This window comes from Watersipora subatra, chromosome 9 (assembly GCF_963576615.1).
Source record: "Watersipora subatra chromosome 9, tzWatSuba1.1, whole genome shotgun sequence".
NCBI classification, from domain to species: Eukaryota; Metazoa; Bryozoa; class Gymnolaemata; order Cheilostomatida; family Watersiporidae; genus Watersipora; species Watersipora subatra.
In genome coordinates, this window is record NC_088716.1 from 17,804,326 (window position 1) to 17,863,787 (window position 59,462).

General features: G+C 36.0%; 2 protein-coding genes and 3 non-coding genes across 5 annotated transcripts; all 5 read right to left on the reverse strand.

The window, feature by feature from the left end:
* Nucleotides 1-4,342: 4,342 nt before the first annotated feature.
* LOC137404303 (uncharacterized) lies at nt 4,343-27,820 on the reverse strand. The gene is made up of 4 exons (XM_068090491.1): nt 27,492-27,820; nt 7,323-7,373; nt 5,346-5,492; nt 4,343-4,967 (listed from the first exon to the last, which is right to left on the reverse strand). Exons 1-4 carry the CDS (start codon nt 27,717-27,719, stop codon nt 4,800-4,802), a joined length of 594 nt encoding a protein of 197 aa, XP_067946592.1. The 5' UTR covers nt 27,720-27,820; the 3' UTR covers nt 4,343-4,799.
* Nucleotides 27,821-33,716: 5,896 nt separating this feature from the next.
* On the reverse strand, nt 33,717-59,262 carry LOC137404338 (uncharacterized). Its single transcript, XM_068090532.1, has 11 exons — nt 59,215-59,262; nt 55,638-55,739; nt 53,250-53,388; nt 50,932-51,272; nt 49,215-49,314; nt 48,755-48,944; nt 40,453-40,548; nt 39,741-39,955; nt 37,088-37,256; nt 35,991-36,333; nt 33,717-34,392 (listed from the first exon to the last, which is right to left on the reverse strand). Exons 1-11 carry the CDS (start codon nt 59,215-59,217, stop codon nt 34,252-34,254), a joined length of 1,839 nt encoding a protein of 612 aa, XP_067946633.1. The 5' UTR covers nt 59,218-59,262; the 3' UTR covers nt 33,717-34,251.
* On the reverse strand, nt 40,892-40,963 carry Trnac-gca (transfer RNA cysteine (anticodon GCA)). Its single transcript has one exon. It is a non-coding gene; the product is annotated as a tRNA-Cys (tRNA).
* Nucleotides 44,461-44,532, reverse strand: Trnac-gca (transfer RNA cysteine (anticodon GCA)). Its single transcript has one exon. It is a non-coding gene; the product is annotated as a tRNA-Cys (tRNA).
* Trnac-gca (transfer RNA cysteine (anticodon GCA)) lies at nt 46,226-46,297 on the reverse strand. The gene has a single exon. It is a non-coding gene; the product is annotated as a tRNA-Cys (tRNA).
* Nucleotides 59,263-59,462: the final 200 nt, after the last annotated feature.

A 59,462-nucleotide genomic window follows, 5' to 3' on the forward strand; every position in this document is an offset into this window, starting at 1 on the left:
CGGCATATTCATGATGATCAAAAACAATGTTATTAGAAGGCTAGTCTTTGAAGAGTTTTACATTTCCACTCATCAGCAACATATAAAAAAACAACTCACTTTTTGATTTTGACTTTTTTCATGCCTCTTCTCTGCTATTAGTTGATCTAAACGCAGTTCCTTGTTTGTAGGCGAAATGCGCAGATCATTTCTGGGATATACATGTATTTATGATTATTTTTTATATAAAATAGATGAAAATCTGGATTCCCATAGACAAGTTTTTTGATAAAAAATACACTTTCTTCATCTTTGTCTTGATTCTTGCACACTACAAGCAGCTCGCAGCTCTTATGGGTCGAAGGATTCCTAACCAGCAAGCCCTGTCATAAGCATGTCTGAAAAGGATTTGTGTGACAAAATGGTGAAAAAATATTTATCGTGGAATGACCTGCACAATAAGCATTCATATGCATGTCCATAAACTTGGAGTTGTTTTCTTATACTACGTGACCAATGCAGTAATTAATCTATGAAAGACCCACAAAGGAGATTGTTATAAGTCAATCATTCAATTGCACCAGCTTGAAGATGTTAAAATATTTATCAAGATCCGAGTCATGCTTTTGCTGATTTAATGCCACTCATGCACTTATTCACTGCCAACTGACCCCTGCACTTATTCACTGCCAACTGACCCTACTGACTTATGTAGGTCTACCACAAGTCCCCTGGTAGTCTTTAGTGCTGTGAGACAACATCAGGTGTGCCGATAAAGTACGAAGAATATGTATCTGCACAGTTATGTTTGAAGTGTAACTCAACTGGCTTGTGCAGATATTACTGTGTTGAGCTACCAAGCTGAAGCCTGTGAGTTCAAATCCCGTATGATGTAATCTTTTTCCACATCATACAACTGTAGCTTTAGAGAGACAGGTACAGCTTTTGCTATAGTAAACACTAGTGGAATTTCAAACGTTGCACGGGTATTATAAACAGTGGCAGGTAATGTAGTTGCCTTTCATTTGCCATTAGCCTGCACATTGCCAATCACTAATTTGAGTACGTTACTATCCAAATTGCTAAACTTGCTAATAAGAGCTGTGAGAGCAAGCTTTAGTGATGTTGCGTAACGCAAGCGCAATGCGTATCTTAACCGACATACCGACTCATTTCGCCTGCTGAATTCATTGCATCTCCTGTAGCGTAATTGGTAAGATAGTTGCCTAGTAAACCGGAGGTTCTGAGATCAAATCCAGCACGAAGTGGATCTCTCATCCCTAGATTTTAATAGCAATAGCTAGACACACCAAACGAGGGACTTTGAGATTTATATATACAGAATATAGAGAATATTCTTCTATAGAAGAAGATAGAAGAATATATAGATGCGAATTCCATTCCAATCACGGCAAGCAACGACTGTAATTCTTTCAAAATTGTCAGAGTTTGGCAATTCAATTCTGGAAGCCTCGCGTGTACCTTCAACATGCACCACCTTTTAAATGAAGGTGTTGGTTTATTTCTGTGTTTGTTCAGTCTATGCATAATTCAAATGTTTGAAAGCTCGAGGTATAGCTAAAACAGAAGACTGAAACACTTTTTCTGCTTCTTATGCTACACATTCATTCAAGATTGGCCAAGTTTCTTTATCCAATGAATTTGAAAAACTTGAGCTATTCTAAATCTTTACTATAATAAGAGCCATGTTCGTTTTTCCATCTGGATGTTAAGAGAAAAGATTGCCCTTTACAGGAAACAAACCCATACATTCCGGAGCCAAGCGCATTACCACTAAGTCATGCAGCTAGCTTGACACCATTTGGAATAATTGTACTTATCATCGTTACGCGTCATCATCTCTCGCGCGCAATCATGATCCTTGAGAGTGCTAGAATTATTCAAGTGTGCTAATTATTCTCTAGTAGTGCAAGTAGGCCGTGCGGTGTAGTGGATAGCAAGACTGTTTGCAGAACCATTGTTTATGAATTCAATGCCAGTGCGAGGTGGTCTTATCATTCCTATAAGTTTATTGCCATTGCTGGACATACTGATGACAGACCAACAAACAAACACCTAAATTTATATATATACTATTAAAAAATCTCATCTTGTTGTGTGCGTGTCTATCAATGTATCAAACATCTCTTAGATTACTGTTCAAATTTAGTGGAAGCATCCGACTAATTTTAAGAATTAAAATTAAGAATTAAAATTAAGAATTAAAATTAACATCATATAACTGAAACTTTATGAATAGCATTCAGTAAACCAAAAGCATTCGATTGATTTTATTCTGTCTCACTGGTACAATTTTTACTAATTTAGCAAAATCATACAAACTTGATATCAATATGTTGTTGGAAAACTAAAGGGAATAGTAAATGCTAGAAAATCTATACTATAATAAGGGCCATGCTCATCTGTCAGTCTCTCCAAAGTTACAGATGGAGATTAGAAAAAGATGTCTTTAAACAGGTATTGAACTCCTGACATTCAGTTTATCCACCCAGCACACAATCACCTGCACCAATCATTCACCTTCAGGTATGCCAGCATAGTTGTGCACATTTTATTCCATATGCTTTATTGGGCCATGATCTCTCACGACACAGCGGACTGCCAGTGTACTAGTCTGATATAAGACACCTTGGTTAGTAGTGAAAGTTGAGTTGAACAGACTCTGAATATGTACAGCAGTCAACAGTTTCCTTTTTCGTAAGTTGTGACTCACACACATAATGTACACGGAAAATTTACTGATGCAACCCATGGCTTTGGAGGGGCATGTTATTGCAAGGAAATAACCATGTGTGAAATCAACTTTACCCCTTTTGATGAGTAATTTGAAAATGTTGTCATTAAGTCTATGAATACAAGGAGGTACAAATACTTGCACAATGTTGGAGATGATTAACTCCGCAGGAAAGCTTCCCTTAGCTGTGATGTCATGGCAGTCGGTTGCGAATTCTCTGTAGCTTCAACATCTCAAAGATATTTGAAGTAATAATCCCACACAGGCGTGTATATAATCGAAGAAAACCATATGTAACAAAATTTTATACGCTCTAGTTACTTGTCATGCTGAAGCTAAGCTCACCTCACAAACGAAAAACTACTGAACATATTGCAGGCCTAAATAGATGTGAACTTTTATTAGTTGTTTATCGCTACTGATTTATGTCAGCGACCTTTTTACGAAATAATTGATTTTTTAAAGTTCATAGTAACCAGTGTTCTGTTTTAGATTTGATTGTTATTAGTACTTTGGCAGTGCAGTGTACCATAAGAGACTGTCATATTCTGTTTTTGATGTTAACAGAATCGCATAGCAACGATATACAGATACATAAAAAATGCAATGACAAACAAAAAATTCAAGCCAATTTATGGCTATTAAATATGTGGCTAGAGCCAAGTTATCGTAATGTTGAGTGGTATAAATTATTTTGTGTGTTTATGAGCAATCCCTTGAAGATCAAGTGTGATGCCTGCTTAGTTTGCTACAAGCTGAGGCTGTGCACATTTTTAAGAGCACTAGTAATCTGTGAGTCCAGTGTACTGTGAGAGTCCATCAGGAGTACCGTTATAGCAGAGAGAATACCTAACTACACACACAAATATTCAACAAAACCTGAAGGTGGTCGATGGCATCTATCAAGCCGAGGGCCATGAGTTCGAATCCTGTATAATGTAATTTTTTTTCTAACTTCCCACCATAGCTTCGAACGGAAGGACAGACATAGCTCTTATTATAGTAAGGAATAAGTTAGTCTTCTGTTGTATTAGCTTCATAAGTCAAAACCATTGTATGTCGAATCAAATATCCTCATAAGAACACATTACACTTTGTGTAATGTGTTTCACAGCTAGAAAAAAACTTGTCAATCAATACTTCGGGTAATTAAAGCAAGAGTATTATACAAACTATGTTAAAATCAAAAATTATATGTAAAAACAAATTAACAGAGCGATAACCAATAAAAAGAGGTTTTAGTTATGCTAGTAATCTGGCAGTCCGACGTGCCATGATAGATCACCAGGCTAATAGGCACCCAGTTGATTGACACATTTAGTTAATTTATCGGTTACCAAGCCAAAGACTGTGGGTTCAAAACCTACACCAGGCGATTTTTTTTCCAAAATTCTACAGTCACTTCAGACTGACTGACATGACTGTTTCATGGTAAAGATTTACATTAAATTCATTTTATTACAGGAAACAAAAAACTTCCTTTTAAGATCCATACCTTTGTAATTGTGTGCCTTTCCAAGGATTGTAAGACCAAGCATGACAAAGTGAGGAGCACATCGCAGATACTGCTTACTTTAGGCAAGCAATATGGAAACATTCATCACAATATCAACTTCTCAGATTTATATACTTTATTTTCATTCTATTTATTTTATTAAAAAAATGGTTTCCAAATAAAAATTTCGATATTCAACATTAAGTACCTGATGGGATTCTGTAAGAGAAATAACCGTCGACCAATATTGGAGCAACAGTAAAAAGCCCAAGTCATTTCGCTGCTCACCACAGCTTGTTGTACGAATATTATAAAATAAAAGAACATTCTAGAAACAAAGATTAAATACATCTGTTATTGAAACAGTTAATAAAATGGAATAAATCTAAAAATATGGTTGACTTAGAGATAATATATGAGCATTGGGATAATAGTTCACAATTTTCAAGCTCTTACCAACAACACAGACATGTAATGTACAGTAATCAATATTATGTATGTAAAACACATAAGTATATGTTTATACTGCAAGTGAGAATTAATGCATTGCTCAGAGTGATCACCATCTTACTAGTAAGAATATGATCTAGTCGGCCGGCAGCAGGCACAAACGCTCACGCTGACCATACTTAATATAAACTCAATGAAGCCAAGAGAGATGCCGATGATAGGAAATGCTAATATCCATGATTCAGCACCGCTGTTCAACTCCAAGCGATTAAATTGGTCTGCTACGCCCTGTAAAATTGAAATTCTAGATCAGTATTCATGAGTGATAAAAAATCGGGCAAATCTAGTTCAAATTGAATAAGCGATTAGTCAAACAAACATTGGTTTAATATACTAAATATAAAATACATAAAAATTGGATAGAAAATCAATAAAAAGAAAAAAATTGTAAATAAAAATAATTTGTCGTAATTCAGCATAAAAGCAAAGCATCATGATGTTAGGCATTTTGACGAATCCCTAAGTTTGAGATGCAAATAGAAGTTATCTACTCCTGAGTAAGCAACTCCACAATTTACAATCATTCTAATACAGATAAAAATGGAGTGTTTCAAGCATATTTTGGCCTCAAGAACTGCAACTCGCTAAGTAAGGGAAAAGACTTACCAATTTGTGTTTATAGATGAAGCTAAAAGTCTCTAGGGAAGCTCCTTCCGAGTCGGCAACATTGAAGAATATCTCAAGAGAGAGAACAACTGCTGCTGGTGCAAACAGTATCATTGTTGAAACATTCATGAAGAAAAACAGTTTCTCCTACAACAAAGAGTTAAAAAGTGATATAAAATTTTTAAAATTAGCAAAATTCTTTCCCAATCAAAGGCTACAAGAATTAATTAACCCAAATAACTTGTATGACGCGAGACAACTCAATACATTATATTAAAAAAAATTCAATTTGGCGTTCTAGTTGCGCTGTCAACTCATATTGCATTTCTAGTGAGAATAGCAAATTTTAGAATGAGAATTAGTCTGTCCAGTCAGTATAAGTTCAAGTGAGAAAATAACGCAAAAACATACTTCAACCTGGCACTTTGTTGAAGGACAACCCTCTATAACTACCCTAAGAAACATGACAGTGCGCTTACAAAACCTTTGATCATAATGTATTTATAACATTGCTGCTACAACTAGAAATTCCCCTGTCATACAGCCCACGACCAAAGTGATATTGGAAAAAAGAAAGGGTACTGATGGTTGAGAAATGCAATATTAGCAGTCAAATGGCACTGCAGTGCAATAGGATAACTGCAATAGTAGCTGTAATGTACTGAGTGTGGGTGTTATTATATACAACAAACAGCAATAATGAAAGGAAAAGATTATATGTTTATATTTCTCCCCTTGCAATAGGAGAAATGCAATATTGGCCAATATTAGAAGTAAAATGCACTGATATTATTAGAATAACCAATATTATTAATATAGTAAACCATATAATAGAAAACCAATTAATAGAAAACCAATGCACAATTTTGTTTACAATTCCAAACATCATAGCTAACAATATCAAGAAGTTGTGATATTTATATAAATTTTTAGAAAATATATTTAAAAAAGTGTTTGGTCATGACAAACAGCAATAATGAAAGGAAAAGATTTTATGTTTATATCTTTCCCCCTGCAATAGGAGAAATTCAATATTAGAAGTAAAATGCACTGATATTATTAGAATAACCAATATTATTAATATAGTAATACAGTAATAATAGAAAACCAATGCACAACTTTGTTTACATTTCAAAACGTCATAGCTAACAATATCAAGAAGTTGTGATAATCTCATAATAGTCGTTAGAAAAAAATATCATCGTCATTTCCTTTACTTTCACTGCTTTGGACATCAGTTAGAATACCAAAGTACCCAAGTTTCCAAAATGTCAGTGTCTTTAAAATCGGCAAAAAAGAAACGATTTCTGTACTTCTACGTTAATTACAGAAACCTTCGGCAATTCGACAATGCTATAGACTGGTGAAATTTGCACGTTATTTTTTCGTGAAATACGCACGACTTAATGGTTCTATTTTCTGTTGCTCGGGGTTGCGTTTGCCGGTCCTAATTTTGATAAAAGTAAGGCTTGGCCAGTTTTAATAAAGATTTTCGGCCAAATTAATCTGTCTACTTGTGTATAATCCGATCAGATGGGTAAGGTTTAGGAATATGTAAACAATTTTCAACGACTTGGTTACATATTCAAATAGGCTTGTATGTGTTTTGTATCGTTATTATATTTTAACGACTCTACAAAAAAAACGGTTAAGTTTGTTGATGAGATTTCGATACAAGAGTTTGCGACGTTGTTGATGAATAATTTTTGTAAGTTGTGTGTACATGCATTTATCATAAAAACTCTCAAACTTCGTTCCCGCTCGTTTGGTCGTGGGATTAGAATCACAGCTTTGTAGCAACGACTGTAATTTTAAAGCCTTTCATCGTAACAAATTTGTTGGAAAAAGTTCAATCAGTTTTGGATCATTAATTCTTACATCTTCAAAAATGATGAAAATTCTAAACATACCAAAAGATAAAATATTGTGCATATCAAAACTCGTAACAACTCTAATACCATCACAAAGGGAACTTACCAGGCATCCACTGTCTTTAACGCACATCGCAAATGACCCTGACATCATTATCTGCAACACACATAAAAGTTTTTCATGAGTTCCACACATAAACACATCGTCTAGTTATTGTAAGTTACAAGCTATGAAGTACTGCTAAGGCCTACAGGGTTCAATGTAAGGCTGAAAATGACTTATTAACCACAAAAATTCCGGCTATGCATGACACATTATCAAACGTCGATGAATAAATATTCAGATTTCCACTAGTTGAAAATTTAGTCCGACTATAGAGCTGTGCATAAACTAATTTGATAAAACAACTGATAAACTGTCAATCACTTGCTCACACTCTGTGGTAAATGACACAGACAGGAACATGAAGAAGATACTAAAAGTTCATCGTGAGGTGAAACAAACAAATATTGAGAGGGTGAGGCAGCGGACAAGCTATATTGAAAGGTCATTTGTCCAACAGCATAGACTGAGCTTGATGATGTTGATAAAAGCATGGATCATTCTTCCCATTTTAGGCAAACTTCCAACAACCAAGTTAATTGGTTCTAAAATCTGCTTCATATGTTAAAACTATCTTATAGTAGAGTAAACAAGAGAGTACACAAAAACATCTGCAATAGTTCCTTAAAGAAAATTGCAAGTAATTAGACTTATTATTAAATTGAATACCAACTACAAAAAAAATTAATGTAAAAACCTTACAGAGTTGATCGTAATTACGGGGCCACCTCGCAAATTTCATCCTTTTTTTAATTTTTGGTATAAACTCCTTTTTTTATTAATTTTGACCATAAACACTATACATAGTTAAGAGGCAAGTTTTGTAGACATTCTGTCTACCACCAAAGTTTTCTTAGCAAATATAATCTATTTATCTTAAATAGATAGATAGCTTCTTAAAGAACACGGCAGGTAATTTGATAAGGTATTAAAATAAATGTATTATATGAAACAACTAGATGAGTGCCCGACGTTGCACGAGCAATAAAAAAGTTTTTGTACAGAAAATTTACTTTTACTCAAAATATTCAACATCAACATTTACCATTCTAACTTTTAAAAGGAGTTTGTTTATTTCTTGTGTACCGTACTATTTCTGTTTACTGTGTTTATTTCTGTGTAATTCATACCGTACCAGCTGCAGTGCCTACTACAGATCTATACTGATTGCAATAGTCTTGTTGACTATGAGTTTTAAAGATTTTCTTCACTTATGGGCATGCATTTTTCTTCTGGTATGGCTACATGGGTTTTTCTTCTGGTATGGCTTTATGCATACCGCAAGCTGCAGTGTTTAACATGAAGCCATGAAAGATTGGCATGCATTCCAAGTATGTGCCAAATTTAGAGCCAGTTGGAGAGTGCAGTGTATTGGATAAATGAATGTTAGCAGAACTGGAGGTTGTGTGTTCAAATCCAGTTCGCAGTGGATACCACATTCTTAAAACTTATTCACTATAGCTGGACAAATGGAAGTACAGAAGTACATACTGGGCAAACGTTATAATTTATAATTAGGAGATATAGAAGACAATATGTAAAGCATTAATAAATTATATATACAAAACTAAATTAATGAAGGAATAATCAATGTAGGAAGGTTTCACCTCTCACCTTTCAGTGTAGCTAGTGATAGTGATATGCTACATGACTTACTGTAGTTGAGATTAGACAGAGTGTAAACTACACAGCTTGTAGATATTGTTTAATATTTTTATTTTTACAGTTTTTAATTTTTACGTACAAAACTACGTTGTTTCAGAAAACTTGGTGAGTCACAGAGTGTAATCAGATATTCAGAGGATCAGATCCCTTTTATCTCAAAACAAACCAAGTGTTGACTCAGTGTAAATACCATAGACCTATTAACTATACTAGACTGGGCAATGGGAAGCCACGGTGTCCTACATAAATAGCCACATTCTTCACGACGTAACGTCAACGCTTTGTTCACTCGCAGCTGGTCAAGCAAGTGAGTCATCATTGTTTATATTGAAAGAATGGCAGAGACAGCTTTGTTGCTACATGTAATTTGACATAACTACTAAAGTACACAAGATATTAGTTTAAAATTTTAGATGCAAAGCTTATACACTATGCATTTCCTACCCTGCAAATTTGTAAACATAAAGTGGAATATTTTATATGTAAAGTGCCAGTAAAAATGTATATTGATCTATTCAAAAAATATTGCAAAATTATCAATGTTGCCCTATGCTATGGGCTAACATGTCAGATAGCTAGGTGTACAAACTGATTTCAAATGCATACACACTGGTAAATGGTACACTGATCACAGTTGCCATGAACATAAATGTTGGGTCTTAGGTGTTATGCAAACAGCATCAGAAAAATCGTAGAAAACAAACGACAAATGGTACACTTTTCTAGACATATTGTGACAGGCTACACATGACTAAAGACGACCAGTCGGCTGAGCTTTGATCTAAGATTACTCTTGTTAGCTGCTACCTTTGTAGCCTCATGGTGAATTCTAATTCTGACACATCTGGATGTGATAGTTTTAATTAACGCTGCGCTGTGACTTGAGCATGGAAATTCCTGATGCAAATTGCTTTGTAAAACCAATGAAAGAGTCTTCGTGACTACCAGCTTGTGTATGTCTGCAGTGATTCCTTGTAAGTTGACACACTGCCATATGATCTGTTCTGAGCCTAGACATATCTTGGTGATGACAGGATGAGGTGTAAACAGACCACCTCTATCTTTTACACTGATTAGCGTCGCATCATCCCTGGTGCGTAAACCTGGACAGAAGGCTATAAAGCTGGTGCAGTCATTGCAGTTGAGTTTTAAGCTTCGTACCACATAACCTGCTAAATAAATATCATATGTTATTATTATTATAAAAAGTATACGTATCAACCATAAAATAAATTTACCTACATCTCACGGATTTGCTGCAGTATTATTTCAAGCCACTCTGCTAGCTGTATATCTGTTCTATACACTAACAATAAGTGAAAGTAGCTAATACCAAAATACATGTAGGCCTACATACCTAAATCACGTACCACAATATGGGCAGTCATGCAGTTTAGCACATGCAGCAAGGCTGCAATGTGTGCCAGATTTCTTATTTTGTAAAAAATTTGGAGGAATTGGTTGTATTTACCTACCGATGTACTCCACTATGTCCGAGACAGATTCTGACAGATCGATTTCCAGCCGTTCGCTTGATTCCAAATAATCATGGAAGTTATCGTCACTTTCTACATGAATTTTTCTCCGTTTAGATGAGAGAAGTAAGGAGCAGGAGCCATCTGAGCTATCACAATCAAGACAGTTAGCACTCGTGCTAGGTGTGAAGTCTGTTTTCACTAGTCGAGTTTTCAGTGCAGATTTGAAGCTACAGACATCTGGATTATTGTTGAAACCTCCCTTGGCCTGAATCTTTGAGGGCAGTGTTTCTATATGCTCCTGTCCAAGCTTGTACAGAAGTAGATACTTGGCCTCGCTAAATGTTTGAAAACTTTAATTTCCTATTCCAAAAACTGATTTAACTGTCTTTTGCTGGAGTATTAGAACAACCAAAGGCACAGCAAAAATTTTTACTCTTGTCCTGCAAAATAATCAGTAAATAATTGCATTCTTATGAGACCATCATAAAGTAAAAATCTTTTCGTTGGGTTTAACTACACTTCTAAATATCGCACAGCCATCACCATACTCATTTACTAGCCTATGTCCACCTGCCATGGTGATGAAAAACTTCATGAAATGTGCAACACTTCGTCTACTTCGCGGTTGGCACCTCTTTGTGTGAAGCAACTTTTCAAATATTAGTGCCAGCAATGATCTATAAGAAAACATTTTGGAAAAAACTATTATTTGTATGCATATCTCGGAAAAATCCGCAAGATTTCTTGCTCTTCATATCTAGGTACCTCTCACAACCACACTTGACAACAATTGGAGTAAAATTTACCTTCGAATCATTTCCAGTGCTGGTAGTTGCTCCACTCTCTATGGCTTCCTACTTAAAACTATGGCCTGGACTAGGCAAAGTGAACAAAGCAACAAAGTGAACATAAACCTATTTTCTGATGCTGTTTGCATAACACCTAAGACCCAACATTTATATTCATGGCAGACTGCAATCAGTGTACGATGTACCAGTGTGTATGCATTTGAAATCAGTTTGTACACCTAGCTATCTGACATGTTAGCCCATAGCATAGGGCAACATTGATAATTTTGCAATATTTTTTGAATAGATCAATATACATTTTTACTGGCACTTTACATATGAAATATTCCACTTTATGTTTACAAATTTGCAGGGTAGGAAATGCATAGTGTATAGGCTTTGCATCTAAAATTTTAAACCAATATCTTGTGTACTTTAGTAGTTATGTCAAATTACATGTAGCAACAAAGCTGTCTATGTCATTTTTACAACATAAACAATGATGACTCGCTTGCCTGACCAGCTGCAAGTGAACAAAGCGTTGACGTTACGTCATGAAGAATGTGGCTATTTAAGTAGGACACAATGCTGAGCCGTGAGGCATTGGATTGCCCAGTCTAGTATAGTTAATAGGTCTATGGTAAATACTCATTGCCTTTTTCCTTATCGCTGAACAAGTGAGTCTAATAATATAATCAAATGTCAAAGCGTAGACTTTGTTTAGTTCCACACTCATTCCCTAAACATACAAAAGTGCAACTTCCTCTCTTTTAAAATCTATTCTAAAGCTATTTCTAGAAAATCGATTGAAATTTAGTCAATACTTTTTTAGCTAACTAGAAGTAAGTTTTCCTTTGATAGGCGCAGTATCACAGCTCCAATGCAAATGCTCAATGTGCTTTCATTTCCAATATTTTATAAAGGCAGAAAAAAGTAATTGGTAGAGTCTCTTTTAAATATCGGCTCCTGAGTTTAGATAAAATCATTATCTTAAATTTTACAATAATAAAACAATTACACTGAGAATCATGTTTTAATGATTTTTAAAGGTGGCTTGAATGTCTGCTCAAACAGGTGTGTCAACTTTCTATAGAAGTACAGGAATTAAAAAACACGACTAGAAATTAAAATTGACCACTTCCTGTGCAATTCCGCTGTTGAACGATTTTTCAGCTGAAGCATTTTCAAAGGTTTTTATCGACTTTGATGCAACTATTTTTAACGCAATGCTAATGAAAAGGTATGCCAACATTCGAACAAATTATGAGAAAGGTTTTACTTCAAAGTAGCTTCCATTTGTTTTCCCACTTCAAAAGTGTTTTTTTATTAAATTAACAGGATATTTGGTGATGATAGACACTATAAATCATTTAGCATCAAGTGTCACTTTAGTCAAAGGTCTGCACCTGATTATGTAGTTTGCACCTTATGCAATGAGTCTATTTTAATCATTTGCAGCACTCAAAGAGTTCAAGATAAACTTACATATAATTTTATAGATTTTACCATAAAGTATTTTATTTTTCTATCATTTGCAATTATTTTTGATATTTGAGGTGATCTGACGGCCAGGATGTTTCAAGATTAAAATCGACATGATTTGATTGCTGTTAAAGCGCTCAGATCAAGCAGAAATGCGATTATGACATCTATAGTTGCAAAGAGGCCGATGGAATAGAGACGCGTAATACCGCAAGTTGAACTATCAACTATAGAAACTAGTGATGTCATTTTAGTCCGTAATCGTCTTCTGAGCATTTTAACTACGCTAAAGTTCTGTCGATTTTATTCTTGAAACATTCTAGCAGTCAGATCACCTCAAACATCAAAAACCAATCGCAAATGGTAGAAAAATACCGATACTTTTTGATAAAACCTAATAAATATTTTGTGTAAGTTCATTTTAAGCATCATGCAGATGTTTTCAGTATTCCAATAAAGGGCACCATATACATTGAAGGGCACCATAGACATTGAAAGGCACCATAGACATTGAAAGGCACCATAGACATTGAAGGGCACCATAGACATTGAAAGGCACCATAGACATTGAAGGGCACCATAGACATTGAAGGACACCATAGACATTGAAAGGCACCATAGACATTGAAGGGCACCATAGACATTGAAAGGCACCATAGACATTGAAGGACACCATAGACATTGAAAGGCACCATAGACATTGAAGGGCACCATAGACATTGAAAGGCACCATAGACATTGAAGGGCACCATAGACATTGAAGGACACCATAGACATTGAAAGGCACCATAGACATTGAAGGGCACCATAGACATTGAAGGGCACCATAGACAAGTAAATGCAATCAGAGGTACAAGGCAGTGTTTTCTAGCCCAGGGCTAGAGTTATTAACCAAGCAGTTCGTTTGATAATTGAAAGAGCTATTTATCTAGTCAGTTGTTGCACTAAGTAGCTTCCGGAATATTCTGGATATTCGCTACCCCCCTCCTCCTACACACTTCCAATCAAAGGAATATTAACTAGTGCTCTGAACTACTTACATATATCAACTGAACATATCAGATTAGCTAATTTGTGCCATCGACCCAGCAGTGAGCTGAGGTAGTAAAAGTTTTGTATCATTGTGGCAAAATTTTGTATCTAATGTGTGGAATGTGGTGTTACCAATATGGGTTCACACTGTTCAGTGTCAAGCTACCAATTGGAAACATCTTTCAATTGGGCAGAGGCCCTTAATAAATTTCAAGTGATCTGTGTGGGTGACAGTGGGCTCAATACATCAGAGCTTACAATATACATGTAGTGTTGTTATTATCAATAGGCCTATTTCTTTTAACTACTGGTTTTTCAATGGCGATTGATAACGTAAATGGAACAAGGTTGCTGACAAATCTGTCTTTTAAACCGAAAAGCAGCAGCGACATGCACTATTTTTTCATGTCGGGCAGCTACATCACTAGTGCAATCAAAAAAATGTTCTCAGTCGTTCTCAGAACGATGGCGATCCTCACGCAAACAGAACTGCGATTTTTGTTACTTGGGTCTCCAAATCCTATTCACCTATTCACACCAGCAACTTGTAGTATGATTTGTATATTTTGTAGCTGGCTAATATAGTCTATCATGATACAGTCGTAAGAAGGAATATGTATTTCTTTTAAGAGGCCAACCGTGGATGGGCAGTAAAAATGAATAAAATGGATATTTATGAGTTAGCTTAAGCTCCATGCCTTCCCTCATAAGAGTTTAATGGAATTATTTATAGAAGACTATGTTAAATATATTTCCTGGGTCTTAGACCGTCATCTGTCGTCTTTCTCTGTCGACTGCCAAGAGTTAACGCATGAAGAGCCTGGGTTACCACATGCAGTGATCTCTTTATTTATCACCTTTTATCTGACCTTAAAGAATTTCTTTAATCATCTAAACCTATCCACAACCCTGACCTGTGGATCCATAGCCCTGACCTGTGGATCCATAACCCTGACCTGTGGATCCATAGCCCTGACCCAAAGCCCATAATAATGAACGCTAGTGAAGCCTACTAAACACCTTACTAGCTTTTTCATGTTGTTCAAAGCAAAATACCATTGGCTAAAGCAAATGGTGAGAAACAGATTGGAGTATTCAATTTTTTGTAATTTTTAAACCTCGCACTATGAATTTATTTACTGAAAAAATGCATAATCAATGTATTGGAGGCAACTGTTTTGACTTTTCCTACTGATGTCCGATGACTCATTGGCAGCTTGCCAAAATCTCTCTTGTCCCATAATTATCAACAAAAATGTGATAAAAATTTGTAGTACGTGCCTAAGAAGATATCTTGAATGTACCTTTGTATTGTATCTACTTGTAAGTCGAGTATTTACAATAATATAAAGCCAGTCCATTTGCATTAAAATATAATGTTAACATTCCACATGATCATTCAGCAACTGATCCAACGAAATCGAATAAAAGCTTTGAACTATCAACACAGTCACTATGTTTCCATGACACGCATGATGGGCAACTTTGAGCCAATCTTCAAGTTGACGGCATCATGGAAATGGCGCAAATCCGCAAGCTAAGCGAGTTTAGAGATCGCAAGACTTTATTGAATCCATCATGCTTGCAAATAATGGACACAGCGCTTACAAATGATGCGCATTAAAATGCCGCGCCAGCTATTCAATTTTAAACATTTTCAATATTTCTGTCGTCCTTTCTTGATCGAGTTTTGCACGTTTTCGTCGCTAACATGTGCGTCACGAATTGCCTCGCTAATTATTAACTTATAGCATACAATTTCTTGCCTTTTTTCAACAAGGCGCCTGAGTCACTCTGCATCATGCGGATGTCCATAAAAAAATTTAATTCGCACGATAACGCATCTTGCACACAACTTCTAATCTACTTGATCATGCGCGTCATGGAAACAGTGATTAGCAGACTACCAATCAACCCACACAAATATTTGTTGGCTCATTTACTTAATGACTGTCTCCTTTAGCAATTAGTGCTCTTAGTGTATCTGAAAATCTTTATTATACTAAGAGCCGTGTTCATTCGTTCGTCCAAAGCCGACATGCGAGGTTAGAAATAAGATTGCTTTCAACAGGGTTTGAACCCACAACCTTCGGTTTGATAGAACCAATACACAATCACCTCGCTGGATTTTTGAATCGATTATTTCTCACTCCTAACTTTCTCTTTTGACAGCGCCGGATTGCCACAGTGCTAGTATAATATGATATCATTGGTGTATTTTTAAAATGGATTCTTGGAAGCTGGGTTTGAAGTGGGTAGACAAGTGCTACCACTTATCCGTTAAGTATATGTCTGCTTACAATCCTGTGTTAGAGGAATGAGTCCAGAAGGCCTAACAGTATCCATCAATAAACCACGCAGGAATATCACGATGTTGTGTTGTGACCGTAAGATGAGTTTATACCATTGCCTACGAATCGTTGTCCCGAGGTCGCTGTAAAACGGTTCATCGCAGAGCTGCGCTAATTCAAAATACAAGAATCAATACAGATATGACCTGATCTGCCAAACTTCACTGACAGTTAACTAGATCCGTATCTATTGTGTTGCATAGTTTATTGTTTTTTTATTACAAAAAATGTCTGTTTACTCGATTATATTAAAGAAAAAGAACAATAAAAAATTCATCTAATTTCGTAATACATTAATATGCATTATATAAAAACACTAACCCATAATTTTTAAGCTACATAAGCTGAACCCCGAGGCAGCGACGGATTACTCTAATCTCTCCTTTTGTTTTTTTTGCTGCTGGGTCTGACCCATATTTACAGATTCGCTGAAGTCAAGTGTTGATTGGTCAATGATATGCGGCACCATCATCAAATCAAAAAGCTCTCATCTAGCAGAAAAATGGTTAAAAAAATGTTCTGGTTACCAAAGTTTAGGTTTCAACTGATCTCCATATAAAACGTTACAGACACTTCAAGCATTAAGGCGTACATGTATCTCATAATCAAAAAAATAAAGATAAGCTTACACTAAACTCTAGTACATTTTATCAGAAAGTATCTGTATTTTTCTATCATTTTCAATTGTTTGTTATTTTTGAGGTGATCTGACTGCCTGAATGTTTTAAAATTAAAATCGACAAAACCTGATTGCTATTAAAGGGCTCAGAAGAAAATGACATCACTAGCTATTATTGTTGCGATAGTTGATACCGACTATTCAGCATTACTCGTCTTTATTCTGTCGGTCTTTGCAATTATACACGTCATAATCGCACTTTCGCTTCATCTCAGCATTTTAACAGCGATCAACCTTCGTTGATTTTAATCTTGAAACATCCTGGCAATCAGACCATCTCAAACAGGTAAAACAATCACAAATGATGAAAAAATATCGATACTTTCTGATAAACTCTACTCAAACACTGTTCATATCTGATTTAATTTACTAAAATTTTGTGCAAGCTCATCTTTAACAGTTTGTAAGCTGAAGTTGCAGCTCATTGATAGGTAAGTTGATAGGAGTGATCACGTGCAGACACCGCAAGAGGTAGTCATACCAACACATCCTCCTCAGCAGCTATGGCTAGACCAGGAATGGTGGCCAGAGCAAGGACAAAATCACAATCAATCAGACGAGTGGCAGACGTCAAGCAATGCTTGTCCAGGTGGCGAAATGGAATTTCATAACTTCTCTTTCAACATTCTGTTGTCATAGCAACGCAAATACCATCCGTTGTAAACAACAAACTCGACTTTATTTAATGGCAGTTGTTGTTATCATGCATAAAAATTTACCTTCCCAAGCACAATAGGAGGCTTATCCAAGCACAATAGGAGGCTAATGCGCTGTAATTGAATTTGAATCTACAAAAACTTAAGTTAGAGTATTTGAGATGTTTTTCGGTTTTTGAAGTGCTGGAACCAAAAAGAGCTACATGTTTATTTGGATACCTTACACACATTCGGTGTATAGTGTTTGAATTCCAGCAAATTACCCCATTGACGCAGAAGAGTAACAGTCATGCCATAGGGCCTCGTTAACGGCAACTAAGGGTACGCCTCTATGAAACATTAATAAACAAAATATAGAATGTTTAATGTTGGTATGACACTCGAACTGACAGCTTGTCATATAGGAAAGAAGCGCAGTAATTTCTAGAAATGTTGGTACTAGATTCAACTATCTCATAAAGCAATGAATGTGTAGAGCCTTTGTTACAGTAATCCTTGACTACTTTGTGGTTTATCTTTCACGGTTTCAGTACTTTTTGGCTAAAAAGTGTTTGTTAAAAAAATTAAAAACAAAAGAAAACTAGCGCAATGTTCGGCGTTGCACAGGTATTAAAAATTAACTTATAAACAGTGACAGGTAATGTAGTTGCCTGCCACTTGCCATTAGCCAGGCACATTGCCAATGTCTAATTTGAGTAAGCTAGTAACCTATTGCTACAGCTATTAATAAGAGCCGTGAGAGCAAGCATAAAATGACATTGCGCTGTACGCAGAGCAGTATGCGTATTTTCACCTACATATATCGCCCAATGAACTCATCAATCTTATGTAGCTAAATTGGTAAGATATTTGCCTGGCAATGGTAGGTTTCGAGATCAAATCTTCTGCGTTACGATTTCTTCATTCCAATATTTTAATAGCTGTAGTTGGACAAACCAAATTACACACAGATACACACTCAGATATATATATATAGAATTACAAATATACAAACCGAATTACACACACACAAACTTTGAGATTTATGTACATATATAGATTAATTGAAAACACTACAAAAAATTTAAAACGCATAAGTACAGATGCATAAATTACATTTATAAACGTGTGACTTCCTTCTCACAATGAACCCAGTTAATCACAAGTATGAATATACATAACATATGAACTCCGAAATATGTCTCTACTATGTAAGTGCATTCTCTGGCTAAAACTGAATACGGTAATCCCACGCTACTTTGCTGCTCACCTTTCGTGGTTTCAGTACTTTGCAGTTAAACATGCTCATTAAAAAATAAAAAATTTAATTAAAAACGCATTAAAAATTAAAATACATAAATTTCTGAACCTGACCTTCTTCTCACAATGGACCCAGTTAATCAAAATTACGAATATTCCGACTAAATGAAGTCCAAACTACGCCTGTACTATGTAAGTGCATTCTCTGGTTCAAAATACTAAAACTGAAGTTAAAATATAAACTGAAAGTCAATCAAGATAACTCCAATTTACTTTTTTATGATACATTATGTTTAGAAAGCAGTTTAAGTGTTCTGGTGTTAAATTTTGGTCCATTCATATTATCTTTAAAATTAGTTTCTATTTTGTGGATTTTCCTTTACAGCGGGAGGGGGGATGCCAGTCCCCATTAACTGTGAAAAGTGAAGGAATACTGGTATTGAAAGCTGAATGTAATAGATAAGTTGTAGTTTATGGGTGAGAGTAAGCCTCGAGTACAGCTCATCATAGAATCTAGCCAAAAGTAAGTATCTGTCATGTGTAGGCCAAGAGGATTCCCACGTCTCTAGCCTAAAATTGGCGTGGCTTTTTAAGGACGCCATTTTTCTATAGATGTTGTTATTTCCATAAACATTTTTGGCTGTGTGCCAAATTTGCTCACAATAGGCTATTTAGATCTCACTATACTCTCTTTGAATCGCTATCTCATGTGGAAAATCTACCCTGCATTGTCAAAAGCATCAAAAGTTACCTATAGGTAAACGATGGTTCCTAGTGTTGTTGGCAGCTCAAGTGTTTACTATCATAACTGCTAGTTCAACATTTCTATGGTCACATTAATTCCGTGCAAGCTCTCCTTCTACGTATGCGTCTGAAGAGTTAAGCTTGTCGCCTTTCTACCTCATAGCAAGGTTATAACTTGTTTGTTATTGCTATTTTAACTGATCGATGCTTAAAATTTTAAACAAACTTTTGAATTTCAAATTTCAAATTTAAATTTCACAAAAACTATTATTGCTACAGTCACTGCCAATGTTACATTGCTCAATGGTATTCGTTGCCAATTGAACCTGGCTCATAATATTCAAAATTGACATCTATGTGTGACACTGAGAAAGCTTTGTACAAGTAGTATACATGTAATACTGAACATGCTGCAAGTGACACCTGAGTGACACCGCTCACAGGTACTACTTAAGCTATACTAATAGACATTTCCCAGATGTGACACCGGTATTCTGGATATAATGGGATACATGTTCTATCGTGAAGCTCCATGTGACACCGCTATTATTACAGATACTACTATCTAATGTAACATTTAGGCATTAAACACATCAGGCAGAACAGCTTGACTGGATGGCACCATGACACAGGCGCCATTAGCTAGCTATGATTCTGTGGGGACACTAAGAATATTTACTACTGGGATGGTAGTACATGACACATCAACACAGGTGCTAGGGTTCATTTGTTACACTCTTAAATCAGTTGAAATGAATAGATTCATTTGACCAATTAATCAACAGATTACTGGATAGTATTCACGCAGCTTTAAAAAATCTTTAAACAGAAAATATCCAAGCAAAGAAAAAGCTTTTTAAAGCCATAAAAACAAAGAAAAAATTAAAAAACATAAAAAAGAAAAAAGATTGTAAATGCTCTTTATACTCGGCATTGTAGGAGATTGTATTAAACTGCTCATGTGAATAAAACAGGAAAAAAAAACAAGATATTCGGGTACAATCCATGCAAATTATATCAACTGCATTAACGTTATAGCAGTTTTCAATGCATTTCTTTTCTGTTAACAACTTTGAGTACAGACATTCTACAAAAAAATTTAACCTACACACAAAAGCTACGCTAGCAATATTCCTTCAAAGAGAACTGGCCACAAACCATTCAGCTCACTGTATCAGAAGTAGAAACAACAATCACTATGTTTCCATGGTGCGCAGTACTGCGAAGCAGCCCCCCTCCGAAGTCGAGGGGATTGTACGTTTCCATGCTGCGCAGTGGTTTTCAGAATTTCAGCAAATTAGCCAGAGAAGAGAAATTGTATAAATCGAATCGCCTGATGGAGAAATAGAATCGATCACGGATACCGAACGTCATAAACGGTCTTTTTATGATTCTGTCGTCATTATACTTTTATTTACAATACACATTCACAAGGTTTTACAAACCTTAACACACTTTTTACAAAGTAATATATTTTTAATAAGTATTTTTAAGTAATATATTATTTATACGTTAATTTAGGACTTGCCACCTATTTTTCGAAATGTGTTGGCATCGATAACAAAGTCCAGGAAAGTAATCACCTCATTATCCTCGTGAATGCAGACCATAATTAAATTTAAGTGAAAGAAGATCGGAAGAATAAAAAAACAAGATTAGCGGGACAACCTTTGTACTAGTTTATGGCCTTCGAAGAATCCGTATCCACGGCATGAGAGCTATGCGCAGCCACTGCGCAGTCGCTGTTTCTTTGCTTCGAATTTGCACTGGCTTCGCACTGATCAGTGCGCAGTGATTTCAGTGCGAAGACGCCGTTTCCATGATTCGGAGATAGCGCAACTCCGAAGCACTGCGCATCATGGAAACATAGTGAATCTAAACAATGATGGAATGCAGGACGGATGAAAGGCAAGTACACAGACAAAAACCGTTCATTGATGGGAAGCACTGACGTTGGATTACCTTGCGATGCAAAGGACTGGAGTTGTTAACTAACCCTGCGCTTCAGCATTTATCTAACGGCTATGAAATAATCCAAACTAATTAAAAACAGCCTGTATTGCAGCCAATTAGGTAAGTGTTGAATCAATAAGTGAAACAAACAAAGGATCAGTAAACTCCTTCACCAACTACAGCCTTCTAGCCTGGAATCCCCTACAGATGTTGAGCTAAGCAAGAGGAAAAACAGTGGACTCAGCGGATGTCATGGCACGCGAATGTGAACACACAGTATATTGACTTCCGGCCATCACTCAAATGAACGCATACTGAGAACACAACATTGCTGGCTAGTCAGCAAGGGCACAGCTCAAGGTCTGCATAGACTGCTCCTTCCGGGCTTGAAGCTAGGAGTTATCACCTTTGTGTGGAGCAATGAATAGGAATCATCAGGCTTTCCAAAATGATTTGGTTGTTGAAGCTGTAATTAACATCCACTTTTCCTTGTTGGTATTTGATCAATCTTCCAAAGTATTGATCTTGCTATGAGATTTGTTGATTGCTCTATGAAATTTCAAAAGACTGAGTTATTCTAATCAAAGTAATAACGCCTCTCTCTGTCTTTGGGAAGTAAAATGGAATAATTGTATCAGCCATGTCAATAATGCATATTTAAAAAATTATCCGATTTTGTTTTTCTGTATTACCCTTTAGTTTTTTTGAAATATGTTTTATTGTAATTTTTTTGCCATATGTATTACCTTTTGCTGCTATGGCTACTTCTTAGCATAATCCGGTCGACCTCGTAACGTAGATCTTTTAAATTATATCGATTCAATTTTTTATTGGACCTTACTGGAGTGACGTCGGTTTACGGCTACATTTTTATTGATCTTGTCCTGCATTGATCATGTTCTGGGCCAATTTAAGTCATGGCTTCCCGTTCTATGATGATTTTAATAAAATAATTGATTGGACTATGTCAACCAGATGTGGTTATTTTTAGCTAACAATGAATAGTCATCATCAGATGAGTTTACCATTTGATAAGGTACTTGGCAGGAAGTGCAATTCATTTTCAGCGTGTTTCACATATATATATATATATATATATATATATATATATATATTGCTGAATAGTACACCTCATTGCTTTATCATATATGCTTGATCAGTGACATTCATTGTGAAAAGATAACATGAAAAATTATCGATTGTTGGAGGACGATAAGTAGCACGTGCAAACATGGCCAGCTCATCGAGAGGTCTCATTTTGAGAATTCAAAAAGCTCGTCGAACTTAGAAGGTAGAAAAATCTGCCACGACACTGCGTGAACTGCTTATACCAATCACAATGCCTCAGTCGCACGAGTCTAGTTCAACTATATTTACATGCATTGATGAGCACACTTTTATGTTTCTGACATTTTTCACTAATGAAGCATGGAGCATTATTTCTACACCTCTTGTGCTATGTTATGAATTATATGTAAGCCAGGCATTAAAATTAGCATGGCAAAAATGAAGAACTTGTCGCCATTACCTAGAAAAAATTAAAAAACGAGCAAACATTCCTCCAGTTTGGAACACACCCTTAGTGTGTATAGTCTAACCACTAAAATGTAATGATTTCATCACTGCTGGAGATCAAGCCTAGTCAGTTACCATCGACCTAATGTACATCTCTACTATAGCCATAAAGCTGTCAAAACCAGAATTAGTAGAGAGCTCTAATCTGAACAGATTGGCTTCCTTTCCATTAGCAATCAATGCACAAAATTTATGTGGAAAGGCGTTTATCATTTTACGGCTGACATGAACACAAATAAAATTCTTCTCAAGTATAGGAATGATGTGAAAAGGTCATACCTATAGGCTGCCCTAAATCTGCACAGGGCGAGGGACTAAAATTGGCTTTCAAAAATGTTGAAAATGATGTGTTAGAAAGTCAATGTAGAAAGGCAAGAATGTAGAATTTATTGATTGGAATCAATATTAAGAACTAATTACTCACTATGCAAAGTATATGCTTTCATACGCTATCTTCATTCAAAAGGATTTTTGTTTACTTAGCGGAGTTACAGCCATGCACTTAATACCTGTGAGTGATAGCATTAGATTAGCTGATAGCAAGGTGTGTCTACTATACCTAGCTAGTTGATAGTGTAAAAGGCATGGCTGCTGTAGTACTATCATTAACACAACTGAATTAGCATGCACTTTTAAGATCATGTCCATATGCCTCTTTATTACTGAAAGCTGTAACCTTTTAGTTGGTCCTTTATCCTTGACACTGGGATATTACATGCTAGCTGATAATTGGGCAGATTTTGAAAATTTGGTTGAATAAAACTGTTATAAAAAATTGGTCGACCTGTAAGTTGAATTTGTTCAATTTGTAAGCGGTTGATCATACACAACAATTAGTCATAGCGAAATGAGTGCAATTATATTTACTTACATAGAACAAGCCAGCTCGCGTGACACAACAACAACATCAAATGTATTTGAGCGCTTAATCACTGTTTCCATTGTAAGGATTTGGGATCGTGAGCGAAGTTCAGTTACCATGGGATAAGAACGTCAATGGACATTTGCATGTTGAGGATTAACAGTCACTTTGTTAAAAAAAGGTATAGAATTCTACTCCAGAGGTCATAGCAGCGCACTCCTGTCTCACTTGAATCGAAATAGGAATGATTGAAGTGTTTAAAATGTTTAAAATGGAATAGCCTATGTGGCATTTTCTTGCATATTATTCGCAAGTGCTGTTTTCATCGTTTGCAAGCATGAAACTTTCGACACAAAATTGCAAGTAACCAAACTCGCGGATTTTTATGATATTCATCTTGCGGATAACTTATGGAAGACGCAAACTTATAAATTAACTTCATCATCGGAAAATAGTAAATATCAAAAGACAGAATAGAGTGGTCGATGTGCTCATTTGCGGAGCCAATTTTCAGTAACAAAAACTGGACCTGTGTTAATAGCAGATTACTAGCTAGTGTTTACACAGCTTTGGAAAATTTTTATGACCTGTAATTTCAAGCTAAAGAAAAAGCATTTTAAAGCCATAAAAGAGACAACTTTATAGATGCTTTCTATAATCAACATTCCAGGAGATTGTATTAAACTGCTCATGTGGATGATAACACAAATGATTAAAAATTCTTTTAAACCCATACAAACTGAATCAACTGCATTTTCATGATAGCAGTTTTTAATGCATTTCCTTTTTGTTGGCAAATTTGAGTAGAAATTTTACAGAAAACTTCAGCTATAGCCAACCACTACACTAACGATATCCCTTCCTACAGGACTAGCCACTGAGCAATCAGTCCATGGCTCCATCTTGTAAGCATAAATCAGGGATTAGCAGTGCCATAGAGATCAGAACGGACAGCTGAGGAACGCAATAGGAGATCCTGATGCTATCTCATGAATTATTTAGAACTATTCTTAGAATGATTTATGGTAGAGGTGATATCACAACCTCGTGACGTTTCTGGCACGGATTTTAACCCTAGGGGACCAGTGCTTGTTTTGGTGAAGAACCAGCCACATTTCCTGCTTACGTGAAGGCTGATGATTTTAGTTGAAGTACAAGCCAGCGGAGAACTAGACAAACCATATTCATACTGCGTGATCAGAGCTATGAATAGCTGAAAAGTATATTCATTCTGTAGAAACTTTGATTTAGAATGCTAATGGCATAACACGAGCTTAAATATATCATAAGTTTTTTTACTATTCTGAATAAAATACACAATTAGTTCGGTAAAGTTTAAAGAGCTGATGTACTATTGTGTCTGATTCAAGCTTCCCTTCAAAATCTGCAATCTAGACTTCTCCAGGATAATATATCATTCATACTGAACGTCCTAGTGTACTGTTGGTTGGATGTGTTTTTTTGTGTAAACATAGCGGCACACTTTATAGATATAAATAGCTTTTGAGTTCAAATTTCTACCTTTTCATGTGGTTTCTATGATAATAAATAGGGTTGTTACATGGCCTGCTTGGAGCGAACCAAATTGGCATGACCAGCTGCGCATGTCCTGGTAGATGTTTTTTGCTAAGCCGCTTATGTAGTGCTCCATAACAGGTGGTCCACTAGTTGGCTACTCCATTTAAGAAAAAAAGTAGTATGCTCTGTTGCTCATTAGGTTATGAAGCCATTTTGTCAGTGATGGCGATGATGGCGTATCCCAGTTTTCGTTTATAATCACGATTGAAAAACCAGATTCCTGATAGGTGGGAGAAAGAGTAATGCGACATTTACCTACAATGCCTAACCTTTATGATTCATATACCTCTATTTTAGTCACACGGGTTGCTTAAAATTTACTAGTAGAATGCGCTATATAAGATTTCCCTAACTAATGGCATATCCAGGTATCTGCTAGTTGTTACTACGTCTAAATAACGAGGATGAGCCCATTACAGCATTTCTGAGCATGAACCAGAAGAGTTACCGTATACGTAAGAGTAGAACCCAACTGGTTCCAATTGTTGATAGGTTTTTTGGTTGAGGTTTTGATCACAAGCTTACGGGAGAGAGAAGCAATGGTAAGAGTGTAGCATTCAATAAACAAATGTATTAATGAATTCTCTATCAGATGGCCTTGCATAAATTATGCAGATGACCTGTTCTTATACTATCAATACTATTGACAGCATGGCTATCTTGTGCCAGGCACAGTCAGCGAAACTGGCACCTCCGTTCTATTTTATTCCTAGTTCATAATTATGGAATGTCCTATGGTGTCGATTCACAGGGAAGATCGTCACATAGTGATCTGAGAAACAGCTGCTGTGTCATGTCGGACAAGCTATAATTGCCAAAGTTAATCACTATTGTTACGACCTCATCCCAGTTTGAATAAGGATAGGGACGACCTGATGGCACCCAACCAACTATTTATGAATCATTTCCTATGCTCGTTTAGGCAAGCCTATTGCTCTTATTTAATAGTAGAAGCTCCTAGGGAGGGTGAGGGTAAATACATACATCCCTTTCACTTACGTAAACCAGGAAATGTCTGGATGAGTGTACATGCAATTCATTTTAGTTGAGGAAAATAAAATTACACAATGAGCTGTAAACAGTAACTTTTTTCGTCATCATTTTAACCCAAAACATTGAACAATATTGAGATTTAATGTGAACAACCATACGAACATCTAATATGATGCCTTCAAGCAAACGCTGTGCGGGTTTTTAAGGGCGTTGTTGCACAAACAATGTCTCTGAGATCTTGACTAGACATGTCTGAGTCCTTAACAGGACATGACATGGGAAACATGCCTAGTTGCAGAGACTTAAAGGTTGACTTGCAACAAAATTCACATTACAGTTATTTGGTATCAAAATATTCGCCATGTCTTACCCTGTTGTGTTGTAGGTGCAAAATATGTGGAAATGTAATTACAAGCTCTTAAAAGCTCAAAAACTCATAGATTGGAATCTCTTGATTTTGATGACGTATCCGCGGATTTTGGTTATTGTCTTGTCACATGATGTCCTCGCGTGAATTGAAAGGCCAATGAAAAGCTCAATATAAAACGGGTTTTATCTAAGACCCCGTATCAAATATAGATGCTCGCTACTTTACAGTTTCAGCTTGGCCATTCCGTCCGACAATTCAACGTACGTGTACATGTCTGAGTTGCGATATCATTCTTGTCACTACCAGTGGCCTTTTTTAGAATTGAGCAGGAAATGAGCTTTTTAGCAGGTCCGCTGTTCCAGATCACTATACCTAGACTGCTATCTATGATATATTAAAATGTCAGCATCTTTCAAAGAACACTGCCTCACAATCTTCAGAAAACTTTGTTGTGGTTTCTGTGCTATTATATTCTGCTATTCTTCATATTTTGATGGACACCAGTCTTTAAATTACAGTTGGTGGCTGATTTCATGTAATTAATTATAGGAAAATTTTTAAGCATCTAACTTGGAAGTATAGGGCCTCTACCTACACTCTCCTTACAAACAAAAATGCGTAATATAATCACAGAATAATTATTGAATTAAATCAGCTGGTGAAAATTATTCTTTAATAAACTGAAAGACAAGTTGTCGAGTTAAAGGATAGTGAACCCTCTACTCACCCAGAATCCTGTCCATATTTCCACAGTATATACAAGCCATGCCCAGACTTGATGTTCCATAGGCAATGTTTGCCAAACATTCCAGTCGATGCCTTTTTTCTCAGCTCGTTCTCCCCAATATTTAAATGTCATCACCAGCCATACAACGCCGCAAGCACACAAAAGAAGACCGATTATCATGTGGAAGAAACCGACAAGCAGGTAGGGGCGCCTTGTGAGTGAGCCCATTTTGAAAGGAGTAAAGCAATGAGAAAACTAAAAAGCAAAATCAAAGATGATATATGGCTGACTTGAGTAAACGTTTGCCTTCAGCTAATGCGCGTATGGTTATGCTTGTGAAATGACTTGCTCTTGCTTAGTGGAGCGTATTGATGTGTAGATTTAATTGAATGACACAATAAGGAGATGGTTAGATAGCCTCCCGCCTCACTGTTAATACAGCGAACACTTTGGGCTAACACTTAGAACTGTGTACACTTACCAAGTGCGAATATGAGAAGATAATTTCTGATATGAAAGTAATTTTTATTATCTATGCTGGTTAGAGACATATTTTGCTGTTGACACCTACTTGACTTCATGCTTATCAACTAATGCTGCTCTCACTTTGCTAAAGGTAAGATACTACTTATGGCAGTTTTCTGGTCCACCAGTAACCGAGGTAAGCGAGAATGGTGAGAGTAGATCCACTGATAGCAGTAATTGAGTAGATGTAGGCCTACATGTAGATTGTTCTTTAATGACATTTATTTATTATCTGAACCACAGTGAAGTTTTTAGTTTTTCATTCCAGCTTGCTGATATAAACGTCGTAACTTGAAAAGTGCTAATCCAGAGTAATTTGTGACACACTGTGAGAAGGTTCCAATAAAAGACCGACCAAGAAAGCCCAGCTAATGAGCAACACCAATCGAGACACTACCTGCCGCTAGCCTGGGCATGGCTCTCGTGGGGATTGGGAGAGAGAGCCTGGGACACATAGCGAAAAAAGGTAAGATAACTTCAGCAAAACGAGCGACATATGTTACATATGACGCTCAGACTGATACTAATGAAAGCGTGTCGATAGATTCCGATCTCACGATGTATTAGATGTGGCGGGTTTAAAAGCCTATTGTCACGGTAACGTGACTTGATCTAGTGAAAGGCTCTATGTTTTTGATAGACTGGGTAGTTATGCAATACCCCGTTTGATAACAAAACGATAAGAATCGTAGGTTACTATTCTCTTGCGTTTTTCACGTTTGCGGTTTCATTTCATTTACTGATAAAAAATGGAGCAATTCAAAAATCATCTATTAAAGTTAGGCATAGTCGCGCTGAGACCAAAACAGTCTCAAGCTTTACAACATATTATCGTAGGTTTTGACTAATTTATAGTTCTTCCTACTAGCTTCGGACAGAGTATTTGCTTTCAGATGGCACCGTTTTGCAGTGGTAGGTCCGAGTTGTTCATAATAACTGTCGTGAGTAATCACAATACTCGCGAGTAAACTAAAACTGAGATTACTTTTTACTAGATAAACTTTTCTTTACTAGCAGCGTGCGATTCATTTTTGTTGTTCTATTGCTATTCGTTTGTATTGTTATTGTGAAAATATTTTATTCAATTGATTTAATTTTTGATTACAATTAAATCAAAACCTAATTAGTTAAACATCTGAAATAATATAACTCCCGTGATTGATTTATTATGCAACCATCATTTCATACTTACCAACCAGCGTTTGTTTGCTGCCAATTCAGATTAAAAATAATACATAATACTCGCGAAGATCATAAAAAGACCGTCACATGCTACTCCTTCGGAAATAACGATTGTGATATTAGCGACTGCAGAAGTCGACTTTTAGAGTTGTCTTCCCGCGTGTTGCTATGTGTCCCAGGCTCTCTCTCCCAATCCCATACGAGAGCCATGCCCAGGCTAACCTGCCGCCATCTGCCAATGAATTCACCCAGCAACGCCAACCAATTCAAAGCATCAAGGACCACCAAGGTGTTATTACAGGTGTGATCCGGTCACCTTGGCTAAGGATGAACTGTATAAACATGCAATAACCTTTTGATGAAGGCCAACGCACCCAATGCCCAGCTCAGTGCACTCTAGAAAAAATAGAAAGTTAACTATAAAATTGAATATACTACATGACAGTTAATCGCAAACACAATGCACATCTAAATGTATGATTACAGTATTACTAGTTAGTCAAGAAGCAACATTTGAAACTTCCACCCATTTTAACGACAGAAACTTTAGTTGACAACCGTTTTTAAAAACGAGCTGGTTAACGTCTCGATACCTATAACACTTATCATAGACCCTAGTCAACTTGAATCGGTATAAAAATGAATTTCACTGCAAACCACTCACATAAAATGCTTGATATGATTGGAAAGAGATATTACACATGAATATTTACGATGCGTGTGTATTCTCCTTTACATTCCATAAGCATTTTCCAAGTGACTCAATGAGGCAAAACTTCATGAATTGTTTTGTATACAGACGTTTCTATGTGTCTAATTGACAGTTAAACTCAACTTTTTTGAATGGTCTAATATTAACTCAATTACTCTTAACTTGCTAGTATTATTCATTTATTATTATATGTATTATTCAGTACGACTTTATTTTTCCACGTATCCTGATTTTCTTTTGTCAGCATACGCTGGTGAAATAAAGTTAAAATCAATATGGCCCCTCGATGACACTCTAACGCAGGGTCTTTCTTGATCATTGTAAGCCCATCTATGCTAAAATTTCATAATCACCCAAGATAATACTCACTCAGTAACTTTCCATCTAAACATGTAATTCACAGCCAAAAATGGTTAGAACTTATACAACCAATAAACTTTTTAATCTTCTTTGGGTGCCATTGTTACAAAACTGTTGGAGTAAAAAGCTTGTATTCCAAAGCTATTTGGCTCTTGTGAGCAAGATGAATCATTCTTCGTAATAATAAAGATTTACCAAGTAATAGCAGATCGACAATTTGGCGCATCGGCAAATGAAATTGAGTCAGTAAGCTGAAAAAACGATTGATAGACGTTAGGCCGATAGAATAGGCTTTAGAGCTGATATGCCTCAAACATGCCTGCGTGTCAATGTCCAATTGTGACACTCTACCTATTTATAGATCTAATTGTTTCTATTGGCTCACAATGACTAGAGAATTACATTACACCATGTGGAAATTTCAAGTCATGTTGTTGATGTTTTTCTAAAAAATCAAATAAGTTCCACAACCCTTCATACAACTTTGACACTCATCAGCTAACACTGAGCATCGATACAACAGATCATAGTTACACATTTCTCACACTACAATGAATGCATTTAAAAGCTATCATGTGTCATTCACATGTAGGGTATGTACCTGGGAGCTGCTGACAGCTAAGCTTTTGTGAGAAAATGCCTTTAGAAATGATTCAATCAACTTGTCAACATCAAAGAGTCAAGGCATCCTTGAGAAGCTTTCATAGCGCAAGAAATAGTTGAGTATAAAGTCAAGGAGGAGCAAATTGATGCGATCAAACTTAGCGATCAAACGAGACGATGAGATGCTAGTGTTGATTGTAATCGTACAATCGCTTAAAATAATAAATTTATAGAATGAGGCAAGATCAGAATGAGTGATAATACACAGTTTGTATTGCAAAACAACAAGAGCACAGAACAACTCAACCTGTTCAAAATGAACATTAACTACTTGACGCTGTGCTTAACGTAATGCAATCAAGCCTGACCCTGTATAATGGAAAAGCAAAAAGCAATAAATGGCACATTAGCCTGTCTTGACAAACTGTTGTTTTTGCGGAGTTGTCTCCTGTCGAGCGGGCGAGCAACACAACAGCTTGTCACAAGACGAACTGCATCTGATGCATCAGCTGCACTGAAAGGGAGTTGTTCTCTTCCGTCTATGCGGCTTGGTTGCGATGTTATGTCGGTCGCTCCATTGGAACTCATAACTGATTTCACGCAAAAAATTATGTAGAAAAAAATAAGATTCTAACTTTTAACCAAAGACTGTTGGTTGTTTACAACTCTGTTGTAAACTTTAGTAGAACTTAAAAAATAAAATAATTTGTAAATAAAATCCATAAGAACAAATAAAACTGACTGATGCAAAATAAAAATAAAACTGATTGAGCGCACAAATAACGACATGTTTAGTCACTGTTGTTGCCTAAGTTCTCAAGTTCTACTAAAGTTTACAACAGAGACTGGTCGCTGGTTAAACGTTGTATTCTTAGTTTTATCTACATGAATTTTTGCGCGAAATTCGTTATGATTACCAATGAAGCGACCGACGTAACATCGCAGCCAAGCCGCATAGATGGAAGAGAACAACTCCCTATAAGTGCAGCTGATGCATCAGGTGCAGTACGTCTTGTGACAAGCTGTTGTGTTGCTCGCCCGCTCGACGTGGACATGCATGCTTATCAATTCCCGAGATTGATACTTTGTCCACAAATCTAACAATTCTATTGATTCACAATGACTAGCAAACAAAACATTATATTATTACATTGTGTGAAAATTCTGAATGCCAATATTATTAATATGTTTCTTGCAACTTCAGTTTTATTAGCGAAACTTGAGAGGCTGGCAAAATATGAAAGCAAAATATAAACGAATAATAACAAACACAAACTAATATATACCTCAACTATATATACTATATATATATTATAGGCCTCACCGAGTATAACTTACTGTAAGTTATAACCATATTTGTCTGTATCACTGCCTTTACTAATGAACTTACATATGTAACAATTGATTTAGGTTTTGTTACATAAAGTTTAGTCTTTCACATAGTTTAAGTAATACAAATATTTAGTGATCTCTGAGATATTTTACAGTATTTATTACAGTAGTTTGTTTTTCGGTTGTGGAACAAATTAAACGAATCATGGTGTATTCTTAAGAGAACCTTGGCTCCAACATATGGCTGTTAGCATACACAAAGCTTATTTTGGAATAGATTAACTATGGATATGCAGGATTTGACTGTATGCTTGTATGTATGGACTATTGCACATGCAGATGTAAATGTCTAGTCAGCAAGGTTGAAAGGCAGTCCAGAAAAAGCGACCTGAATTTCGATTTAACCATTTTGATTTAACATAAAATTAAAGATGAGAATGACACCAGATCTTAATGTCGATTCATAACATGAAAACTTAAAAGTTTTCAAATTAGGCCACGTTTATTAAGCAGATAACTAGTCATTATAGAGAGCATAGTATATGTTATTCATGCATTTTCATAGGGAGAAGCTGATTTTCAATTCTGTAAGAGTGCATCAGACATTATAAGGACATAGGTCAAAAGGATCAAAGTTATCATGATTACAGTGAAGCCTCAAGTTAACCTGTTCCTATACAGTAATCCCTCGCTAGTTCATGGCTCACCTTTTGCAGTTTCAGTACTTTGCATGGTAAAAAGTTTCATTGAAATATTAAAAAAATGAATCAAAAATATCTCTCATATTCTGAAGTGCGATGCCTTCGCAGGCTTCTTTGTGCTAGCAGCTGTTGTAGTTAGCTATTTTTCTATTACGTTTTGTAAAATATGAAAGTAAAAAAGCTCTTTTTCATCGTCTTCTAAACACCCTCAACCCTTAAAATTGTCTTATTAACCTAATAAAACTGGAAAATGCTTATGATTAATGAAAAGATAACTTTAAAAATTAGTTTCTATTTTGCAGATTTTCTGGGGCGGCCCCAGTCTTGATTAATCGCAAAAAGTGAGAAGTTGCTATATTTATTTCGTGTCACCAAGTCATCAACTGTAATGTAGTTTAAGTCGTTCCGGAATTCAAAAGGATTTGAAGTAAATACATATACAGTTTTAAAACACATTAAGCACATAAAAAGCTTAATTTAAAGGCCAAACCTCAGATGTGAAAACCAAATTAATAAATGATTGTCGGTAAGAGATTTTCATTATTACATTACTTTAGAGGCCACTAAAAAGGTCTAGCATTGGTATTGCTTAGCTTCGTGGCCAAGTAAGAGAAATGCGCGATATAACTTATTCTAACTTGCATTAATTCTAGTTGAAAATAAATGAATTTATGCATTTTATTACTCTATGTTCCATTTTCGATTTTTGCTATCTTTTTTGTTTTGCTTCAAACTTTTGAGGTTTTTGAAAAATTTCGAACATTGAGTAATTACTTTGGGTGCCGAGACAAATATTTGCTCAAATTTTACGTCAGAAGTTAAAAAATTTATATGATAATGTAATGATAAGCTTAAAACTAATACCGTCCTTCACAATGATACATTTGTTTACCTGCAAGACAGGACTACAAAAACAAATAAAACTTGGATAAATTCCGTAAAACTAGTAGACAAGAATACATCAGTTTACTAGAAAAGCAAATAATTATAATATCTACAACATAAAGCAATACATAAAAAATACAACTTTTTGCAATTATTTAATACTTATGAGCTTGTATTGGAGGGCAGAGAAATGAGTGTCTTACACGGAGAGTCAAGTTGAAATAATAACAGAGTATAGAAAAACATCTTCAGTTTCATGTATAAGACATGTAGCAACATCTTAAATCTTACTGATAAATAAATACATGTACATGTATATATCAATGTAAGTTGTAAATGTTTCTGGTAGTCTAAAGTTACAACACTAAGTTATAATAATACTGTTACAATGTTGAGCTGAGTTGTCTTCTCACGGCTGCAAAGAGGATAACTCTTGGAGTGAGAGTATTTTTGATATCAATTATATGGAGTAGATGAACGCTGTGTTAACTCGTGCTGCTTTTAACACAGTATCAACGGGAATAGTTTTGAGCAGCGCGACTTCAGCAGCTACAGTGATTGCCATGGCAGGATGGGTATAAGGAACATCAACCTTCGGCACCTGTCATATACCCAACAATAAGACAATGAGTATAAGGAACATCAACCTTCGTCACCTGTCATATACCCAACAATAAGACGAGTCACTTTAAAAAAGTCAAGTTTGCTGAAGGAGCAAGTTTAAGAAGACCTGAAGATTATCAGCATTTGGTTTTTATTGAAATTAAATAAATTGGCTGTTAGTATGCGCCTTGACCTTGACACAACTGACAGAGTAGAAAGTTTTTAGCAATAAGATACACCCCTTGTTCATCAACTGTATTAAACAGATTTAAAAATTAACTCCTTGACTTGCTGTTTGATAAGACAAATAAATATGATTTCAGTATAAATAGTTATATATATAGCTTCCCTTTGTTCTTTAACTGCAGGCATTAAAATCTAAAATTAATTGTCATCCAGACCCAACAAATTAATGTCCAAGCTCGTTTGTTCTTGCAAGAGAGGCAAGCAAAACTGCAATTTATTTAACAGGCGTAAACAAATAAAAAGCATTCTATCTATATGCAGGTGGTTGAGACAGTCATATACCTACATACAAAAAACAATGTGTTTGCAGCAGATATTAGCAAGGACTCTCGCAGTACGAAGCAAGTCAGCATATACTGTGCTTTGCAAGTGCATGACATAATTGCAAAACAAACAAAGAGTTGGTGAATTTTACAGTGAAGTTTGTCCACCTTCCTACCCTCGCTGAGAAAAACTTAGTTCTGCTTCGTTTTAAAGCGAAACAATGCAATAGTATAACCTAACATGAAGGAAATGAAGTTAGACTGTGATTTATTCTTTGAGAAAGATAGGCGGCCTCATACCTGGGTGAAGAACATGTAAATGTAAGTTGGTCTGAAATGACGGTGCGACTTATTGTTATAGTTTATGCTATTCACATTTGAACCTGACTTGAAACTGAAATTACAAAAATTTAGCGCAGGTCAAACTTGAAACAACCGACTCAACTTCCAAAATTGTTTAAATAATTTATAATGAAGTTTTCGATAAGTAACAAGGTTTCGATGGACAAGTTCCGATGATATATATGTACTTCGTCACAAACCTAGAATTACATAATCTACAAATTGACCTTGCAGCAGAAATGACACAAAGTGAGTACAGTGTGCCCTCAGGTTACGATGACCATGTTACACGATTGTTTTGCCCTGCGATGTGGAACAAGTTGATTTTTTGCCCTCTCCATACGAAATATTTTTTTCCACACGAAATCAACAAAAATTTCTCTTGAAATTCACATTTGGCAGTCTGTGCTAATTACATTGAAATTAACAAACAAGCCGAACAACAAAATATATCTAACAAAGATTTAAAGAGCATGCTTGATCTCGCTCAGTTCGGCAGTTCAGTTTTTATTGTGAAAATGAAATACATAAGTGATAAAATTTTAGTGATGAAAAATTTGAAGTTCATTAAAATAGTTAAAAATACACACTAAAACTTAGCTGAAGTTCAGTGAAACTAAAAAACTAGTTCATAAAACTAGAAAAGTTTTATGAAGTTTGAAATATGTTAAACTTTATTTTGTGGAGTGAAAAAATGTCCATAGCTCCTCACACAAAGCATAGCAATGACAGTACTGTTACTAACCCCGTCAGGTACAAAGTACGGAGCATCTGTCTCCAACAACAGACGGTCGAGCGGAATCATTTGTGCGACACGTCGGACCTGCCTGGCGGAGTCAAAAGTCACAAGGGGTGTCAGCCCAAGCTTGAGTGAAACAAATCTAAGGCACCACCTCCTGGCCCACTCCCAGGTATTTGTAAAGCAGTGTCTGTGGATCTTGTAGTCAATAGGGAGTATTTCTGTCATGATAGCCCAGCAGTCTTCCTCAGCATCTCTGCAGTGAATGACTAAGGGCAGCTGCAGCTCTAGGGCAAGATACAGCTGAGCCCTGAAAGCTTCCTGTTGCTTTTCTTTGAAACTAGAAAGACTAAAAGTGGGCTCACATCACAAAGAGACCATCAACAGGTTTAACATAGCTAGTTTAACTAGTTGAGAGTGATACATGAAAGAGAGGAAGTAAGAAAGAGATATGACATTGTCAATAGGCTACTTTAGGCCCTAGTTTTAGTAATCAGTTTGTTCTAGTAACAATTATTTTCACGAAAAATATTATAGGTGAACACAAATATTTATATAAAATCTTTTTTGCAAAATTTTTAACCTGAATAATTTGCAGTTTTTGGATTGAAATCATAGCTGATGTTAAATAACAGAAAAACTAGTGACTTGTTCTTCAAACATCTTTTGTTCAAATTAAGCTGCTAAACAGTAAAGGGGTTGGGGATGTATTACGAATAATAGTTTATGACTATCTACAAAACTCAAATAGTTCTTTATTATAACCTATGTTAAAAACAAAAACAAATAACTCTGTGTACTGTGTCGACAACTTTATGAATGTTTGCTGAACAGTGTAAACCCTTGTATGAACTCACAACTCCCAATTATAAAATTTCCTTGTCAAATGAATCCTGCTGTAATATTGAAACATTTGGCACATGGTGATACTACGAGCAAGTTATCAGTAGACAAAGTCCGTTTCTGCTGTCCGCTTTTGATTGGAGACTTGAAAAATGAAAAACTTCAAAACACTGGTTCAGTCAAAAAAGCAAAAATCTTATGGAACTTGCCACTGAGAAGGTAGACAACTCCTGGACTAAAGCAACAGTTCAATGGCCTACCCCTTAGAATAGTCGAGACCAATTTCTCCCAGAGCCCTGACCTTTGGGTGTTGAAGAGCTTTCCGGAGACTAGCCTCAGTTTCTTCATTCCATTGTTCAGCGAACTTGGGATGTACACCAAACGACCCCCAAACATTGTATTCACTCAGAAGGGCCTTCCATCTTCGCTCTCAAAAATAAAGCAAACCTATGAATACAAAAACCTCTATATAATATTTGGGCTGTTATTATTATAAAACCTGTTATTATCAAAAGATCGTGAGCTATAATAGTTTATGAACCTTTAAGTATAATACGATATACGGTATTACACCACATAATGATTGTTAGTTAAAACTTGCTATTTCAATATGACCCAAAAAGTCATAAATAAAATAAAACTGATAATTGGAAAGTATTTTAAAGAAAATCTTGGTTTATTTATATCAATTATAATCCTTAGCAGTTGACTAAGTGATATCCAAGTAGCTCATTTCTAGTCAGAATTACGGACAAGCCGCTTCCGACCTGATGATAATATATCAACATTCATCTGTGCAAAAAAGCAAATAATTAATAGTTCAATAATTAATAATAATAAAGTGTTTCGCAACATTCAGAAAAAGATAGATATAGAATAAGTAGGCCATAGCAAGTTATAAATGCTCACTGTTACATTTCACTATAGTAATCCCTCATTTTTCCTCGTTAATCGGGACAGACAACTTCACACGAAAAGTTAATTTCAACTAAATAAACCCGATCAACTCATATTTAATAGGGTCACTGTTTCCTTAATCATAAGCATTTCCTCTTTTTCTTAGGTTCATTAGAAAATTATGATTTACAATGAAAACCAGTCAATGTTTACATCAACACTGGAATAAAAATATTTGATGTAAGCAGCAACTTCAACCTTTTAAAAATCTTTCTCTATACTAAGAACTGGGTTCATCCTTCTTCTTTGAGCCATCATGGCTACTAGTTCAGATAAAAAATTGGTATAAACTATGAATTCCTCTTTGTGCTTCATTGGCCCACCTGACGATCTCTCACAGTACACTAGAATGTCAGGGTACCTACTAGTACTGGGACGATATCAAAAATTCGTTGTGGTACGATATGATGGGGTAGCCAACCGATATATCGGGTATGTTATTGGAAGTACTAGGTAGTGTATATGATGAGCAAACCAAACGGTGAGTAGCAATTGTTATTAATAACATTATTATGAAGAATCAATCCAAGGAAATAAAGAAAAGTAAATAATAAAATCTAATAATAATAAATAATAATAATGACGCCCTCTCTTTTTGCTCACGACGACTACTAAACTATCCATCGTTTTTTGATGTGATCACCCTGTTTGCACATGCGCTCGTCTACGAAAAAGCCGCCATATTTGAAAAAAATGATCGTCATTCTCTTGATTAATAGTATTTTTCGGTGTTGTTTTGATACTAAAATCAAAAATTTGCTAACAAAGCATTGTTTGCAAAAATTAATTGCAGAAGCTTCGTGTTTTAACAATAAAATTTGTCCATAACGATGGCTGACAACGATACAATGACGTCATGAAAAAAACGAAGGATTGCCTATTCACCACGCAAAGCATTGATAGATTCAATCGAACCAGCAAATAGGAAACTCGCTCACCTAATCAGTTGGCATAGACACACCCTCAATCTCGTTTTCTACTTTGGAGAAATGAGCCCAGACTGGGCTCTTCGTCTTCTTTGCTGTCGCCATGCTTGCAAGATGGCGGATTCAGTTGAAGTCCAACGATATAAATATCAACGATATCGTGAAATATTGACGATATCCGATATGGGCAGAAAGCACTCGGTACGGTCGGTATCAGAAAGTGGTATCGACGGTATACCGAAATATCGTAATATCGTCTCAGCACTTGCACCTACCACTAAAAAATATACTGAATTCGCATTTTCAATCATATCTGGTCTGTCTACTGACAACTTCTGAAACTAGTTTAGTTCGTTTTCAACATGATAAATTGTAGATAGAATGTCATTAACTCTTTCGCTACCCTATTGATAAGCCGATGTAGCGGCTTATCAATAGGGTTTCACTTTTCTTTTTATTGCGAAGCCAACACGTCCGCTATACCAATCAAATTTTGTCTCCAACGAAACAACCAGGTTGCCAATCACAAGCAACCAATAAAAATTATTTTGGCTCAACAATTCCATTTCTAAATATTTTTCAAAACGGGAAAACCAAATCGTTATCGTCATGGTAATGACAAACACACCGTGTTAGTTCAACGCAAAGAAAGCATCAGAAATTTTGCGAACGTGGGATTCACTAAACAATTTTACACTTATCTTGTAGACAATCTTCTTCTGAACAAGATGCATTTTACAGTAAAACGATATCTGTTTTGATTCTCGAGGTATTGCTGAAATACTATCGGTATATCGGTTTTTCGAAATACCGTTTTAATTAATTTGGACAGAATAATCGTTCGGTCAGAATTTAATACGGTAGTGAAAGAGTTAAGAGGTAAGTTAATGACAATAATAGCAAGAATAAAAATAAGAAAATAATAAAAATATAACTTCCAAGATTTGGCTAAAAGAATTATGGCATGTGCTGACCTTCGACGCTTCATTGATTTGCAAGAGACATATGACATATCTATAGGTAAACTCACCAAACTTCCAGTTGAAGGGATCACAGAAGACAGCGAGACAGCCAGCAAAGTTACTAGGGACTGTCCGACTAGTGATATCATCCGTAGAGTAAAGGTAAGTGTGTAGAGAGCCTTTGTGTCGCCTTCTTGTGAACAGGAAGTCAAGGTGACAGTGACTATCAATGAATGGCACTTTGCTTGACATGTACTTGTTTCTATAGGAGGATATCCATGCACTGAAAACAATACCAAGTTAATTACATACAACAAATATAAAAGATAAAGACGAACAAAGAATAAGCAAAATTTGTGAAATATTAAAACCTTCTTACCCTTTCAAAGAAATCAAACAGCTGATTAGCAAATATGTAAAAACGTTACCAGAACTTGGATGTAGCGAAATTTCAATCTCAATAAATCAAAGAATAAATTAGTATGAAATTAACACCAGATTTGATGGTGATTTTGCAGCCATCCCTTACCACAACTTCAAACTACTTGAACATTCTTAAAAATCTTTCAATTTCATAATATTTCATAATCTATAATAAATTGATTATAGGTTTATTGTTTTTTGGTTAACAAATACTTTTTCTCTGATAGTCAGCAAGAACAAGAATTTGAGGGAGCAACTAAACTCGTTGATCCCATAAACCAAAATCCTATAGCGAACAAAATGTTCAAGACAAACAGGTGACATGTGAAGATGAGAGAAGAAAAAACATCTACGTGCCTGTCTCCGAACTGCAATGAGCCGGATTTCTCCGGAGTATCATCTTTGCCAGGAAGGTAGAGACATTTTCTCCTAGTAGCTGGCATGCTCCATCGACTAAAAAATATATATAATTATATATATACTTGTATACTGTTGAAGGAGAATAAGTCACTATGACTTGTGAGTAGAAATATGATCTTACGGTTATCAGACAGCTAGATGCACATCTGTTGCCAATCGAGACGAGCTGCTAACAAAGGACTATTGGGGCAAAAGAAAAGATTTACCTAGATTTGAAATACTGGCATTCAGCTTGAAAACCTGGATACTGACAAAAATACAATGAATGCATATAGCTACAGGTAAATTTACTTCTTAAAAATAAGCTGTGATAAAAAAGAAAAGACATGAATAATGAACAGAAAAATTTTCAAGACAACCAACGGTGACAGAAAATAGGGAACACTGGGAGTTGAACCCAGGACCTATCGGACTGCAGCCGATTGCTCTACCACTGAGCTATATCCCCACAGCTGTCAACTTATTTCCTGCCTCAAATCACAGTCATTTCACAAATCAGCATCATTTAACGGCATAGAGAAAGTCTCGTTATGTGAAAATCACAGTTAGATGACAGTTTTCATTTTTGTCTGAAAACAGCTGATCGCCATTCTGAATTCTCGCATATAAACATGTCGATTGCAAACTATAATTATTTTTGTTATAGTTATGTAGTTTATATCACACCTACTAGATTAACTAATGTATGGGTAATTAATTAATACATAATTTCTTTTTATTCGCAAATTTTGAGGAACCTTATTTAAAATAGCCTAGAATTTGTCAAATAATAAATCTAAATAACAATATAGTTAAAGTTGCAGGGCAAAGGCACCATTTCTAAGGAATTGAGGTCGACTGCATGTCGCAGTGTATCGATATAAACAACATTATATCACAATTTCGATGACTCAAATGTCAATAAATTATAATTTTATTAAAATTTGTTTCATTTTCTGAAGTTTCTTTGCATATTGTAAAACGGTTAATGCAAAACATCTTATTTTTACTGCACTTTTTTTGATTTTTGGTTAAGTACATTAAAGCCTGGTTCCCATATCGATTGCCAGACCCTGACCGTAACTTGCGCAGCAAAACGCTTGCAACGCTAGGCGGCTTCTGTTGACATATAAGGCTGCATCGCTAATAATCGCATAAAATGTTCGCTCGCCATGCCGTTTCAATAATGGTGACCTTCCCCTGTGCAGTGCATTTCAGGAACCTGCATTTTCTTGCATTGACTGCCGGCGACTACCGGTGGTACCCGGCATGTAGGTTCACATTTCACCACAATAGCCTACGGTGCAGTCGCCGGTGCTTTGCGGCGTATATGGAAACCAGGCTTTAGAGCACAGGTGTCAAACACATAGCCCGCGGGCCACACGTGGCCCGCCACGTCATTTTATAGGCCCGCGAGAGCTTAATTACTCATTCGCACGAGACAGAGTTAACTCCCGTATTTATAACGTTGCTAGGCACCCCAACGCAAGTTATCTTGCCTCTGAAATTTATTTATTCCTTCTATCGTTATCTTTAAATTACAGAAGAATAATTTTGATTAGACAGAAAAAAGATTTCTGGCTAATCAAACAAACGTACAAATATGCCTCAATGATCTCTTTGGCAAGTGATAACTAAAATACTACACCCATTTTGACATCTAGCTAAACCGAAAACCATCGCGGTCACTTAAAAATTTATCGTTCGCGATCAATTTTTTTCAATTTTTGAAGTAAATATGCAGATTCAAAAAAAAAATTATTTTTAATGTTTCAAAGTTTTTACTAACTTTTAATTTTGTCAATTTGAATCGTTATGCTCGAATATAAATGCACTTTTTAGGCTGTCAGCCGTAGTCAGACGAAAGTTATCATTCACCTTCGATAGGATCATATTGATTCTAAGAGCTGCCCCTGCAGTCTGAAAAGTCAAGAACAGAGTTACTGAGCATATTTTTATTATTTGAAACATGTTTATGACAGTTTATTTGAGTTATATTGGGATATAGATTTGCTATGCTTGTAAGGATAATACTCGCGAGGAAAAATTCCGAAATTAGAATTTCAAGATTTTCATGTTCATGACTGTCTATGTATAAATAATATTCATAACTTTGTATTGTATGTAATAAATAAGTAATTTTAGTCCAACACTGTATATTTGTGAAATATTAAAACCTTCTTACCTTTTCAAAGAAATCAAACAGCTGATTAGCAATTTTTTTGGTACAAGTCTAACATTGTTTCAGCAAATAACAAATAATTTTTTGTTTTTTTGCTGCTTACATATTGATTTTGTGTTGCTGCTCTTGCAATTATTTAGTGTTTGCAGGTTTAATGTGTGTATGCAAACAAATTCATGTTCTTAGTAGATCACAATTTTTGATTTTACCGAAAGTATGCTCATGTTCATGCTCATGGGTATTGTACTGTGTAATTTTTCTGATTCTTTTTCGAAAACAAGTGTTCTGCATGTTTTGCTGTGCAACTGTTCTGCATGCAACTTTAAGTAATAAAGTCAGAGTTATTTAATATCAAAGACTAGTTAAAGTTATTTGACATTATTCGATTACATTTCGTTACAATTATAAGTTACATCTGGCCCTTTGAGGACAACCATTACGCTGATGTGGCCCTCGGTGAAAATGAGTTTGACACCCTTGCTTTAGAGGGTTGACAAGCAGCAGTAAAATGTGCAGTCAGTAGAATTTGCCAATACCATCAACTCAAGGTACGACAGACGAAGAAAAATCTAAAATTGATATCTAGAAAAAATATGCAATGCAAGCCATTACTGAATAATTTTTCAAAATTCTTTTTATGTACCCCCGGTTACACCCCTCACATTAGCATTTTTTTCCGAGTCACTAGGTAAGCCACACTGAACAATTCAATCTGATATTTTGCTTAGAATACGATCATCTGGCATACTGGCATACTATGAAAGATAGGCTAACATCCAAAGCCTGTTCTCACTTTTTGCTGACAGTTCCCTAACAAGCCAACAGAGATCAAGACACAGAGCTGCTGACCAGACACTCTTCAATTGACCACTGAACGAAGATATCAGTGCGAATATTGTCAGTTTAAAAATAAAGAGAAAGTAAACTATTTACTACTCAGGACTTAGCTTCAGTATCTAAGGATAAATAAAATGGAAATTCTGGTTATGGTGTCAGAAGTGGCGACAGAAAGACTTTCATCAGTAACAAGACGGCAAAAGTCAATATGGTCAATTTAAAACAAAGCAGTCCTCCTGCATCTTTGATAAAATAGAGCTTGAGGACGTAAGCTCCTATTGCATTAAGTGAAAACAATGGCTATCACCAGTTTATGACAACAAGAATTAATCATTTGTCCAGATCTAGCACTAAAACTCACAAAAGAAAATATAACAATACATCTTTTTATATTCCAACTGATGGTAATATGATTTCTTGGAAACTGCATGAGCCACTAGGGGTCATCACTAAAAGTAGAAGTGTATGTATTTTTATAGCAAAATAACCTTCCTGTTGACACAGACATTAGGCCTAATGAGAGACAAAAATATCTGTATTCTCGACTGAAAAACATCTTAGACAGGCGTGTGGATTAAAGTTGCATGACAGTTTGTAAAAAAGACCATAAAACACAATAGCGAATGCAAGTAGCTACAAAAATGTCCATATTCTATAATGAAATCTATGAGAACCGAGAGCAGTGAAAAGTTACTCAAATGAATGTTTTACACAATAAGGCATGCCAAGACAATAAGGAGGGCGAGTAAAAGTAAGACAAGAAATTCGAGAGTGGTGGGAGAGCCAAACAGTAAGATGAAAAATCTGTGAGAAAAGAAAAAAGGAGACTAAAAACCAGAAAGGAAAAAATGTATGGCAACATTGGATATGGAAATAGAAAGCAAAATGATGAACAGCAAAACCAGTTTGAGTCAGCTCTATAGCAACTCCTAACACACCAGGAAAACAGGGGGCACTGGGAGTTGAACCCAGGGCCTATCGGACTGCAGCCGATTGCTCTACCACTGAGCTATACCCCCACAGCTGCACATAGACATCCAGTAAAATGTGATACAAATGGCGGACATAGGAAGACAATACTTGAAAGGAACCCCCGATATGCATGAATAGATATAATCCGCTTCAAATCATATGATTTTTCGCATCCTTCTATCTCTATCCAATAGAATGTACCGAAAATTACGCCTAGAGCTTGTTAATGTAGTTCTGCAGAGACATTTTGCCCTGTACACTAATTTGGCTCTCAATACCAAAAGCATATACATACTAAGGTAAAATTGCTCTGACTTGCTGTTATGAAACACTTCCTTGATTAAAAATGTCTAGACAACCCAGTCAGGGATGAACCAAAGTTGTGTTCTGTTGAATTATAAATTACCATGGTAGAAAATTCTAAATCAGTAAATCTAAATCTAATTTGATTTAGTGATTCAAGAATGCGAGAATGTAACAGCACCTATTACAGCAGACAAAACATGACCAGAGGCCAATGCTACTGTAAGGCGAGAATATTTAAGCGCACTTTCACCTTAAACTGTAACTTTTAGTATGTGAAAACGCTATCAGCTTTGACGAGGCTTTGCAGCACTGAAAGGATTGCAATTCTGAAAACACACTCAAATAGTTTTCTAAGAATACGAGCTTGAACATCGAACAAACTGGGAGAACTTAGAAGATAGGCCAACATCAAATGCCTGCTCCCAATTTTCGCAGATAAATTTTCAAACAAGCCAACAAAGATCAAGAAACAGAACTACTGACCAGACACTCCTCAATTGACCACTGAACGAAGAATTCAGTGCGAATATTGTCGGCTTAAAAGTATAAAGAAATAAGCTATTACTTAGATCTTAAGCTATTACTTAGATCTTAGCTTCGGCATCTAAGGATAAAGGAAATGGAGATTCTGCTTATAAAGTCCTAAGTAGGTGAGAGAAACACATCTTCATCAGTTACAGATGGAAAGAGTCAATACGGTCTATTGACAATAAAGGTAGGCTTTTGGCCTTTTTAAATATTACGGAATTGCAGGGAACCAGACCGACCCTGAAACATTGAATAAAAAATGGCTATCATCAGCTTACGGCTAAAAGACAGTTACTTTTCCAACTCCAGCACTAAAATTATCAAAAGAAAATATAAAAATGCAAGCAGTGATACTCAAACTAATCGTAATATGTTTCTTGAACACTGCAGGAGCCATTACGAGTTGTCGACGCAAATAGGAATGCTTGTTTTATACAGGATAATTTTCCTGTTGGCAACGCAGACATCAGGCTTAATGAGAGATGAAAAATACTCTATGCTCGACTGAAAAACATCATAGCCAGGCATCTAGATGAATGTTGCAAGGCAGTTTGTATACTACCATAAAATGCAATAATGAAAGCGTATAGCCACAAAACAAGTTTATCTTCTATGAAGTCGTCTATGACAAGCGAGATCAGTGAAAAAGCCACTTACATGTAGATCTGTATGTTCTACACATTACATCACGCTAAGTAAACAGAAAGGGCAAGAAAAAGTAAGGTGAGAAAATTGGGTTAGGGAGGAGTCAACCAGACAGAAGATAAAAAATCAGGGAAGAGATAAGAAAAAAGGGGGAAAAGCAGAAAAAAGAAATGTAAGGCAGTGTAAGGTAATATAGGATATGAGGATAGAAACCAGAAAAAGATAATAACAAAAATTTCAATATTCTACACAGAAAAACAGAGGGGGCACTGGGAGTTGAACCCAGGGCCTATCGGACTGCAGCCGATTGCTCTACCACTGAGCTATACCCCCACAGCTGCAAGCAGTCATCAAGTAAAATGACACACAAATGGCTGACATAGGAAGGTAATGCTTGAAGGAAATCACTGATATGCATGAATAGATGTAATCCGCTTTAAATGGTATGATTTTGACATTTTTACATCCCTAGCCAATATGATGTACGGAAAATTAAGTAGTAGCTGCTATTATTTGAGAGTGCTATATGCTTTGAAAAGGCTTGAATGGTTTTTCGATGGCTTAAGGCTGGTTCACACTATATCGCTGTATGACGGCATCTTGCTTTCGGCGTTCATAATCGATTATGTGAACCATAAACTGATGGCATCGACGAAACAACACGAATATGTCAGGCATCGACGACCACCTGTACAATGTGAACCATTTCAGCGATAGTAATTCGCAGTCACTTATAGCGTGATTTATTTATTTCTGTTTATGATAGTCGTTGCGGGACAGGCATTTGATTCAAGCTTTCAAAAACAAAGAGGTTTCTTCGCCAAAAATTAAAAAGAAAAATGAGAAAGAACACTACGTCACGGAGTATTTGCTGATAAGTAAACGCAGATGAGTTTGTGATAGTGTGAACATTGTTATCATCGATGACCAACGAAGTACTGTGGCATCAATGCCGAGATAAGGCATATGGTGTGAACCAGTCTTTATATTAGTGATTTGGTTAATTAATGGACGCTTATACAAGGTCTGATCCAAAAGTTCCCGGAATTGAGTTAAAAAAAGGTGAGGAATGGTAAGGCTATGCCCATGTCTGTGCATAGCCTGAAATCATCAATAATGACATCAGTGAACAACAATATCATACTGAACATATTTGTACAAACGATAGGCTTTTGACATCGTGTTGTACTCTACATAAATCGTCATCTCAGCTTTATGGTTTCTTCTTACTCCTTCATGCCTATGAGAGTATGCTAAAAACACAAAGTAGCTGTTGATATAAGTCAAAGAATTTACAGCGAACATTCAATATTATACGAGGTCTGATCTAAAAGTTCCCGGAATTGAGTTGTATACTCATGCATATTCGCATGATGGAAAAACCCATTGCAGCGTTGGCTGGGAAACACCTCTGGAGTGTTGTCACAAAATTCTCTTCAAGCTGCTATGACAACGCATTCTCATGTGAGCCGACGATATGTCAAGGTCTGTCAGGTGCTTCCGTCGATTTAAAACAAAAATTTATTGTCATGCCTAATAAACCGCGCAGAACAGCGCATTTGCATTAAATTTGTGTGAAATTAGGGAAAACAAGGATATTATGACCTTTGAAATAAAGTTTTGATCATCCCTGAAAGCTTCCTTAAAATTGTTGCAAGCGTGCATCCTGACCTTTTTTTGGTCATCAGTTAACAAGCTTGGCACGAACTTTGCTGCGACTCGTTTAAATTGTTAACAAAATCGTTTAAATTGTCAGCTAAAACTTTTTGAACAGTTCCAAAACTAAGTCCAGTCTCTCCAGATATCTCTAATGGTTAAACGTCGATCTGGCATGACTAGTGACCTCACACTGTCAATTTACGAGCAGGTTCTTGCAGACGCTGGTCTGCCAGACCTCGCGCCATCTTCAGTGCGGTCTCTACCTTCACAAAAACGTTTTTACCACTCAAAAATTTGTGTTTTCTTTAGAGCAGCATTTCCCTAAGCAATAGTTAATATTTCAACTGTCTAAGTACTTGTTTTCCCAGAGTTCGCACAAAATTTAATACAAATACGCTGTTCCGATTGATTAGACATGACGATAAATTTGTTAAAAAATCAACGGAAGCACCGGACAGACCTTGACGTATCGTCGCTTCACATGAGAACGCGTCGTCATAGCAACCTGAAATTTTGTGACAACCTTTCAGAGGTGTTTCCCAGCCAATGCCGCAATGGGTTTTTCCTTCATGCGAATATGCACAAGTATACAACTCAATTCCGGGAACTTTTGTATCAGACCTCATATAATATTGAATGTTCGCTGTAAATTCTTTGACTTATATCGACAGCTACTTTGTGTCTTTAGCATACTCTCATGGGCATGAAGGAGTAAGAAGAAACCATAAAGCTGAGATGAAGATTTATGTAGAGTACAACACGATGTCAAAAGCCTATCGTTTGTACAAATATGTTTAGTATGATATTGTTGTTCACTGATGTCATTATTGATGATTTCAAGCTATGCACAGACATGGGCATAGCCTTACCATTCCTCACCTTTTTTCAACAAAGCGACGGAGTCAATCCGCATCATTCGAATGTCTATAGAAACACTTAACTTGCATTTAAAAGCAAAGACTGCATCATGCGCTTCAGCGTGTCATGGAAACATAGTGATAGTAAAGATTTGATAGCACCTATAACAACTTTCAATCACTTGTTATCAGTAGTACTGAATTCCATCAGAAAACTGAATCTGAATCAGAATCAATGCATCCATAGGTCTACACTACCATGGAAAATGCATACCTTTTGCGAACAGCTCTCACCAAAGGTGTTCTCTGGGAGGCTGTTACAGCGACTTCAGACTGCGTACTCCCAGTAATTTCTTCTGAAGTTGCAACCTGTCTATCCACCGCAGAAGGCGGGGTCCTCCATGAGTTGCTCTCTGAGTTTTTCACCTTTAAAAAGCTGAGACTAAATCGATGGGACCGTCCAGCTATAAATATATGTGTACGCCTGACAGCATTACACTAACCCACACAGTAAGAGAAACAAGATAGCAAAAGCAGAGTATGAAAAAAACACACAAACACAGCTGCTGCTACACCCAACTCGTTACCATTTAATGTCATCGTTAGTCAATACTATATAGCGATTGGTCAACCGAGCTTTTAACCGCTGCACCTACTTGAACATTTGATAAAACTAAACAAGAACTTTTGGTATTCAAATAACTACAATTGGCATGCACTGTATTGGCACATACCCAAGTGAAAAGGCTTCTTCTGATGGCGATTGGTGACAGGCGTAGCAGGTGTGTTACTGAGCCAAGAAACATGCTGTGAGGATGTAGTAGCGGAAGACCCCTGTAAAATATTCATGTACCTGCCATGGTAACTTGCAGATCTACATTTAGTTAGCGTTGACATAGGATTGGCACAACTGGAGACACTCTGCAACAAATTAGTTTGTGATAAAGGTAACCATACATACACCAATGTATGTACAGGGCACCCTCATGATACGGTTACCCTGTTATATGATTTTTTCACCTTAGAAAGTGTAACATGATGATTTTTTACCTCACCATTTGAATCTTATTTCAACATATGAATTCAACAAAATTTTGGCCCGAGTTCAAATTTGGCAGCTGGTGCGTTTATTACGTACGTCGAATAACAAAGACGCCAAAATGCTGTTTGCCGAAAGCATTTTCACAACGCATGAAAGAGACATGATGATCGATTTCTGTCAGTTCAGCATTTCTCGGGTGAAGAATGACATTTTCCCCTTTGGACCAGTAACAAAGTTAGAGTTGGCGTCCCTTCAAACAAAAGGTCAGTGGTCGGACAACTTCTCTTAACCTGCTAACAAATATCCGTTTCATTACATATCAAACAGAACATTTTCGAGAGCAACATCGCTCGCTTCTATACACCTCCATATGGTTTTTTCCACCATGCGATGGCAACCCTGGAACGGATTAAAATCATATCCTGATAGTGCACTGTACGAGTTACGAAGATTTTGAGTGATTCTAACGTTGGTCATGAAGGAGTTACTATGCCTTCCAAACTTCCACCGTTGAAGATTAAAAAGAGGTTTGTACAAGTGAATTAGAGTCAATCATTCATGTATTCCTAAAAAAATGCAGATGAGCCCAAATCTGCGATCATGATAATAAAACTCAATGGATAAACACGCGGTTATGTCAGCCATTGTCCTAGGGCATCAACGTTGAGCAAAAGGCATCACGCTGTGTTAGAGGCTTCACAGACAAAAATGCAACCTGGGACCTTCTCAAATTGTTTTATATGCTATTTATCAATAAGACTTTCACTGGTTATATATTGGCCAAGTGTACAAAATAATTTTCATCAAATATTTTATCAATTGTATCACTGAAGGAGTAGCCACAATGGCAGTTTTATGAATTGCAGCAACTTTTAAAAGTGTAAAACATTGTCTCTTCTCCAACAAAATGTGCAAACATACTAGAACTAGTATCAATGTCATTGAAAACATAAGCCAAACACAACATTATCTGCATAGTCAAACTTTTCACATCACAAGTGGAAATATATCCAATAATAAGTACAGAAGTGTGAAGACTAACTTAAGTATCTCAAATAATTCTGCAGCTATATAGGCATCAGGTTAGCTAGCTGCTATCTCAATCATCAACTCATCAATTTTTTATTATTAGGTTGTCAATTTCGAAAGGAAGCTCAAAGGATGTTGTATGTAAAAGAACAGGTTAGTTACCACCAACTCAAGTATAACGCATTGCTTTATCAAGGCTGGAAACCTCATATAATCTGGTGGAACAGGTCTTTCTCTAGAACTCGCACTTTAGTTCTAGAAGCAATAGATATCTTATGAAATAAGTAACTTCCATAACAAAAATGCTTCCTTCACACATATCTTTTACAACCAGTATAGAACAGAGCTATACAAACAATAAAATGGACAGAGATTGTTACCTCAGATGCAGATGAGGGCACTGACTGAGTTGTGGTAAGCTTTGGGAAGAACAAGCTACGCCTAGAGTCAGCCATTCTGTTGCTATACTGAGCCTCTAGTGGACTGTGTGAGGGAGACTTGACTGACAGTGGTGTCTCTCCAAAATTGTGGTTTTGTACAGTTGCTGGTACTGAAGCACTTAATCGGCTTTGCTGATAAAGAGGGGTCTCCATGATTACTAGACTATCTGGTGTTTCATGCTCCTGTTTTGGTGACGACAATGTAGAAGTTTGCAGCAGCTGAGATCCATCCATATTTCTAGCTGTGATATTAGATGCCCCACTGTTATGATTGTTTTCATCTGTAGACAGAACAAAAATTAAAGCAATAACTGTAGACTGAGGCTACTGGCATCAGCTTTATTGTCTTGTGTAGCTAGCTATCTGCTGACACGCGATATCATAAGTTATAATACCCTAGGACACTTATGTATTCGCCTCATCTAACTTTCGCGTTTTCGCGGAGTCATCCTCTTGCGAAAATTTCATGAGCGAAACTAAACTATCATAACAAGCGAGCGAAAACGCGGAATTAAATAGCTTTGTTCATTGATAGTCCAAGAAACAAATGGCAGCAAACGATTAAGTTGAATTATCGATCTCGGCTACACAATTCTACCTGCGGTTCACAATTACAAACTAGTCCCAAATTGAAATTTTTTTTCTTACCGGTGAACCGAACCAGAGGAATCTAATTATGTTTGTTCCACTGCATTTATTTTCACATCACTATATTTTCGCACTCACCAGAGCTGCGAAATTAAGTTGCAGCGAAATTTTACTCTGTATGCTACTCACGAAACTAAATACTAGCAAAATATAAGTGTCCTACAGGCAGTCTGGTGTGCTGTGAGAGATCGCCAGGTGTAATCAGCCATTTTAGACGCCAGCTAATAACAATATGCACAATTATACCAGAGTGTACATGGGTGGTCGATTGGTGCAGTCGCTAATGTGTCAGTCTACCATGCTGGAAGTCGCATGTTCGAATTCCGTATGATGCCATTTTCCAATCTCCAACCAGGGCTTCGGACAGACAGACATGTCTCATATTAGGGTAAAAACTAGTACCCTGTCATTCAGAAGTGTAGTGACAGATAGTCAGGCAAGCTGATAAAGTACAGAGAATCTACTATATATACGATTACTCTGAGATGTCAGAAGGTGGGTTACGAGTGATTTGTTGGTGAATCGCTAGTAAAAGCTAATGTTGAAAATAATAATGTTGAGTGGCACAGTTGTTGGAGTGTCGGTCTACCGAGTGGAATGTCGCAATTCTCTGATGCAACCTTTTTCCAACCACTAAACTTGGCTTCGAACAGACGGACACAGCTCTTAGTATAGTAAAAATTGTTATTAGATTTTTGTACCGGGCATCCTCAGGATACAATTTTAATCCGTTTCAAGGTTGGCATCGAATGATGAAGAAATTGTATGTTGGGGTATAGAAACCATAGTATTTATATAATGCATACATCACCTGGTAAAAATTATTAATAATTTTATACAAGTACTGTACAAAATAAAAATTAGTAGCACAATAGTATATTTTTTATGACTAAAATTGTATTATCTATTAATTTCTGGCTTCGTTTTTAATATGATTCTAGCTGATCTCATTAAAACTTTTTCCAACCTAATTCGACAGGAGGCCTGAACAATGCTGTTTTCATGAGTGGACTTTTAATAGCAGGTTAAGGAAAGTTGTCTGACCACTGATCTTCTGTTTGAAGGGATTGCAACTCCAACTTCGCTACAGGTTTTAAAGGGAAAATATTACCGTTTTAAACTTGGGAATTGCTGAACAGAGAGAAATCGGTCATCATGTCTCTTTCAAGCGTTGTGAAAATTTTTTCAGTGAACAGCATTTCGATGCCTTTGTTATTTTGACGTATGTAATAAGCACACTGACTGCCAAATTTGAACTCGAACGAAAAATTTGCTGAGTTCGTATGGTGAAATAAGATTCATATGGTGAGGTGAAAAAACCATTACGTTTTACTTCATAAAGTGAAAAAAATCATTTATTAGAGTAATCATATCTTGAGTGTGCACTGCATTCGCACGAACGTTGTACCTCCAAACATTCATAACCGTTTCAAGATACACAAACGTGATAGGAACAATGCTTATGATCAAGTCTGTGGAGCCAGCACAGCAAATCTAGGGAAAGTACTTTCAGCTCGATAATTGGCAAGATCTAAGGCAAATACTTTGAACATAATGAAGAAGCCCCAGATAATGACATTACCAGCATGTGGGGAAAAAACATTACATACCAATGTCGGACTGTGCTGTTGTGTCCTGGACTCCTTGTAAGGTAGGAGGGTAAGGTGAGGGACAAACTTGATATGGTGATGTTGGGCTGTCATAGTTTTGAAAGCCATTGATATTCACTGTTTGCTCTATATCTTGTGCCTACAGTACAAGACTAACCATTACATAAAACTTGGTTAACAAAGATGAAATCTCAAGTTACAGCAAAACTCATCGACCTACGTTTAAAAAAAATTAGGTCCTGCAGAGTTGTCTTTTGGTAAGAATGGCCAACTCCTAATTAAAAATGCACACCTCTGACATAGACGCATGGACTAACAGTGCAGTATATCTTTTCACGAATCATCAGACCTAGGCATAATAAAGTATTTGTTGAGATTGGAGGTATTTTGTTATGCCTGGTCTAGACGTTGTTAGTCTAATGTTGTTAGTCATTATGATTATTTTTTTATAAGCGAGAAAAATTCAGTGATGATCAAAAATCTCATAGCTATTTGAGCGACTTTAAAAAAAAGGGTAAAAACCTAAGGATTTCAAATCGTTTAGCAATTAGCTCAAATTTTGAGCATATTACATTACGTTTAGATTCTAGGTCTTCCTGTGCATGATGCCCTGAACAATGGCAACCAAGTAGATTCAAGCCTAAAACGCGCCACCATAGAATAAAATGTAGTTACATAGTGTGCACTAAGAAGTAAATAGTTGTGTTCACTGATAAAGTTTAGTAATTGTATTTTAACAACTCATTTTAACGCATTTTAATAACTGTATTTTACCTAAACTCATCTTGTTAGCTAGCTCTGCAAATAAAACGTGGGATGATTTGGCTGCTTGAAAGAGCTGAATAGCAATTTACGATAAGAATAAAAGCAAAGCAAGTCGTTACAACTTATTTTCCAGTTTGCAGCAATCCTAAGTTGTGCCTGAACAATTTAATGCATAGCCATTGTATAACTTTTAAACTAGAGGATCACATATATTAACTCTGCAGCAATAATACGAGCTCTTAACAAGTATTCGAATTTGATTGCCAGAATGATGTGGCTCAAGGTTAATCTTTGTTCTAGGACAAAGGCAACAGTACTATATAGACCATCGTCTACTACAGAATATCTACATAAATTATAGTGCAGTATAACCTCAACTTTTGATCACTTAGATGAATTTCCCCACAGACATGTACTGAACGAAATAAACTGCAATTATCTGTTAACAAACTAGAATTGTAATTCACAGCACTGTTACTCATTGTGAATTCAGTCAACAGCCATACACTAGATGCTAAATTAATCCTTATTTTGTCCTGATTTCAAATTTGTAAACCAAACTGCAAAACTATATTTTTGAAGGATTATGCATGCTAAATTCTGAAAATTTCATTTTTAATGGTTGGATATAACCATCTTGACTCATTTGACTCAGACAATGAAATATTTTAATAATAATTTCTAACATACGACGCTCAAAATTCATCACAGCACTAGTTTTGTGAGTGAAACTTGATCAAAATTAAACAAATAAATTAAATTTAAGTTTAAACTTTCAAACAATTAAAAAAAAGTTTAGGCTTTTGTTCCCAGCTCCATTAGAATAATTTACATTGTATATTTTCATGATTACCTCTACCTCAGAACCTGCATTTCACTTAGTCAGCAGATCTGCTTGCTAACTTGCTGAGGTGACCTAACAATGACAACCTGTTACCATTGAACCTACTTTATGTAGCTTTTACATATAGTAGGTTCAATTAGTGTTGAGCATTTAGTTTTGTACATATAGCTTTATATAAGGCACATATTTTACTAACGTGAAATTACCTGAGATATTAATTCTTGTTGCAAGTTTTTAAGCTGAAGATTGTACTAAACTAAATACAGTGTATTCCCAATAATAAGAATATTGGCTACAGCATATGAAGGTTTTGAAATATGAAGTAATTCTTGGCATGGATTAATTTCTGTGGTTGTGATCTCACTGAATTTACATTCCCAAATGAACTGTTCGTAATAATGTTATGAAGTTCGTAATAATGTTATGAAGCGTAGATATCCACCTAGTGATAGATGTGGGTACAAATTCAAATCAATAGCTAAATATGAATATCAACAATACATGTTAGGTTTGCTTCATATTGCTGTTTTGTTGAAGAACATAATTAAATATCCCAAGTAAAATACTTTGACGCACATGTGCATAACTGCTAAGCTTGCAAATAGGGGATTGTATGACCAGATTGCTTAGAATGTTGTATGCCGACTTGAAAGTTAATATCACTGAAAATGAAGCCAAGCTCTCCATTTACAAAACGCTTGGAAAAACCAGCTGAGTGAAAAAAACTAAGTTAAACAACTGGGTGCATAAACAAGATAGAAAAACTGAAAGGATCCTACCAGGTAGGCTCGGGGAGGTGAGTCGGTCTCACAGTTCCACCTGTAGTACGTATAATTAAGATTGTCCTGACTGTAAACTTTAACCAGTTTACCATATGGACTCTATAACAATAACAAATGTCATGAGTTTACCATATATGGGCTCTGTAACAATAACAAATGTCATGAGTTTACCATATGGGCTCTATAACAATAACAAATGTCATGAGTTCACCATATGGACTCTATAGCAATAACAAATGTCATGAGTTTACCATATATGGGCTCTATAACAATAACAAATGTCATGAGTTTACCATATGGGCTCAATAACAATAACAAATGTCATGAGTTTACCATATGGGCTCTATAACAATAACAAACGTCATGAGTTCACCATATGGACTATATAACAATAACCAATGTCATGAGTTCACCATATGGACTATATAACAATATAGTCACAATATAACAATATAGAGTTCACCAGTTGTCAACAGGAAAGCAACAAAAGTCACCAGATATAAAGAATTTAAAGACCATCTTTTTATTGTGTTTTTTTATCAGTTATGTTAAAAGTTCTAAGAGGAAAGGGGGTACATCATTAAAAAATACAAGCAGCTCTACCTAACACTGACAGCATGTAATGAGCGTATAGCATTGGCCTAAACCATAATTTTATCAGAATATTTAAAAGTACAGTAGACGCTCCTATAACGTATACCTCCTACAACGTAAATTCCAGATAACGTGAAAAATATTATGTGAAGTTCTTGCTTCCTACTACATAAACAATTTCCAAATAACGTAAAGTGCCAAATTGGGTGAGTTCTAAAATTTGATTTGAACAATAATCTATCTTGCCGCACTTCCGAAATAAAAAACGACGTACGTATAGCGTTATGCCTATTATACAAATATACAACTTTTGCAACAATCCAGTTGGTCGTGATAGATCATCCGATGTGTCGACAAAGTAGCAAATAGGGTGGATGCACCTTGTTCATGAATACAAAGGCGACCGGTTGGTGCAAGTATTACAGTGGCGATCTACTAATCTGAATGTCACGAGTTGGAGTATTGTCGAAAGTTCTCTTTTATCCTAACCTTGACCCCCTGGATACAGGTAGACGACAAACAGGTGTACCACTTTTTTGTAAAACATTTTGTTGTTTTGCTTTCTTGTAGAAGTATAAAACACTTGTTATTAGTTCTACTTTGAAGAGTGCACTTTGCTATTTAGAAAAATAAGCAAATCGTTGTAAATGAATGTCGAAGATGTGCGCTCCCCATCAACTTTTTGTAGAATTAATGCAATCATGGTCTATAAAACCAGTTAGAATGATCATAAAAAGTAGGAAAGTTGTTGATGTGAACCAATAATGCCGCAGTTACAGTACAGCCCATAAATTAAAAAGTCAAATCAAGTTTTTTTCTTTTTTGTATGCCGAAAGGAGTGAGTTTGGAAAGCTCTTGGAACAGATTAGGCAATATACATACATTTTAGTGTTCTTTAAAACGTAAAATTCCTATAACATAAATGTTCTTGGAAAGGATTATTTACGTTTACGAGCGCGGACTGTATGTTTGAAACTACTGTAAAACCTCTATTTGAACACCACCTTTAGTTGATTTCATCGCAAATCAAATGCCACTATAGAAGGGTTGAAAATTACAGCGGCATCGTTTAATTAAACACCGCTCTCTTGAACCGCCGCTTTGACATTCATTCTATTTGATCTTAATGAACCCATAATAGGAGATGATTAAAAGAAAAGTGCCCATAAAATGGTACTAACAGTGACCCTGTTACATCAATTACAGTCAATTCATTTCTTGTGGCTGTTAGTGTCACCATAGTTTAAGTGACAGTGTAGCTGAGAGGATTGATCGTAACAATCATGAGAACTACACTCTGATTGGAAGTCATTAAGGTCTAAATCTGATCCAATGTTTTCAGATTTGTCAATAATGTGGTTTACAACCTAATGTAAAGAGTTACAGCTTTTTGATAACGATGAGAATACTCTTCAAGAACACCGTACAACATAATAGCAAAAAAGCCATTGGTACAGCATATCGAAGACTATGTTCTAATTCCAAAGCCTTCCAATATTTTGTTTAAAAATTTAAAAGCGACACCATCGAAATAATTAATAACTGTATCCACCTAACGTTTTATTCAAAGTAGTTCCTTGTTTAACTCGATCTGACAATTTGATAGAAATGAAAAATGGTTCAAGCAAAAATGCTGAGGCCGACGACATTAATGCCGCTCCGCCTGAAGGAAAATGCAAAATATAGACTAACATCAGCATCGCTTCACTCGTAAAAGGGAAAAATGAATTTTCTTAAAATTCTGATGACCTAATCAAAAAATAATGTGCAACTCTCTAATTAAATGTTCCCTTTAATACAAGGACACTATAAGGAAAGGGTTGAAAAATACAGTGTCATGCCATTTAAATAGAGGTTTTACGGCGAATGAAATATCATTAAATAATACCGATGCTAAAAAAAATGGTGGTCATTTCTGCCACCACATATACGACGAATGTTTAAAGGCTTAAAAGAAATGGGTTTGAAAACTTTGAAACATGATAAGTGATAAGCACTTCAGGCTATGATTTACATCAAAACTAGTGTTGGGCCGGTAAGGAGTTATCCGCTTTTACCGACACCGAGTGATTATCGGTGTCCGGAAAACCAATCATTTTCGGTGACAGCTAGTTATCCGCGGCCGGTTTGATATGATCGGTATTTATCCGTGAAAGCCTATCGGTAATTTGTTAGCCGGAAAGATTTTTGTATTGGACAGGCTACAGCATTACCAGCGACGCGTGCACGGGATAATCCCCCGCACAATTAGCCGCTTATGAAAGAGCTCATTTGACGTCTCACACACAATCGCTATGTAACGGAATGAGAAAGAAAAGAAAAATCGCGCGTGTCAATTGATGTTATGGTTAATAGCAAACACGCATCTTTGAGGAACACGCTAATCAAAAAGAGTCGCTCAGCGCACATTGGCAATCACAACTTTTTTCTCAGACATTCTGAAAACACAACAAATGCAAATTATATTATAACTCTTTCTTCAACGAACATTACCACGCTTACCTATAGGTATCTAGTATTATATTACATCTTACATTGATAAAATGTAAAACGTAATATACGTTTTATATTTTATCAAATATAAAACCTATATCACGTTTTATATTTGATATAACCCCCATTTGATATTTGATACGTTTGATATTTGATACGTTTGATATATTTATACGTTTTATATTTGAATTATCTCCCCACCTGCGTTATATAAAAATGGGCAGTAGGTAAGCTGAAGTTAAACACACACTGAAAACCATATACCGAACTACAATACCGAACTTTCTTAGTTGGCAAAGAATACCGAAAATGGTAAATACCAAGGATACGACGCCGGAAAACCGATAAAAAAGTGGAAGGATACCCTATCCGGCACTAAATTATATACCGGCCCAACACTAGTTCACACACTACAATTAATGCAGTTACTGCAGACTATGATAAAATTTAGAACATAATGATCACTTTTTATTATAATAAAACATACCATTCTGCTTGCAATGTGAAGATGGCTATTAGTACTTGTAGTGTGGTAAGTGCCTAAAAAAGGCAAGGATTGTAACTAAAAGGTTTTATACGCGGATTTCTTGTAAATTTTAACCAAAATAAGAAATTGACTAATGCCTACTACTTAGCAGTTTTATAATCACTAAATCATAGGCGAATCCACAGTAAGGGTTGAACAGAATAAGATGAACCTTACTAGATATTGCTCAAGTTTTTAGAGATGTAGTT

Bases quoted from the DNA above. Each gene is read 5' to 3' on its own strand.
- LOC137404303 (XM_068090491.1), bottom strand. From the start codon at position 27,719: ATGGGCTCACTCACAAGGCGCCCCTACCTGCTTGTCGGTTTCTTCCAC. The intron at 7,374-27,491 runs GTGAGTAGAGGG...TGTGTGTTGCAG, and splicing joins AAATATGGACAGGATTCTGG to ATAATGATGTCAGGGTCATT. The intron at 4,968-5,345 runs GTAAGTCTTTTC...TCAATTTTACAG, and splicing joins TCATCTATAAACACAAATTG to GGCGTAGCAGACCAATTTAA.
- LOC137404338 (XM_068090532.1), bottom strand. The intron at 39,956-40,452 runs GCACGTAGATGT...TATTGTTTTCAG, and splicing joins TCATTGCAGTTCGGAGACAG to TGCATGGATATCCTCCTATA. The intron at 34,393-35,990 runs GTTAGTAACAGT...GGTATATGACAG, and splicing joins CGTACTTTGTACCTGACGGG to GTGCCGAAGGTTGATGTTCC.